The sequence below is a fragment of the Oncorhynchus mykiss genome, chromosome 27, assembly GCF_013265735.2.
Source record: "Oncorhynchus mykiss isolate Arlee chromosome 27, USDA_OmykA_1.1, whole genome shotgun sequence".
NCBI classification, from domain to species: Eukaryota; Metazoa; Chordata; class Actinopteri; order Salmoniformes; family Salmonidae; genus Oncorhynchus; species Oncorhynchus mykiss.
In genome coordinates, this window is record NC_048591.1 from 37,812,942 (window position 1) to 37,885,030 (window position 72,089).

The following is a 72,089-nucleotide window of genomic DNA, read 5'->3' on the forward strand; positions in this document are numbered from 1 at the left end:
CATCAGTCTGGGCTCTCAGCTTCACTCCTCCATCAGTCTGGGCACTCAGCTTCACTCCTCCATTAGTCTGGGCTCTCAGCTTCACTCCTCCATCAGTCTGGGCTCTCAGCTTCACTCCTCCATCAGTCTGGGCTCTCAGCTTCACTCCTCCATCAGTCTGGGCTCTCAGCTTCACTCCTCCATTAGTCTGGGCTCTCAGCTTCACTCCTCCATCAGTCTGGGCTCTCAGCTTCACTCCTCCATCAGTCTTGGCTCTCAGCTTCACTCCTCCATTAGTCTGGACTCTCAGCTTCACTCCTCCATCAGTCTGGGCTCTCAGCTTCACTCCTCCATCAGTCTGGGCTCTCAGCTTCACTCCTCCATCAGTCTGGGCTCTCAGCTTCACTCCTCCATCAGTCTGGGCTCTCAGCTTCACTCCTCCATCAGTCTGGGCTCTCAGCTTCACTCCTCCATCAGTCTGGGCTCTCAGCTTCACTCCTCCATCAGTCTGGGCTCTCAATTTCACCATATCAGTCTGGACTCTCAATTTCACCATATCAGTCTGGGCTCCCAGCTTCACTCCTCCATTAGTCTGGGCTCTCAGCTTCACTCCTCCATCAGTCTGGGCTCTCAGCTTCACTCCTCCATCAGTCTGGGCTCTCAGCTTCACTCCTCCATCAGTCTGGGCTCTCAGCTTCACTCCTCCATCAGTCTGGGCTCTCAGCTTCACTCCTCCATTAGTCTGGACTCTCAGCTTCACTCCTCCATCAGTCTGGACTCTCAATTTCACCATATCAGTCTGGACTCTCAATTTCATCATATCAGTCTGGACTCTCAGCTTCACTCCTCCATCAGTCTGGGCTCTCAGCTTCACTCCTCCATCAGTCTGGGCTCTCAGCTTCACTCCTTCATCAGTCTGGACTCTCAATTTCACCATATCAGTCTGGGCTCCCAGCTTCACTCCTCCTACAGTCTAGGCTCTCAGCTTCACTCCTCCATCAGTGTGGGCTCTCAGCTTCACTCCTCCATCAGTTTGGGCTCTCAGCTTCACTCCTCCATCAGTCTGGGCTCTCAGCTTCACTCCTCCATTAGTCTGGACTCTCAGCTTCACTCCTCCATCAGTCTGGACTCTCAATTTCACCATATCAGTCTGGACTCTCAATTTCATCATATCAGTCTGGACTCTCAGCTTCACTCCTCCATCAGTCTGGGCTCTCAGCTTCACTCCTCCATCAGTCTGGGCTCTCAGCTTCACTCCTTCATCAGTCTGGACTCTCAATTTCACCATATCAGTCTGGGCTCCCAGCTTCACTCCTCCATCAGTCTGGGCTCTCAGCTTCACTCCTCCATCAGTCTGGACTCTCAAATTCACCATATCAGTCTGGGCTCCCATCTTCACTTCTCCATCAGTCTGGGCTCCCATCTTCACTCCTCCATCAGTCTGGGCTCCCATCTTCACTCCTCCATCAGTCTGGGCTCTCAGCTTCACTACTCCATCAGTCTGGGCTCTCAGCTTCACTCCTCCATCAGTCTGGACTCTCAGCTTCACTCCTCCATCAGTCTGGGCTCTCAGCTTCACTCCTCCATTAGTCTGGACTCTCAGCTTCACTCCTCCATCAGTCTGGACTCTCAATTTCACCATATCAGTCTGGACTCTCAATTTCATCATATCAGTCTGGACTCTCAGCTTCACTCCTCCATCAGTCTGGGCTCTCAGCTTCACTCCTCCATCAGTCTGGGCTCTCAGCTTCACTCCTTCATCAGTCTGGACTCTCAATTTCACCATATCAGTCTGGGCTCCCAGCTTCACTCCTCCTACAGTCTAGGCTCTCAGCTTCACTCCTCCATCAGTGTGGGCTCTCAGCTTCACTCCTCCATCAGTTTGGGCTCTCAGCTTCACTCCTCCATCAGTCTGGGCTCTCAGCTTCACTCCTCCATTAGTCTGGACTCTCAGCTTCACTCCTCCATCAGTCTGGACTCTCAATTTCACCATATCAGTCTGGACTCTCAATTTCATCATATCAGTCTGGACTCTCAGCTTCACTCCTCCATCAGTCTGGGCTCTCAGCTTCACTCCTCCATCAGTCTGGGCTCTCAGCTTCACTCCTTCATCAGTCTGGACTCTCAATTTCACCATATCAGTCTGGGCTCCCAGCTTCACTCCTCCATCAGTCTGGGCTCTCAGCTTCACTCCTCCATCAGTCTGGACTCTCAAATTCACCATATCAGTCTGGGCTCCCATCTTCACTTCTCCATCAGTCTGGGCTCCCATCTTCACTCCTCCATCAGTCTGGGCTCCCATCTTCACTCCTCCATCAGTCTGGGCTCCCATCTTCACTCCTCCATCAGTCTGGGCTCTCAGCTTCACTCCTCCATCAGTCTGGGGATGATGACAGCACTGCCACAGATCCCTGGGGTTCAGCAGGGCCTGATCTTGTCCTAATCTTGGCGCTTGTCCTAATCTTGGCGCTTGTCGTATCCCATCTGGACTACTGCGGCTGGGCTCCCTGCTTGTGCCATCAGTGTGTGTTTGCATAGGAAGTGGTGTGTACTGCTAGAGGTGAAAGACCGACGTCTCTTTCTCAATAGGTTACGCCCACACACACACACACACACACACACACACACACACACACACACACACACACACACACACACACACGGTCTGTAGGATCAGCAGCAAGATCTCTACCATGTGTGCAATAGGGCCTTAATGAAATCTGTAGGCTTAACCCATCACTATAGTCAGAGGCTGCAAATGTACCCACCTACCACTACTAATACTTAAAGCAGTTGTAATGTAACCACACCGTACCCAGCCACACCTCTGTCCACCCATCACTACTGGCTGTGTTAGTCATACCCCTGCTTCTAGTACACGCCCACTTCTACTATATTTAATGTAAAGAAAAACTTCAAAGACAGAATTCCTTTTATAGGAATATTTTAATAGTTATTCAATGTTCTACATCTTACAGTACATATTATACAATAACAAACTTGGCTTAGTTATGGTACGAAGATCACTATCTGATCTTCAAAAAATAAAAAATTAAAAAATGATCAAAAACATTTAAAAAAAAAGAAATGAAAAACAGATTTACACTTCATATCACAAGCCTGACATGGGTCCGGAACACTGGACCAATAAGCTAACATACAATTCAGTTCACGCAACGTTGAGAAAACGTTGTGCCATGGTTTGCCACAACGGTATGGTAATGTTACCATTGTTTGTGCAAACTGGGTACAAAACTTCAAGGGGGTTGTTCCTAAACTCGCTCCAGGGATAAAAGTATTTTGGAAGACGAGGAATTTCCACTTTTTGCATCACATTTAGTGTTCAAATTATTATTTTAGAAATCTCCAACAAGTGAAATAAAAAGCTGCAGAACATTGAGGAAAAACCACAAAAATAAGTGCACTATTCCTCCAATAGTAGTGTTTTAATTTGAGGAAACTGCTAAGACATGAAAACTGCTAAGACATGAAAACTGCTAAGACATGACCACAGAGGTAAAAGAAAGAGTAGGAAAAAGAGAGGTGGATGTTTGAGTGAGTATTTAAACATACAAACACCATTTTGATTTGACATAGTTGTGAAGAAATGAAGAGCAAAATACACAAACACATCAACAACAAATTATCTTTTATCTTCTTTCACATTTTTTAAAAACTTATTCAGAGATGGAATGATACAAAAGGTGAAGGACTCATAAGTTGATAGCGTACGAGTAAAAATACCTTCAAATATATCCTCCTTTGAGCTCTGCAGTTAAGTGTTAATCAGGGCTGGGGTCAGTTCCATCTCCACTCAGAATGAGTTGATATTCAGTTCCCTTCCTGAAATGACAACGTTGAAATGGAACTGACACGCACCCTGTTCATGACATCACTCCCATCCAAAACACAGGCATGCAAACAAGTGTGAGCGAGAAAGTCAGAAACAAGCCCCCTCAGAGTGTGTGTGGGACACCGGACCCTCAGACTTGTGCTCTATGTATGAATAATAAACACCAAATTGCAGTTTAACCTTAAATAACACTTATGGTAAAAAAGCGCTCAACTTTACACGGCTCAGGAAGTCCAACATATTCTGTTTCCTATTTTAGGCTGAGGTGTAGAATACTGGAGGGAACTCCTTTCCCTGTTCCAAAATGATCCCCTTTGTAGTTGCTCTTAAAGCATCAGATGGGTTTAAGCACCTACAGTAGCCTTCTAGAAGGTTCAGCAGAGTTGAACAACCATCTCGCTTCAACACATCCAAACGTCTCAGATCAACATGACGTGAGGAGGTAGAGGGTGATGTCAGACTGGGCACCAGACTCTGGTTGGTTAGTGACCCCACATCCAGAGCCCAACCTCAGATAGGATTAGATTGTATTACATGAGACAGTCCTGCTTACTGTCATCTACATGGTTCCAGTCTGCCATTACACTTCACTTCTCATGACCTGTGTCATCAATTTATCTCTGCTATGAAGAGGTACCAACGCTTAAAGGGGATGAGAGAGGGAAAGAAGAAGGGGGAGGGATGGTGTGAAGAAACAGCTGGAACACAGAGACACAGAGAGAGAGAAGAGACAGCTGGAACATAGAGACACAGAGAGAGAGAAGAGACAGCTGGAACACAGAGACACACAGAGAGAGAGAGAGGAGACAGCTGGAACACAGAGACACAGAGAGAGAGAAGAAACAGCTGGAACACAGAGACACAGAGAGAGAGAGGAGACAGCTGGAACACAGAGACACAGAGAGAGAGAGAGGGGGGACAGCTGGAACACAGAGAGAGAGAGAGAAGAGACAGCTGGAACACAGAGACACAGAGAGAGAGAAGAGACAGCTGGAACACAGAGACACAGAGAGAGAGAAGAGACAGCTGGAACATAGAGACACACAGAGAGAGAAGAGACAGCTGGAACACAGAGACACAGAGAGAGAGAGGAGACAGCTGGAACACAGAGACACAGAGAGAGAGAGATGGAACACAGCCACACAGAGAGAGAGAGAGAGAGAGAGAGAGCTGTAACACAGAGCCACAGAGAGAGAGAGAGAGAGAGAGAGAGAGAGAGGGAGAGAAAGCTGGAACACAGAGCCACAGAGAGAGAGAGAGAGAGAGAGAGAGCTGGAACACAGAGCAACAGGGGGAGAGAGAGAGAGGAGAAAGAGAGCTGGAACACAGAGCAACAGAGAGAGAGAGAGAGAGAGAGATGGAACACAGAGCTACAGAGAGAGCGAGAGAGAGAGAGCTGGAACACAGAGCCACAGAGAGAGTAAAATTGAGGAAGAGAGATATAGAATCAGACCAGTTCCAACCCCGATGGCAGGAAGTGGAGGTCATTTTCAGACAGATTATGTTTGGAATAAACAAGTTACTAAAATACACCACCAGAGTGATAGACAGAAATCAGACATTACTCTCTATTCGCCCTCCTTCCTTCCTACCCTCTGGTTTTAGATTCTAAAGGTGGTGGATATCTTCATGTTAATTCAAGCACAGTAACACACAACTACTCAGTGTATAAATAGACTGCATTGTGATGCATGACGCTCCATGCTACACCATACCTGAATATGAACCATCCCCACGGAAGGAAAAACACGCCATCTTTTTCTTAACCTCAATGTGAAACAATGAAACAGTGGATGATTAAATAAATGCTCAGGAACAATAAGCCATTTTCTTATGTTGATATTTATACTAACTAGTACAAACATTATCAGGACTAAGGAACCCTTACTGAACGCTTGATATCTATTGGTTAGTTTTCTTAAATCTCTGTTTCACTACAAAGCCTAGCTACCTGGTACCTAGTAGAAATTATTGTTGTCAGGCTATTTTTATTGTGCAACGCTTCCTCGTGAGATTACAATAACTCTGATATGTACTGCTGACACCTCAGAATACAGTAACAGTGAACTCTGATATGTACTGCTGACACCTCAGAATACAGTAACAGTGAACTCTGATATGTACTGCTGACACCTCAGAATACAGTAACAGTGAACTCTGATATGTACTGCTGACACCTCAGAATACAGTAACAGTGAACTCTGATATGTACTGCTTACACCTCAGAATACAGTAACAGTGATTCAAATGGATTGAGTCTGGATACACATAATCCAGATTTAAGGATTACCAGGAATAATAATTTTTAAATGATTTTAATTCTAAATGACTATAAAATAATTACTGTGCGGTAACCGTATAACGAGGCATTTTATCTTATTATTGCAATTAACGACTTGATCTACTTTGATACACTGTAAATGCTTTGTAATGACCCGTGCCCCACAGATCCTAACTGTGATTCATACTTATCTATTAAAACCCTGAAACATGGTATACACTGTTCCCTGCAGCTCTCCCCCCTGACCCACCACTCCCCCTCCTGACCCACTACTCCCCCTCCTGACCCTCCACTCCCCCTCCTGACCCTCCACTCCCCCTCCTGAGCCTCCACTCCCCCTCCTGAGCCTCCACTCCCTCTCCTGAGCCTCCACTCCCCCTCCTGACCCACCACTCCCCCTCCTGACCCTCCACTCTTCCCCCTGACCCTCCACTCTTCCCCCTGACCCTCCACTCTTCCCCCTGACCCACCACTCCCCCTCCTGACCCTCCACTCCCCCTCCTGACCCTCCACTCCCCCTCCTGACCCACCACTCCCCCCCCTGACCCACCACTCCCCTCCTGACCCTCCACTCCCCCTCCTGACCCTCCACTCCCCTCCTGACCCACCACTCCCCTCCTGACCCACCACTCCACTCCTGACCCTCCACTCCCCCTCCTGACCCACCACTCCCCTCCTGACCCACCACTCCCCCTCTTGACCCACCACTCCCCTCCTGACCCACCACTCCCCCTCCTGACCCACCACTCCCCTCCTGACCCTCCACTCCCCCTCCTGACCCACCACTCCCTTCCTGACCCTCCACTCCCCCTCCTGACCCACCACTCCCTTCCTGACCCTCCACTCCCCCTCCTGACCCACCACTCCCCCTCCTGACCCACCACTCCCCTCCTGACCCACCACTGCCCCTCCTGACCCACCACTGCCCCTCCTGACCCTCCACTCCCCCTCCTGACCCTCCACTCCCCCTCCTGACCCTCCACTCCCCTCCTGACCCTCCACTCCCCTCCTGACCCTCCTCTGCCACGTCACCCTGCCAAGTGCTTCCATATCCCTTTAACTCCTAAACATGTTCCTCAATAAGCAATCAGTCCGAGTGGTGGTATAATGTACTGTGTGTGTGTGTGTGTGTGTGTGGGAGAGAGAGCGTATGTATATGTGTGTTTAAGTGTGTTGGAGAGAGTGTGTGTATATGTGTGTGTGTGTGTGTGTATATGTGTGTGTTTAAGTGTGTTGGAGAGAGAGTGTGTGTATATGTGTGTGTGTGTGTGTGTGTGTATGTATATGTGTGTGTTTAAGTGTGTTGGAGAGAGAGTGTGTGTATATGTGTGTGTGTGTGTGTGTGTATGTATATGTGTGTGTTTAAGTGTGTTGGAGAGAGAGTGTGTGTATATGTGTGTGTGTGTGTATGTATATGTGTGTGTTTAAGTGTGTTGGAGAGAGAGTGTGTGTATATGTGTGTGTGAGTGTGTGTGTGTGTGTGTGTGTGTGTGTGTATGTTTATGTGTGTGTTTAAGTGTGTTGGAACACGTTTGAATCCATGTACGATTATTTGATTGACATTAAGTGATCCTGCTTTAAGTATGACTGTGTGTATGTATGGGTGTATATGTATGTATGTATGTATGTATGTATGTATGTATGCATGTATGTATGTGGGTGACTGTGTGCATGAACACATCCTGTACACACAGCTATATAAATATATTAGCATTTTATAATTTATCAGTTTAAGCTAAATGACAAATGGCCTCTATATTGAGATCAATTCAGTAACTGGTAAGTACTGTGACCGTGTGATGCTGCATACCACGTCTTTACAGCCACACAGCAGATCTAGTCGTTACAGATCTAGTCAGATAGCGGATCTAGTCAGACAGTGGATCTAGTCGTTACAGATCTAGTCAGATAGCGGATCTAGTCAGACAGTGGATCTAGACGTTACAGATCTAGTCAGATAGCGGATCTAGTCAGACAGTGGATCTAGACGTTACAGATCTAGTCAGATAGCGGATCTAGTCAGACAGCGGATCTAGTCGTTACAGATCTAGTCAGACAGCGGATCTAGACGTTACAGATCTATCTAAGAAACAGCTAGCAGCTGGAAGACAACCCTTGTTATCAGAAGTGGAAGATGAACTGAAGATCAGAAGGAGAAGTGGAACAGAGATTGTGAACAAAGAGAAGAGGTATAACTGTTCCAAGACAGTGCGTTGTTGGAAAATTAAAGGGTTAAAACAAACAGAAATGAATGAAATCAAAACCCTGTGCTGACATCTAATCGTTAGAAAATTTGGCAGCATAAATCGATGATGATGGCGTGATGATGAAGGTGGTGGTGGAAGTGTCCAGTACATTCCCACCATTGGATCTGGAACACACCAACAGAACACGGACCACAAGCAGAGCAACAGACACCCATGATTGGTCAATCACTCTGGAGTTCCAATGACAATGGAAAAATTGAAATGATGTAAAATAAAATACAAAATAAAAAAATGAAATAAATAAAACAAAAGAAAACGACGTAATAAATTGACATATTGGCAAATCAAAGAAGAAGAAAAGAATTGTTGTGTAAAAAAAAATCTAAAAATCAGCTTTTATAAAACAGAATGCAGCAAGTGTCCGTTGCTCTTTAGTTTTGTTGTTGCAGACAGATGTGAGGTTGCCATGGTGACCATAAGAAGCCCGTGTAAGACTGGAGTAGTTGCATTACGTTGGACTCCAGATCTGAAACCACAGAGACGGGACACAGAGAAGGAGTTTAAAGACAATGGATTGATTGAGAACGGAATGTGGACATTTGGAATTCTGAGATGACTTACCTCTCTCGGGGGCGGGGTCTACCAGTGGGGAGGGACATAGCTGTAACCAGGTGTGCCCTGGGACCGGTACTGTGGCATGGTGACGTGTTGGTGAGCACCCAGCTGAGCGTGCTGAGGCGTGGTCAACAGGGTTCCTACAGGACGACACATCATCAGGGGAACATGTCATTTTGTCACTATTGTTTTGACCGTAACATTAGGGCCTATATGACGCAGGCCAAACTAATACAACTTACACCAAAAACACAATCATTTTAGCATAAGAATAATCCATTTTTGCATAGGAAATGAAATAGAATCATTTTAACCTGTTAGAGCTCTAGGGGCGCTATTTCATTTTTGGATAAAAAACGTTCCCGTTTTAAGCGCGATATTTTGTCACGAAAAGATGCTCGACTATGCATATTCTTGACAGTTTTGGAAAGAAAACACTCTGAAGTTTCAGAATCTGCAAAGATTTTGTCTGTAAGTGCCCCAGAACTCATTCTACAGGCGAAACCAAGATGATGCATCACCCAGGAATTAGCAGAATTTCTGAAGCTCTGTTTTCCATTCTCTCCTTATATGGCTGTGATTGCGCAACGAATGAGCCTACACTTTCTGTCGTTCGCCCAAGGTCTTAGCAGCATTGTGACGTATTTGTAGGCATATCATTGGAAGATTGACCATAAGAGACTACATTTTCCAAGTGTCCGCCTGGTGTCCTGCGTCGAATTCGGTGCGCAATTGCCAGCTGCTTCTACTTTACCATTTGATTCAGGGGAGAAAGCATGTGTCCAAGAACGATGTATCAATGAAGAGATATGTGAAAAACACCTTGATGATTGATTCTAAACAACGTTTGCCATGTTTTCAGTCGATATTATGGAGTTAATTTGGAAAAAAGTTTGCGTTTTGAGGACTGAATTTATGGATTTTTTTTGGTAGCCAAATGTGATGTATAAAACGGAGCTATTTCTAATACACAAGGAATCTTTTTGGAAAAACTGAGCATCTGCTATCTAACTGAGAGTATCCTCATTGAAAACATCAGAAGTTCTTCAAAGGTAAATGATTTTATTTGAAGGCTTTTATGTTTTTGTTAATGTTGCGTGCTGGATGCTAACGCTAATGCTAACGCTAAATGCTAACGCGAAATGCTAACTCTAGCTAGCTACTTTTACACAAATTATTGTTTTCCTATGGTTGAGAAGCATATTTTGAAAATCTGAGATGACAGTGTTGTTTACAAAAGGCTAAGCTTGAGAGATGGCATATTTATTTCATTTGCGATTTTCATAAATAGTTAACGTTGTGTTATGCTAATGAGCTTGCTGATAGATTTACACAATCCTGGATACAGGGGTTTTTTCATAGCTAAACGTGACGCAGAAAACGGAGCGATTTGTCCTAAACAAATAATCTTTCAGGAAAAACTGAACATTTGCTATCTGAGAGTCTCCTCATTGAAAACATCTGAAGTTCTTCAAAGGTAAATTATTTTTTTGAATGCTTTTCTGTTTTTTTGTGTAAATGTTGCCAGCTGAATGCTAATGCTAAATGCTACGTTAGCCATCAATACTGTTACACAAATGCTTGTTTTGCAATGGTTGAGAAGCATATTTTGAAAATCTGAGATGACAGTGTTGTTAACAAAAGGCTAAGCTTGAGAGCTAGCATATTTATTTCATTTCATTTGCGATTTTCATGAATAGTTAACGTTGCGTTATGGTAATGAGCTTGAGTCTGTATTCACGAACCCGGATCCGGGATGGGGAGATCAGAAAGGTTAAAAAGGTGTTTAATATGAAAATATATTTAATGTTCACGTGATGTCAACATGATGTAGCCACATCAGCTTCCTCAGTCATCCGTCCTACCTGCACTCATAGCCATGGTGGTCCCGGCAACCATCCCCATGGCAGCCATTCCGTTGTTTCTAGGGGCTTGGACCGGGGCGGGGTAGAGGGCTGAGGGCAGGCTGTTTGGCTGAACCACTGTGGTGTGGTGGATTACATGTGGCTGAGGCTGAGCAGCATACACAGGCTGGGTGTAATACGCCTACAGACACAGAGACAGAGGTTAGAGTGTGTCTGTGTTAGTGTGTGTCTGTGTGTGTTGATGTGTGTGTGCATGTGAGTAGTGTGTTGATTTACATAGGGCTGGGCCGCATACACTGGCTGGCCATAATACGCTGCTGCCTACAGGGAGACAGAGAGAGAGGTTAGGGTGTGTGTGTGTGCTTATCAGTACATAAAGGTCCTACTGAGGGTAGTAGATGTTGAGGGAGTAGGATGTGTGTGTACGCTGAGGTTAGGATTGTATATAGGTGTGTGTGTGTGTTTGTATAGAAGCTGCTGAAGGTAGGAGTAGGGTGTGTGTGTGTGTGTGTGTGTGTTTGTGTGAAGGGTATGTGTGCTTACCTGTGCATATAAGTTCTGCAGGTTCTGCATGCTCTGCAGGTTCTGCATGCTCTGCATGTTCTGCTGGGGGTAGGCACTTCTGATGGGGTACATGGCTGTTTGGTAGGGGTTGGGGGAGGGGGAGTATGGCGGAGGGGCTCCGTTCGTCTGGGTGGGGGGCACTTTATACGGAGTACCCGCTGTAGTGTATCCTACACACACACACACACACACACACACACAGAGAAAGAGAGAGATGAAACATAGATCCAGCGGCCAAGACATGTATAAGAGTAACATATCCTTCCTCTCAGTCCTGATGTAGTACCTCAGCAGTGTTCATTTCATCAACAACAATAGTGACTCAAATATTTGTGAAACACCTATTTTTCAGTGGCAATTGACGAGACTTTAACTGACTAAATAGACCCAGAAAAAAAACAGACTAAATTAAAATGATTTCAGTTGACTAAAACGTGACAAAATCATCTCTGTGACCAAAATCAGACTAGTAAATGGACTGGACAAGAGGTTTTGGAGAGATTGAGAGCTTTTCAGAAATGACCCATAATGACCCATAATGACCCACCTATGGGTTTGTTTTTCTTCCTATCGTCCATTCATGAAGCATATTGTAGTCCGTTCTAACGACGGGCTACTTGCAGACCAGACCGACCATTAACCATATGTTCAGGATACGCCTTGTTCAGTCATGTTACCTCATTAGCTAGCTACAGCTAACAACCTGCATTCAGCAGGATGCAACGTTCTGGAACGTTCAGATAGACATATGGTATGTAGAACAAACATGCCTCTGACATGTTGAATAAGGAATAGAAATTCTGATAATAGACCTATCTTCAAATATGTTGGTAGGACAAGGCTATGCATGCTTGTGCACATGGAAGTCAGTGATTTATGTTTACTATAGTTTAATGAGGCAATACAAATCTGATGTGATTAAAATGAAAGGGCATTTTGGCCCACTGTTTTTGTCATTTTGACAATAACTAGACTAAATCATTACTCAAATGACAAAACATGTGAATAAGACTTAATAATTTAGTCAAAATGACTACAACTAGAGAAAATTAAAAAAATAGTGCAAAAATGAACGGCAATAGAATGCAATCCAGTCAGAGTATGACTAGTCAATGTCTCCCCCTAGTGGTAGAGCCTCATCATTACAGTCTCCTAGTGGTAAAGCCTCATCACTGCCGTCTCCTCCTAGTGGTAGAGTCTCATCACTACAGTGTCCTAGTGGTAGAGCATTACTAGTCTCCTAGTGGTAAAGCCTCATCACTACAGTCTCCTAGTGGTAAAGCCCCATCACTATAGTCTCCTAGTGGTAGAGCCTCATCACTACAGTGTCCTAGTGGTAGAGCATTACTAGTCTCCTAGTGGTAAAGCCTCATCACTACAGTCTCCTAGTGGTAAAGCCCCATCACTATAGTCTCCTAGTGGTAGAGCCTCATCACTACAGTCTCCTAGTGGTAGAGCCTCATCACTACAGTCTCCTAGTGGTAAAGCCTCATCACTACAGTCTCCTAGTGGTAAAGCCTCATCACTACAGTCTCCTAGTGGTAAAGCCTCATCACTACAGTCTCCAAGTGGTGGAGCCTCATCACTACAGTCTCCTCCTAGTGGTGGAGCCTCATCACTACAGTCTCCTCCTAGTGGTAAAGCCTCATCACTACAGTCTCCTAGTGGTAGAGCCTCATCACTACAGTCTCCTAGTGGTAAAGTCTCATCACTACCGTCTCATCCTAGTGGTAAGCCTCATCACTACCGTCTCATCCTAGTGGTAGAGCCTCATCACTACAGTCTCCTCCTAGTGGTAAAGCCTCATCACTACAGTCTCCTCCTAGTGGTAGAGCCTCATCACTACAGTCTCCTCCTAGTGGTGGAGCCTCATCACTACAGTCTCCTCCTAGTGGTAAAGCCTCATCACTACAGTGTCCTCCTAGTGGTAAAGCCTCATCACTACAGTCTCCTCCTAGTGGTAGAGCCTCATCACTACAGTCTCCTCCTAGTGGTAAAGCCTCATCACTACAGTCTCCTCCTAGTGGTAGAGCCTCATCACTACAGTTTCCTCCTAGTGGTAAAGCCTCATCACTACAGTCTCCTAGTGGTAGAGTCTCATCACTACAGTCTCCTCCTAGTGGTGGAGCCTCATCACTACAGTCTCCTCCTAGTGGTAAAGCCTCATCACTACAGTCTCCTAGTGGTAGAGCCTCATCACTACAGTCTCCTAGTGGTAAAGTCTCATCACTACTGTCTCATCCTAGTGGTAAGCCACATCACTACCGTCTCATCCTAGTGGTAGAGCCTCATCACTACAGTCTCCTCCTAGTGGTAAAGCCTCATCACTACAGTCTCCTAGCGGTAGAGCCTCATCACTACAGTATCCTCCTAGTGGTGGAGCCTCATCACTACAGTCTCCTCCTAGAGGTAAAGCCTCATCACTAGTCTCCTCCTAGTGGTAAAGCCTCATCACTACAGTTTCCTCCTAGTGGTAGAGTCTCATCACTACAGTCTCCTAGTGGTAAAGCCTCATCACTGCAGTCTCCTAGTGGTAAAGCCTCATCACTACAGTCTCCTAGTGGTAAAGACCCATCACTATAGTCTCCTAGTGGTAGAGCCTCATCACTACAGTCTCCTAGTGGTAGAGCCTCATCACTACAGTCTCCTAGTGGTAAAGCCTCATCACTACAGTCTCCTAGTGGTAAAGCCTCATCACTACAGTCTCCTAGTGGTAAAGCCTCATCACTACAGTCTCCTAGTGGTGGAGCCTCATCACTACAGTCTCCTAGTGGTAGAGCCTCATCACTACAGTCTCCTAGTGGTAGAGCCTCATCACTACAGTCTCCTAGTGGTAGAGTCTCATCACTACAGTCTCCTAGTGGTAGAGTCTCATCACTACAGTCTCCTCCTAGTGGTAGAGCCTCATCACTACAGTCTCCTAGTGGTAGAGCCTCATCACTACAGTCTCCTAGTGGTAGAGTCTCATCACTACAGTCTCCTAGTGGTAGAGTCTCATCACTACAGTCTCCTCCTAGTGGTAGAGCCTCATCACTACAGTCTCCTAGTGGTAGAGCCTCATCACTACAGTCTCCTAGTGGTAGAGCCTCATCACTACAGTCTCCTAGTGGTAGAGCCTCATCACTACAGTCTCCTAGTGGTAAAGCCTCATCACTACAGTCTCCTAGTGGTAAAGCCTCATCACTACAGTCTCCTAGTGGTGGAGCCTCATCACTACAGTCTCCTCCTAGTGGTGGAGCCTCATCACTACAGTCTCCTCCTAGTGGTAAAGCCTCATCACTACAGTCTCCTCCTAGTGGTGGAGCCTCATCACTACAGTATCCTCCTAGTGGTGGAGCCTCATCACTACAGTCTCCTCCTAGAGGTAAAGCCTCATCACTACAGTCTCCTCCTAGTGGTAAAGCCTCATCACTACAGTTTCCTCCTAGTGGTAAAGCCTCATCACTACAGTTTCCTCCTAGTGGTAAAGCCTCTTCACTACAGTCTCCTAGTGGTAGAGTCTCATCACTACAGTCTCCTAGTGGTAAAGCCCCATCACTATAGTCTCCTAGTGGTAGAGCCTCATCACTACAGTCTCCTATTGGTAGAGCCTCATCACTACAGTCTCCTAGTGGTAAAGCCTCATCACTACAGTCTCCTAGTGGTAGAGCCTCATCACTACAGTTTCCTCCTAGTGGTAGAGTCTCATCACTACAGTCTCCTAGTGGTAAAGCCTCATCACTGCAGTCTCCTAGTGGTAAAGCCTCATCACTACAGTCTCCTAGTGGTAAAGACCCATCACTATAGTCTCCTAGTGGTAGAGCCTCATCACTACAGTCTCCTAGTGGTAGAGCCTCATCACTACAGTCTCCTAGTGGTAAAGCCTCATCACTACAGTCTCCTAGTGGTAAAGCCTCATCACTACAGTCTCCTAGTGGTAAAGCCTCATCACTACAGTCTCCTAGTGGTGGAGCCTCATCACTACAGTCTCCTAGTGGTAGAGCCTCATCACTACAGTCTCCTAGTGGTAGAGCCTCATCACTACAGTCTCCTAGTGGTAGAGTCTCATCACTACAGTCTCCTAGTGGTAGAGTCTCATCACTACAGTCTCCTCCTAGTGGTAGAGCCTCATCACTACAGTCTCCTAGTGGTAAAGCCTCATCACTACAGTCTCCTAGTGGTAAAGACCCATCACTATAGTCTCCTAGTGGTAGAGCCTCATCACTACAGTCTCCTAGTGGTAGAGCCTCATCACTACAGTCTCCTAGTGGTAAAGCCTCATCACTACAGTCTCCTAGTGGTAAAGCCTCATCACTACAGTCTCCTAGTGGTAAAGCCTCATCACTACAGTCTCCTAGTGGTGGAGCCTCATCACTACAGTCTCCTAGTGGTAGAGCCTCATCACTACAGTCTCCTAGTGGTAGAGCCTCATCACTACAGTCTCCTAGTGGTAGAGTCTCATCACTACAGTCTCCTAGTGGTAGAGTCTCATCACTACAGTCTCCTCCTAGTGGTAGAGCCTCATCACTACAGTCTCCTAGTGGTAGAGCCTCATCACTACAGTCTCCTAGTGGTAGAGTCTCATCACTACAGTCTCCTAGTGGTAGAGTCTCATCACTACAGTCTCCTCCTAGTGGTAGAGCCTCATCACTACAGTCTCCTAGTGGTAGAGCCTCATCACTACAGTCTCCTAGTGGTAGAGCCTCATCACTACAGTCTCCTAGTGGTAAAGCCTCATCACTACAGTCTCCTAGTGGTAAAGCCTCATCACTACAGTCTCCTAGTGGTGGAGCCTCATCACTACAGTCTCCTCCTAGTGGTGGAGCCTCATCACTACAGTCTCCTCCTAGTGGTAAAGCCTCATCACTACAGTCTCCTCCTAGTGGTCGAGCCTCATCACTACAGTCTCCTAGTGGTAGAGCCTCATCACTACAGTCTCCTAGTGGTAGAGCCTCATCACTACAGTCTCCTAGTGGTAGAGTCTCATCACTACAGTCTCCTAGTGGTAAAGCCTCATCACTACAGTCTCCTCCTAGTGGTAGAGCCTCATCACTACAGTCTCCTAGTGGTAGAGCCTCATCACTACAGTTTCCTCCTAGTGGTAAAGCCTCATCACTAGTCTCCTAGTGGTAGAGCCTCATCACTACAGTTTCCTCCTAGTGGTAGAGCCTCATCACTACAGTCTCCTAGTGGTAGAGCCTCATCACTAGTCTCCTAGTGGTAGAGCCTCATCACTACAGTCTCCTAGTGGTAGAGCCTCATCACTAGTCTCCTAGTGGTAGAGCCTCATCACTACAGTCTCCTAGTGGTAGAGCCTCATCACTACAGTCTCCTAGTGGTAAAGCCTCATCACTACAGTCTCCTAGTGGTAAAGCCTCATCACTGCAGTCTCCTAGTGGTAGAGCCTCATCCCTACAGTCTCCTAGTGGTAAAGCCTCATCACTACAGTCTCCTAGTGGTAGAGCCTCATCACTACAGTCTCCTAGTGGTAGAGCCTCATCACTACAGTCTCCTAGTGGTAAGCCTCATCACTACAGTCTCCTAGTGGTAGAGCCTCATCACTACAGTCTCCTAGTGGTAGAGTCTAATCACTACAGTCTCCTAGTGGTAGAGCCTCATCACTACAGTCTCCTAGTGGTAGAGCCTCATCACTACAGTCTCCTAGTGGTAGAGCCTCATCACTACAGTCTCCTAGTGGTAGAGCCTCATCACTACAGTCTCCTAGTGGTAGAGCCTCATCACTACAGTCTCCTAGTGGTAGAGCCTCATCACTAGTCTCCTAGTGGTAGAGCCTCATCACTACAGTCTCCTAGTGGTAGAGCCTCATCACTACAGTCTCCTAGTGGTAGAGCCTCATCACTACAGTCTCCTAGTGGTAGAGCCTCATCACTACAGTCTCCTAGTGGTAGAGTCTCATCACTACAGTCTCCTAGTGGTAAAGCCTCATCATTACAGTCTCCTAGTGGTAGAGTCTCATCACTACAGTCTCCTAGTGGTAGAGCCTCATCACTAGTCTCCTAGTGGTAGAGCCTCATCACTAGTCTCCTCCTAGTAAAAGTCACCCAGTAAAATACTACTGGAGTAAAAGTCAAAACGCTTTTGTTTTAAATATACTTAAGTATCAAAAGTAAAAATAAACGTATAAACCATTTAAAATTCTTTATATTAAGCAAAGCAGACGGCACAATATTCTTCTTTTTTTAAATTGACGGGTAGTCAGGGTGCACATTCCAAGACTCAGTTAAGTGAGTCTGCCAGATCAGAGGCATGGGGATGATCAGGGATGTTCTCTTGATAAGTGTGTGAATTGGACCATTTTCCTGTCAAAATGTAACGAGTACTTTTGGGTGTCAGGGAAAATGTATGGAGTAAAAAGTACTTTATTTTCTTTAGGAATGTAGTGAAGTAAAACAGTTGAAAAATAAATAAATAAAAAAAAAAATATATTTTTTAAAAATAGTAAAAAGTACTTTATTTTCTTTAGGAATGTAGTGAAGTAAAAGTAAATGTAGTGAAGCAAAAATATAAATAGTAAAGTACAGATACTCCAAAAAACTACTTAAAGTAGTACTTTATTGTATTTTTACACCACTGAGTATAGGCATTAGGCAGGCATCTAAAATACTGCTTCCCTCTGTCCAGTGTTTTCAGATTAGAACAGGGACAGGAAATGAAGCCACTGACATGATTTAGATCTACCACATGCATTACACAATATCTTATTAGCTACTTATATTGCTTTATGCTACATACATTACACTTTTAGTCTATATATAGTGGGTTATTGAGATGTGCCTATGGTTATCCTAGGACTGCTCTATAGACCTCTTTCTGTGTTTGCAAACAGTGCCGCACGAGGCCGATGCGCACAACTTGGAAGGCAGCAACAAAAGCCTCTATTTACAAGTTGCTTTTGAGTGCCTTTCTCACTACTTTTGGATTATCATTGGATTTTAAGGCTCGTATGAATGTCCTGCTTAATATAGTGTTTGTGTCATCATCACAAATCAACTGCATTATACTTAAAAAACAACTTCAACCAGTAATATTGCTCTTTGGCTAGCTTTCATACAGCCTATATCAATGAACGTTAGCATTCTAGCTAACAACCGCTGTATCCAAAATAGTTATTTTGAAAAGATCACAACCAAATATAATCTTAGCGACTGTTCAAGCAAGAATCAAAACATCATTGTAAGTGTACGAAAACCCAATAAAGTTACTTTGTTTTGAAGTAATAGAGCATAAATCTAGGCTGTTGTTGTTGAATGGGAGCAGAAGGCGATGGCTTCTCACTGCCACCATGAGTCACACGCATCTGTGCATGACGTCAGTGTGTCGTGTGCTGGAAAATTGTCTCTTTGTGTAGTACTCTGCTAGAACCACCAGTAACTACCTCCTAGAGCTAGCTGACAGCTACAGTAGTAACTACCTCCTAGAGCTAGCTGATAGCTACAGTAGTAACTACCTCCTAGAGCTAGCTGATAGCTACAGTAGTAACTACCTCCAAGATCTAGCTGATATTTACAGTAGTAACTACCTCCTAGAGCAAGCTGACAGCTACAGTAGTAACTACCTCCTAGAGCTAGCTGATAGTGGCGGCAGGGTAGCCTAGTGGTTAGAGCGTCGGACTAGTAATTTAAAGGTTTCATGTTCAAATCCCCGAGCTGACAAGGTTCAAATCTGTCGTTCTGCCCCTGAACAGGCAGTTAACCCACTGTTTCTAGGCCGTCATTGAAAATAAGAATTTGTTCTTAACTGACTTGCCTAGTTAAATAATGATAAAATATATATATATATTTTTAAATAGCTACAGTAGTAACTACCTCCTAGAGCTAGCTGACAGCTACAGTAGTAACTACCTCGTAGAGCTAGCTGACAGCTACAGTAGTAGCTACCTCCTAGAGTTAGCTGATAGCTACAGTAGAAGCTACCTCCTAGAGCTAGCTGATAGCTACAGTAGTAACTACCTCCTAGAGCTAGCTGACAGCTACAATAGTAGCTACCTCCTAGAGTTACCTGATAGCTACAGTAGTAACTACCTCCTAGAGCTAGCTGATAGCTACAGTAGTAACTACCTCCTAGAGCTAGCTGATAGCTACAGTAGTAACTCCTCTACCTCCTAGAGCTAGCTGACAGCTACAGTTGTAACTACCTCCTAGAGCTAGCTGACAGCTACAGTAGTAACTACCTCCTAGAGCTAGCTGACAGCTACAGTAATAACTACCTCCTAGAGCTAGCTGATAGCTACAGTAGTAACTACCTCCTAGAGCTAGCTGACAGCTACAGTAGTAACTACCTCCTAGAGCTAGCTGATAGCTACAGTAGTAACTACTCTACCTCCTAGAGCTAGCTGACAGCTACAGTAATAACTACCTCCTAGAGCTAGCTGATAGCTACAGTAGTAACTACCTCCTAGAGCTAGCTGACAGCTACAGTAGTAACTACCTCCTAGAGCTAGCTGATATTTACAGTAGTAACTACCTCCTAGAGCAAGCTGACAGCTACAGTAGTAACTACCTCCTAGAGCTAGCTGATAGCTACAGTAGTAACTCCTCTACCTCCTAGAGCTAGCTGACAGCTACAGTAGTAACTACCTCCTAGAGCTAGCTGACAGCTACAGTAGTAACTACCTCCTAGAGCTAGCTGACAGCTACAGTAATAACTACCTCCTAGAGCTAGCTGATAGCTACAGTAATAACTACCTCCTAGAGCTAGCTGATAGCTACAGTAATAACTACCTCCTAGAGTTAGCTGATAGCTACAGTAGTAACTACCTCCTAGAGTTAGCTGACAGCTACAGTAGTAACTACCTCCTAGAGCTAGCTGACAGCTACAGTAATAACTACCTCCTAGAGCTAGCTGATAGCTACAGTAGTAACTACCTCCTAGAGCTAGCTGATAGCTACAGTAGTAACTCCTCTACCTCCTAGAGCTAGCTGACAGCTACAGTAGTAACTACCTCCTAGAGCTAGCTGACAGCTACAGTAGTAACTACCTCCTAGAGTTAGCTGATAGCTACAGTAATAACTACCTCCTAGAGCTAGCTGACAGCTACAGTAATAACTACCTCCTAGAGCTAGCTGATAGCTACAGTAGTAACTACCTCCTAGAGCTAGCTGATAGCTACAGTAGTAACTACCTCCTAGAGTTAGCTGATAGCTACAGTAGTAACTACCTCCTAGAGCTAGCTGATAGCTACAGTAGTAACTACCTCCTAGAGCTAGCTGATAGCTACAGTAGTAACTCCTCTACCTCCTAGAGCTAGCTGACAGCTACAGTAGTAACTACCTCCTAGATCTAGCTGATAGCTACAGTAGTAACTACCTCCTAGAGTTAGCTGATAGCTACAGTAGTAACTACCTCCTAGAGCTAGCTGACAGCTACAGTAGTAACTACCTCCTAGAGCTAGCTGACAGCTACAGTAGTAACTACCTCCTAGAGTTAGCTGATAGCTACAGTAGTAACTACCTCCTAGAGCTAGCTGATAGCTACAGTAGTAACTCCTCTACCTCCTAGAGCTAGCTGACAGCTACAGTAGTAACTACCTCCTAGAGCTAGCTGATAGCTACAGTAGTAACTACCTCCAAGAGGTTGGGTGTGTGTACCCGGTGGGTACCCTGGACTACCTGTTTGGTAGAGGTTGGGTGTGTTCTTACCTGGTGGGTACCCTGGACTACCCGTTTGGTAGAGGTTGGGTGTGTGTGTGTTCTTACCTGGTGGGTAGCCTGGACTACCCGTTTGGTAGAGGTTAGGTGTGTAGGTGGGAGCAGCAGTAGGGTAACCTCCTGGGTAGCCTACAGACACAGGATAAGAGAGAGTCTTAAGGTGCCTGCATGCTTCCCATCTGAAACAGTTTGTGCATATAGTTTGACAATTTTTGTTTGTTTTGGTCTCCGGCAAGTTTTATCCCGGCTGATTTTTCCGAAGTCCACGCCCTTTCGTCTGATGATTGGTCACCAGTAGGGATTCTTCAATTAAGTGTTTGTTGTCATTCAATGAGAGAAAACACATTTTTACACTTGAAAAATACGGCACCAATCTTAGATGTAAAATTTTGCGATTAAGACCTCCCCAGCAAAAACCGTCAACAATTAATGACATATTTCTTGATTTATCTTAGATTGAATCTGACTATTTTGAGGATGTGCTCCTGGTTATGTTGTTGGTACGGTGTCTCAAGGAGGGACACACAGTATTAGTACAATTTTCTTCTTGTTTTTCAGGGGAACATATTTTAAGGGAGTATGAGAGCACAGATGTTCACTTCGCCTAGCCGAGTTCTGCTAGGAGCAAACCCAACCTATGTATGCTGACGCCTTGAGAGAGCGAGAGAGACAACAGTAGGTAGAGAGTGGGAAGTTACTGAGCAGGATGTGCACAGATGGTGATCATTACACATTGTCTGTCTCAATAACACACACTCGGATGAACGCAACACACAGACACTGGCATTCAACACACTCTGGGGTGAATGTACAATTGTAAACGTTGACATAGAAATAGATGCATACAAAGAAACCCCTTAACCTTGGACACAAAGCGATGACCTGTAGGGGGGGGTGTGTGTGTATATAAGGCCTGTCTCGGTCTTATTAATGTATGTATGCATATGGCTCTAAAACACAGCAGGAGGGGGAGAGCTCTCATGCTGAGTTAACACCTGGGTCGGTCTCTGTGTGTGTCTGTGTGTGTGTGTGCGTCTGTGTGTGTGTGTGTGTGTGTGTCTGTGTGTGTGTCTGTGTAGACAGAACATAGTGCCTGTGTCACAAAGAAAAGAAAAGCCACACACACAGACACACACAGACACAGACACACACAGACACACAGACACACAGACACACAGACACACACACACACACACACACACACACACACAGACACACACACAGACACACAGACACACACACACACACACACACAGACACAGACACACACAGACACACACACACACACAGACACACACACACACACACACACAGACACACACACACAGACACACACTAGGAGCTCAGACGCAATAATTGAATAACCTAATATCCAACTGTCTTCATCTGGGTATTATATATACCCTGATGAAGACAGCGTGTCTGTCGAAACGTTGGATACTAGGTTAGTCAACTAATGCATCTGAGCTCCTAGAGTGTGCGGCTCTCCTTTAATTTCTCGAGTGTTCTACTTCGCAGGTGTGCGTTCATCACGCCTCCAGATTAGTCTGTGTCACAAAGAACACACTGCAAAGTGCATAAACACATGCAGATAGTGTCCTGATGTTTTGTTCAGCAGTCTACAGCAGGTTGAATAGTGTTGGTTCTAACTCTTCATTACACACACAAACACATATGGTTAACACACTGTCTGGTCCCAGTTGTCTGGTTGTGTGAAACACCTAACCGGAGACAGCTAATTGTTTCACCAATTAGCAGACATTACAACCCCCCACTCTAACCACTAACGAGACACTGTGTCGGAGGAGGGTGAGAAATGAGAGGAGGAAGGAGAGGGAACGCCGAATAAAAGAGTGTAAATGAAGGAAGTAGACACAGAAGAACAGGAAGAGAGAAAGAGGATATATAGTATGTACACTATATACAAAGGTAGGTGGACACCCCTTCAAATGAGTGGATTTGGTTATTTCAGCCACCTGCTGACAGGTGTGTTAAATCAAGCACATGCAATCTCCACAGACAAACATTGACAGTAGAATTGCCTTACTGAAGAGCTCAGTGGCTTTCAACATGGCACCATCATAGGATACCACCTTTCCAACAAGTCAGTTCGTCACATTTCTGCCCTGCTAGAGCTGCCCCGGTCAACTGTAAGTGCAGTTATTGTGAAGTGGAAACGTCTAGGAAAACAACGGCTCAGCCGCGAAGTGGTAGGACACACAAGCCCACGGAACGGGACCATTGGACTCTGGAGCAGTGGAAACACGTTCTCTGGAGTGATGAATCACGCCTCACCCTCTGGCAGTCCGACGGATGAATCTGGGTTTGGCGGATGTCAGGAGAACACTAACTGCCCCAATGCATAGTGTCAACTGTGAAGTTTGATGGAGGAGGAATAATGGTCTGGGGATGTTTTTCATGGTTTGGGCCTCTTATTTCCAGTGAAGGGAAATCGTAATCTTAATGCAAAACACCAGTCTCAACGTCAACAGTGAAGAGGCGACTCTGGGATGCTGGCCTTCTAGGCAGAGTTGCAAAGAAAAAGCCATATCTCAGACTGGCCAATAAAAATAAAAGATTAAGATGGGCAAATGAACACAGACACTGGACAGAGGAACTCTGCCAAGAAGGCCAGCATCCCGGTGTCGCCTCTTCACTGTTGACGTTGAGACTGGTGTTTTGCGGGTACTATTTTAATTAAGCTGCCAGTTGAGGACTTGTGAGGCGTCTGTTTCTCAAACTCATTCTATTCTGGTTAGAGCCAGTTTGCGCTGTTCTGTGAATGGAGTAGTACACAGCATTATACAAGATATTCCGTTTCTTGGCAATTTCTCGCATGGAATAGCCTTAATCTCTCAGAACAAGAATAGACTGACGAGTTTCAGAAGAAAGATATTTGTTTCTGGCCATTTTGAGCCTGTAATCAAACCCACAAATGCTGATGCTCCAGATACTCAACTAGTCTAAAGGCCAGTTTTATTGCTTCTTTAATAAGCACAACACTTTTCAGCTGTGCTAACATAATTGCAAAAGGGTTTTCTAATGATCAAATAGCCTTTTAAAATGATATTCTTGGATTAGCCAACACAATGTGCCATTGGAACACAGGAGTGATGGTTGCTGATAATGGGCCTATGTACGCCTATGTAGATATTCCACTCAAAATCAGCCGTTTCCAGCTACAATAGTCATTTACAACATTAACAATGTCTACACTGTATTTCTTATCAATTTGTTGTTATATTAAAGGACAAATTTTTTGCTTTTCTTTCAAAAACAAGGTCAAAAGTTTGGACACACAAGGGTTTTTCTTAACTTTGACTATTTCCGACATTGTAGAATTATAGTGAAGACATCAAAACTATGAAATAACACATATGGAATCATGTAGTAACCAAAAAAAATGCAGTCCAACTCATCCCGAACCATCTGAATTGGGTTGAGGTTTGCAGCAATTCGACCATGAGGTCTAAGGACCCTGGGACTAAACATCTCCCTCTGCAACTGGATCCTGGACTTCCTGACGGGCCGCCCCCCAGGTGGTAAGGGTAGGTAACAACACATCCGCCACGCTTTATCCTCAACACGGGGGCCCCTCAGGGGTGCATGCTCAGTCCCCTCCTGTACTCCCTGTTCACTCATGACTGCACGGCCAGGCATGACTCCAAACCATCATTTAGTTTGCCAATGACACAACTGTCTCAGCCTCCAGTATTTATGCTGCAGTAGTTTATGTGTCGGGGGGCTAGGGTCAGTTTGTTATATCTAGAGTATTTCTTCTGTCTTATCCGGTGTCCTGTGTGAATTTAAGTATGCTCTCTATCTTTCTCTCTCTTTCTTTCTCTCTTGGAGGACCTGAGCCCTAGTACCATGCCTCAGGACTACCTGGCCTGATGACTCCTTGCTGTCCCCAGTCCACCTGGTCGTGCTGCTGCTCCAGTTTCAATTGTTCTGCCTGTGGCCATGGAAACCTGACCTGTTCACCGGAGGTGCTACCTGTCCCAGACCTGCTGTTTTCAACTCTCTAGAGACAGCAGGAGCGGTAGAGATACTCTCAATGATCGGCTATGAAAGGCCAACTGACATTTACTCCTGAGGTGCTGACCTGTTGCACCCTCAACGACTACTGTGATTATTATTATTTGACCCTGCTGGTCATCTATGAACATTTGAATATCTTGGCCATGTTCTGCTATAATCTCCACCCGGCACAGCTAGAAGAGGACTGGCAACCACTCATAGCCTGGTTCCTCTCTAGGTTTCTTCCTGGTTCCAGCCTTCTTCCTGGTTCCACCTGTTGTATTCGGCTCATGTGACAAATCAAATTTGATTCATGCAGTCTCCTCTGAACAGTTGATGTTGAGATGTGTCTGTTACTTGAACTCTGAAGCATTTATTTGCTGCAATTTCTGAGGCTGGTAACTAATTAACTGATCCTCTGCAGCAGAGAGAACTCTGGGTCTTTCTTTCCTGTGGCGGTCCTCATGAGAGCCAGTTTCATCATAGCGCTTGATGGTTTTTGCGACTGCACTTGAAGAAACTTTTAAAGTTCTTGAAATTTTCCGGATTACTACTTTGAAGAATATAAAATATATCTTGATTTGTTTAGAACGTTTTGGGTTATTATATGATATGTGTTATTTCATAGTTTTGATGTCTTCACTATTATTCTACAATGAAGAAAATAGTAAAAATAAAGAAAAACCCTGGAATGAGTAGGTGTGTCCAAACTTTTGACGGGTACTGTCTGTCTGTCTGTCTGTATATATATATATATATATATATACATACATACAGTGAGGGAAAAAAGTATTTGATCCCCTGCTGATTTTGTACGTTTGCCCACTGACAAAGAAATTATCAGTCTATAATTTTAATGGTAGGTTTATTTGAACAGTGAGAGACAGAATTACAACAACAAAAATCCAGGAAAACGCATGTCAAAAATGTTATAAATTGATTTGCATTTTAATGAGGGAAATAAGTATTTGACCCCCTCTGCAAAACATGACTTAGTACTTGGTGGCAAAACCCTTGTTGGCAATCACAGAGGTCAGACATTTCTTGTAGCTTGCCACCAGGTTTGCACACATCTCAGGAGGGATTTTATCCCACTCCTCTTTGCAGATCTTCTCCAAGTCATTAAGGTTTTGAGTCTGACGTTTGGCAACTCGAACCTTCAGCTCCCTCCACAGATTGTCTATGGGATTAAGGTCTGGAGAATGGCTAGGCCACTCCAGGACCTTAATGTGCTTCTTCTTGAGCCACTACTTTGTTGCCTTGGCCGTGTGTTTTGGGTCATTGTCATGCTGGAATACCCATCCATGACCCATTTTCAATGCCCTGAGGGAAGGAGGTTCTCACCCAATATCTGACGGTACATGGCCCCGTCCATTGTCCCTTTGATGCGGTGAAGTTCTCCTGTCCCCTTAGCAGAAAAACACCCCCAAAGCATAATGTTTCCACCTCCATGTTTGACGGTGGGGATGGTATTCTTGGGGTCATAGGCAGCATTCCTCCTCCTCCAAACACGGCGAGTTGAGTTGATGCCAAAGAGCTCCATTTTGGTCTCATCTGACCACAACACTTTCACCCAGTTGTCCTCTGAATCATTCAGATGTTCATTGGCAAACTTCAGACGGGCATGTATATATGCTTTCTTGAGCAGGGGGACCTTGCGGGCTCTGCAGGATTTCAGTCCTTCACGGCGTAGTGTGTTACCAATTGTTTTCTGCCTTGAGATCATTGACAAGATCCTCCCGTGTAGTTCTGGGCTGATTCCGCACCGTTCTCATGATCATTGCAACTCCACGAGGTGAGATCTTGCATGGAGCCCCAGGCCGAGGGAGATTGACAGTTCTTTTGTGTTTCTTCCATTTGCGAATAATCGCACCAACTGTTGTCACCTTCTCACCAAGCTGCTTGGCGATGGTCTTGTAGCCCATTCAAGCCTTGTGTAGGTCTACAATCTTGTCCCTGACATCCTTGGAGAGCTCTTTGGTCTTGGCCATGGTGGAGAGTTTGGAATCTGATTGATTGATTGCTTCTGTGGACAGTTGAGATTAGGAGAACTCCCTTTAAGAATGTGCTCCTAATCTCAGCTCGTTACCTGTATAAAAGACACCTGGGAGCCAGAAATGTTTCTGATTGAGAGGGGGTCAAATTCTTATTTCCCTCATTAAAATGCAAATCAATTTATAACATTTTTTTATGCGTTTTTCTGGATTTTTTTGTTGTTATTCTGTCTCTCACTGTTCAAATAAACCTACCATTAAAATTATAGACTGATCATGTCTTTGTCAGTGGGCAAACGTACATCAGCAGGGGATCAACATCAGCTGGGGATCAAATACTTTTTTCCCTCACTGTATATATAACACACACACATATATAAACACTTTGTTTTTGCATTATTTAAACCAAATTGAACATGTTTTATTATTTATTTGAGGCTAAATTGATTTTATTTCTTGTATTCTATTAAGTTAAAATAAGTGTTCATTCAGTATTGTTATTGTCATTATTACAAATAAAATGTTAAAAAAAAAATTATTTTTTAAATCGCCCAATTAATCGGTATCTGTATTTTTTGGTCCTCCAATAATCGGTATCGGCGTTGAAAAATCATTATCGGTCGACCTCTAGTCATAACATCCCTGTTATAGTGAATGGCTGTGATACTATGATTGTAGAGGAGACTGTTGGAGAGGAGACGGTTGTAGAGGAGACGGTTGTAGAGGAGACGGTTGTAGAGGAGACGGTTGGAGAGGAGACGGTTGGAGAGGAGACTGATGTAGAGGAGACGGATGTAGAGGAGACTGTTGTAGAGGAGACTGTTGGAGAGGAGACTGTTGGAGAGGAGACGGATGTAGAGGAGACTGTTGGAGAGGAGACGGATGTAGAGGAGACTGTTGGAGAGGAGACGGTTGGAGAGGAGACTGATGTAGAGGAGACGGATGTAGAGGAGAGGGATGTAGAGGAGACTGATGTAGAGGAGACTGTTGGAGAGGAGACTGTTGTAGAGGAGACGGATGTAGAGGAGACGGATGTAGAGGAGACGGATGTAGAGGAGACGGATGTAGAGGAGACGGTTGTAGAGGAGACTGATAGATCAGAACGGGTCACTTCCTGAACGCCTGCTGTCGGCGTACGGATTAGGAGTGTGAACGTTTAAACGTTAACGATGCCAGTGTGTGTTCAGTCTGTTGCGTATAGAATACCCTTGCCTATTCAGTAATGATAGGTTTTGCTTCACTGAAGTTGCGAGACATTACAAGTCAATAAATGGCAAAATACAACATTACATTGTGAGGTAAAGCTTTTGATTGCCGAAAAGATAGGCCTAGTGCTGGGTTCTGCCTCCATCTGCCTGGTGGCCTGCCTGCCTATTCCGTACCCCTCCTCTCTCTCCGTCCCTTGCTAGCTCTCTATGAAAGATGCCAGGTTTGCGTTCATGGGAGTACGGCAACTAATCAGTCTCCTCCGTTCCAAAAATACTGAATATTAGGATTCACACCCTACCAGAAGATGTGTTTTCATTCTGCTACATGTCTTGGTAAATCACGGTATTTAACCAACTTTAACAGACTTTCTTTAGGAGACAGTGGTCAGAGTACAGGAACTGGCATTCCTTTACAGACAAGCAAAATAACCATTCAGTGGCACAGAGCAAAATAACCGTTCAGTGGCACAGAGCAAAATAACCGTTCAGTGGCACAAAACAATCTTCAGAGGTTTCGTGTCGGCATTTAAAAAGCTACCGTATTGACAAACAAACAAGCCGTAGCCTACGCACTTTCAAGGGTATACGGCCAGGGTAGATAGAACGTCCTTGGGTTAGGGTAGGCCTAAGGGTTAGCCCTAACCCTAACCCTCTAGTGGTCATACATACGCAACAGGACCATTATTCTTATCGTTTTAACAGAAAGACCATAATAAATGGCAGTTTAAACGTTAAGCAAAATTGTGCATTTGCCACATTCCTAGTAAGGATCCAGCATGGCACATCTTAGACCAGAAAGATCTGTCTCCTCCTGTCATTTCTGCCCACCGTTAGCTAGCACAATCACGTTGGTTTGATTAGAGGGTGTTGATTGGTGTATGGGAGCAAGGTAATGTGTGTGTGTGTCTCACCTGTGTAGGCCATGTTCTTGGGGTTACCGTAGGGAGCTCCAGGCTGAACAGGACTGTAGATGGGATTCATGCTGCTGGATAATCTGTTCTTACTGGGGGGTGGGGGGAGGGGGGGGGGCAGGGAAGGGGAGGAGGACATATTAGAGTGTATAGAAGGAAAAGACAACAGGACAAGCACAGTCTCTTTCTCACACAATCTACATTGATAGAGAGGAGAAGAACAGCGTGAATCATACAGTTTATAACGCCTCGTCATAATGTGTGTACTTACCTCTTTCTACTAGGTAGGTCTTACTGGTGTGTGTGTTGGTTGGTGTCTGGTTGGTAGGTGTCCATACCATCGTGTGTGTTTGCTTGGTGCATAGAAAGTATGAGTGGGGTGCATGTGTTTGTTTTACCTCTCAAACATGTCTGATGTGTGTGTTTTACCTCTAGTACATGTCTGATGTGTGTGTGTGTGTGTTTGTTTTACCTCTCGTACATGTCTGGTGTGTGTGTGTGTGTGTTTTACCTCTCGTACATGTCTGGTGTGTGTGTTTTATCTCTAGTACATGTCTGGTGTGTGTGTGTGTGTTTTACCTCTAGTACATGTCTGGTGTGTGTGTGTGTGTTTTACCTCTCGTACATGTCTGGTGTGTGTGTTTTACCTCTCGTACATGTCTGGTGTGTGTTTTATCTCTAGTACATGTCTGGTGTGTGTGTGTGTGTTTTACCTCTAGTACATGTCTGGTGTGTGTGTGTGTGTTTTACCTCTCATATATGTCTGGTGTGTGTGTTTTACCTCTAGTACATGTCTGGTGTGTGTGTGTGTTGTACCTCTCGTACATGTCTGGTGTGTGTGTGTGTTTTACCTCTCGTACATGTCTGGTGTGTGTGTGTGTGTGTTTTACCTCTCGTACATGTCTGGTGTGTGTGTTGTACCTCTCGTACATGTCTGGTGTGTGTGTGTGTGTGTTTTACTTCTCGTACATGTCTGGTGTGTGTGTGTGTGTGTGTGTGTGTGTGTTTTACCTCTCGTACATGGCTGGGGTGTGTGGGTGTCTTACCTCTCGTACATGTCTGGGGTGTGTGTTTTACCTCTCGTACATGTCTGGTGTGTGTGTGTGTGTGTTTTACCTCTCGTACATGTCTGGTGTGTGTGTTTTACCTCTCGTACATGTCTGGTGTGTGTGTTTTACCTCTCGTTCATGTCTGGTGTGTGTGTGTTTTACCTCTCGTACATGTCTGGGGTGTGTGTGCACGTTTTACCTCTCGTACATGTCTGGGGAGTGTGTGTTTTACCTCTCGTACATGTCTGGTGTGTGTGTGTTTTACCTCTCGTACATGTCTGGTGTGTGTGTGTGTTTTACCTCTCGTACATGTCTGGTGTGTGTGTTTTACCTCTCGTACATGTCTGTTGTGTGTGTGTTTTACCTCTCGTACATGTCTGGTGTGTGTGTGTTTTACCTCTCGTACATGTCTGGTGTGTGTGTGTTTTACCTCTCATACATGTCTTGTGTGTGTGTTTTACCTCTCGTACATGTCTGGGGTGTGTGTGCGCGTTTTACCTCTCGTACATGTCTGGGGAGTGTGTGTTTTACCTCTCGTACATGTCTGTTGTGTGTGTGTTTTACCTCTCGTACATGTCTGGTGTGTGTGTGTGTTTTACCTCTCGTACATGTCTGTTGTGTGTGTGTGTTTTACCTCTCGTACATGTCTGGTGTGTGTGTGTTTTACCTCTCGTACATGTCTGGTGTGTGTGTGTTTTACCTCTCATACATGTCTGGTGTGTGTTTTACCTCTCGTACATGTCTGGGGTGTGTGTGCGCGTTTTACCTCTCGTACATGTCTGGGGTGTGTGTGTTTTACCTCTCGTACATGTCTGGTGTGTGTGTGTTTTACCTCTCGTACATGTCTGGTGTGTGTGTGCGTTTTACCTCTCGTACATGTCTGGTGTGTGTGTGTGTTTTACCTCTCGTACATGTCTGGTGTGTGTGTGTGTTTTACCTCCCGTACATGTCTGGTGTGTGTGTGTCGTACCTCTTGTGCGTGTCTGGTTGGTACATGAAACTGTATTTGTCAGTGGGGTGCCCGCTCGCCATTCTCGCTGTATGCAAATGAGGAAGAGGTGGGAGTGGATATGCAAATCTGAAATTAAAACAGCGACAGAACATGATTATAATGAACACAGCAAAGTAAACACATCAATCACAGTCATGGTAGAGGTACGTGTTTGTTTACGTTGAGGGATCTTATGCTGAATGGTTGTACGGATGTGTGTGTGTGTGAGAGAGAGAGAGTGAGAGATATACAGAGAGAGAGAGATGCAGAGAGAGAAACAGAGAGAGAGAGATACAGAGAGAGAGAGATACAGAGAGAGAGATACAGAGAGAGCGAGAAATACAGAGAGAGCGAGATACAGAGAGAGAGAAACAGAGAGAGCGATACAGAGAGAGAAACAGAGAGAGAGAAACAGAGAGAGAGAAACAGAGAGAGAGCGATACAGAGAGAGAGAAACAGAGAGAGAGAGAGAGATACAGAGAGAGAGAGAGATAGAGAGATACAGAGAGAGAGATATATACAGAGAGAGAGAGAGAGATACAGAGAGCGAGATACAGAGAGAGAGAAACAGAGACAGAGAGAAACAGATAGAGAGCGATACAGAGAGAGAAACAGACAGAGAGAAACAGAGAGAGAGAGAGATACAGAGAGAGAGAGAGAAACAGAGAGAGAGAGAGAGATACAGAGAGAGAGAAACAGAGACAGAGAGAAAAACAGAGAGAGAGAGACAGAAAGAGAGAAACAGAGACAGGAGAGAGAAACAGAGAGAGAGAGATAGAGATGCATGTTCATGCTTGTATGTGGTAGGAATGGTTGTCTTAATTGATGTGTGTGTATGTACACTTGAGTGTACAAAACATTAGGAACACCTGCTCTTCCAAGTCACTGACCAGGTGAATACAGGTGAAATCTATGATCCCTTATTGATGTCACTTGTTAAAACAACTTAAATCAGTGTAGGTGAAGGGGAGGAGACAGGTTAAAGAAGGATTTTTAAGCCTTGAGACAATCAAGACATGGATTGTGTGTGTGTACCATTCAGAAGGTGAATGGGCAAGACAAAATATTTAAATAACTTTGAAAGGGGTATGGTATTAGGTGCCAGGCGCACCGGTTTGAGTGAGTCAAGACCTGCAAAGCTGCTGGGATTTTCACGGTCAACACTTTCCTGTGTGTATCAAGAATGGTCCACCACCCAAAGGACATCCAGCCAACTTGACCCAACTGTGGGAAGCATTGGAGTCAACATGGACCAGCATCCCTGTGGAATGCTTTCAAAACCTTGTAGAGTCAACATGGGCCAGCATCCCTGTGGAACGCTTTCAACACCTTGTAGAGTCAACATGGGCCAGCATCCCTGTGGAACGCTTTCAACACCTTGTAGAGTCAACATGGGCCAGCATCCCTGTGGAACGCTTTCAACACCTTGTAGAGTCAACATGGGCCAGCATCCCTGTGGAACACTTTCAACACCTTGTAGAGTCAACATGGACCAGCATCCCTGTGGAACGCTTTCAACACCTTGTAGAGTCAACATGGACCAGCATCCCTGTGGAACCCTTTCAACACCTTGTAGAGTCAACATGGACCAGCATCCCTGTGGAACGCTTTCAACACCTTGTAGAGTCAACATGGACCAGCATCCCTGTGGAACCCTTTCAACACCTTGTAGAGTCAACATGGACCAGCATCCCTGTGGAACGCTTTCAACACCTTGTAGAGTCAACATGGACCAGCATCCCTGTGGAACGCTTTCAACACCTTGTAGAGTCAACATGGACCAGCATCCCTGTGGAACGCTTTCAACACCTTGTAGAGTCAACATGGGCCAGCATCCCTGTGGAACGCTTTCAACACCTTGTAGAGTCAACATGGAGCAGCATCCCTGTGGAACGCTTTCAACACCTTGTAGAGTCAACATGGACCAGCATCCCTGTGGAACGCTTTCAACACCTTGTAGAGTCAACATGGACCAGCATCCCTGTGGAACGCTTTCAACACATTGTAGAGTCAACATGGGCCAGCATCCCTGTGGAACGCTTTCAACACCTTGTAGAGTCAACATGGGCCAGCATCCCTGTGGAACGCTTTCAACATCTTGTAGAATCAACATGGGCCAGCATCCCTGTGGAACGCTTTCAACACCTTGTAGAGTCAACATGGGCCAGCATCCCTGTGGAACGCTTTCAACACCTTGTAGAGTCAACATGGACCAGCATCCCTGTGGAACGCTTTCAACGCCTTGTAGAGTCAACATGGGCCAGCATCCCTGTGGAACGCTTTCAACGCCTTGTAGAGTCAACATGGGCCAGCATCCCTGTGGAACGCTTTCAACGCCTTGTAGAGTCAACATGGGCCAGCATCCCTGTGGAACGCTTTCAACACCTTGTAGAGTCAACATGGACCAGCATCCCTGTGGAACGCTATCAACGCCTTGTAGAATCAACATGGGCCAGCATCCCTGTGGAACGCTTTCAACACCTTGTAGAGTCAACATGGGCCAGCATCCCTGTGGAGAGCTTTCAACACCTTGTAGAGTCAACATGGACCAGCATCCCTGTGGAGAGCTTTCAACACCTTGTAGAGTCAACATGAGCCAGCATCCCTGTGGAACGCTTTCAACACCTTGTAGAGTCAACATGGGCCAGCATCCCTGTGGAGAGCTTTCAACACCTTGTAGAGTCAACATGAGCCAGCATCCCTGTGGAACGCTTTCAACACCTTGTAGAGTCAACATGGACCAGCATCCATGTGGAACGCTTTCAACACCTTGTAGAGTCAGCATGGACCAGCAACCCTGTGGAACGCTTTCAACACCTTGTAGAGTCAACATGGACCAGCATCCCTGTGGAACGCTTTCAACACCTTGTAGAGTCAACATGGACCAGCATCCCTGTGGAACGCTTTCAACACCTTGTAGAGTCAACATGGGCCAGCATCCCAGTGGAGAGCTTTCAACACCTTGTAGAGTCAACATGGACCAGCATCCCTGTGGAGAGCTTTCAACACCTTGTAGAGTCAACATGAGCCAGCATCCCTGTGGAACGCTTTCAACACCTTGTAGAGTCAACATGGGCCAGCATCCCTGTGGAACGCTTTCAACACCTTGTAGAGTCAACATGGGCCAGCATCCCTGTGGAGAGCTTTCAACACCTTGTAGAGTCAACATGAGCCAGCATCCCTGTGGAACGCTTTCAACACCTTGTAGAGTCCATGTCCCGACGAATTGAGGCTGTTTGCAGCTCAATATTAGGAAGTTCTTAATGTTTTGTATACGTGTGTGTGTGTGTGTGCGTGTATACATATGTCCATGCAATGCACAGGAGGCAGCAAAGCAAACACACCACCAGCCGGTGAGAAGGCACAAAAACACAGAGAGAGAGACAGAAGGAGAGAGAATATAGGGGTTTGCCAAATCATCCACCAAGCAATGGATCAATACACAGATGAGCTAATCAAAGCAAATGTGTTGCGAGTCAAGTGTGTGTGTGTGTGTGTGTGTGCGCCTGTCAGTCAGTGTGGTGCTGTGTGTGTGCCCATCTGTATTTTACTGCATTGTGTAGACTGCGTAAATGTTATTTAGTGTTCAGTTATTGTGTGTCTGTTGTGTGCTATTCTGCGGTGTGTGTGTTGTTCCACTCTGTGTCTGATTAATCCTTGACAGGATCACCTTGTTCTGCTGATAGAAAATGAAGGTGTCCCCGAGTGCTCTACATCCCTCCCTCCCTCCCTCCATGTCACTCCCTCCCTCCCTCCATGTCACTCCCTCCCCCATATCCCTCTCTCCCTCCCTCCCCCCCTTCCCTCCATGTCACTCCCTCCCCCATATCCCTCTCTCCCTCCCTCCCCCCCATGTCACTCCCTCCTCCATATCCCTCTCTCCCTCCCTCCCCCCCTTCCCTCCATGTCACTCCCTCCCCCATATCCCTCTCTCCCTCCATGTCTCTCCCCCCCTTTCCCTCCATGTCACTCCCTCCCTCCCCCATATCCCTCCCTCCCTCCATGTCTCTCCCTCCCTACAATTCCCTCTCTCCTCCATGTCACTCCCTCCCTCCCCCATATCCCACCCCCCCTCCCCATATCCCTCCCTCCCTCCCTGTCACCACTCTACCATTCACTAGCTCTATTGTTAGTGGGCTTATATTTCTACTTTCTTTACTGAAAATGTGTTGCGTTTTCAATAAATAGGCCTATGGTGTTGCAATATGAACATGTTCAAATAGAAAATATAAATATTATTTTTTAAAGAGCGCATTAAATTTAAGCCTGATACTGCCCATAAACAGACAATTACAAATCACACTTAGCCCTACTAGGTGGCAGGGTAGCCTAGTGGTTAGAGCGTTGGACTAGTAACCGGAAGGTTGCAAGTTCAAACCCCCGAGCTGACAAGGTACAAATCCCCTGAACAGGCAGTTAACCCACTGTTCCTAGACCGTCATTGAAAATAAGAATTTGTTCTTAACCGACTTGCCTAGTTAAATAAAGCTAAAAAAATTAAACGTGAAAAATACTGCCATTCACACCTAAAATGGCTGCTGGCCGCGTGTATTATTCTTTAAGTATATTATTTATCACGTCAGACAGCGGTTTTAAGCCCAATCATTGGGCAACAATGACAAATGCAATGGTGTGTTAAAAATAGTTTTTGGGCCACGATTAAAAATACCTATTATTTCTCAACTTGTAATTGAAGCGTGCTTCCCATTCGCCATTAAAATGCATAGTCAACAACAGGCAGGCTTCATCAGCGAGTCACACCACTTTGCAATGAGCTGGAGGCCGTATACATTTTGAAAACATACAGCAACTTAACGTTGCTACACCAGTGGTGTAAGTTATCCTACCATCTCCACTGATCTGTGTTCCAGTTAGGATTTTCATATGCACATTTTCATGGAACAGCTTCATTTAATTTATAATAAAAACATACATATATTTTTTTATCTTGGCAAGTCAATAAATGTAACAAATAAAAAAGAAATACAAATAATTGGCTACATAAACCAACAAAATAAAAACGTAGGAGCCTGCAGGTAGAAAAAAAATCCAGAAATAATAAATATCCTATAAATCACATTGGATAAGCATGGCCTGTCCGCAAGGAACTTGAAACAATGTTACAACTATAAACTTGGTCCAGATCAATCGTACTAGCAAACTTGCAGAACATATTCTGGGCACTCAGAGTTTCTTGCACCAGTGAGCTTCGGACAGACAGACAGTGCTGTAGACTATTTGCGCAAGGGATAAGAAGAAATCCGGTAGGCCTATTTTATGACGTTTCCACTGGATCAGAGCATGACATTTTTTCCCATTTCATGATGACTGGTTATGGAAAGGGAGAGAGCTGGAATTTTTTTTCAAATAGGCTACGTTGAGGAACTATTGTCATTCTCAATGGTTGTAAAAACAGACGTTGTTTGCTTGCCGAAATAAACCAAAACTGCCTCCCGAGTGACACAGCGGTCTATTGCATTTCTTGAGGCGTCATTACAGACCCGGGTTTGAACCCAGGCTGTGTCACAACTGACCGTGACCGGGAGTCCCATAGGAGGGCACACAATTGGCCCAGCGTCATTCAGGTTAGGGGAGGGTTTGACCGGGGGGGGGGCTTTACTTGGCTCATCGCGCTCTAGTGACTCCTTGTGGCGGGCTGAGCGCCTGCAGGCTGACCTCGGTTGTCAGTTGAATGGCGTTTCCTCCGACACATTGGTGCAGCTGGCTTTCGGGTTAAGCGGCCAGGTGTTAAAAAGCGTGGTTTGGCGGGACATGTTTCGGAGGACGCATGAATTGACCTTCGCCTCCTGAGCCCGTTGGTGAGTTGCAGCTATGAGACAAGATTGAAATTGGGGAGAAAAAAGGGTAAAAAATATTTTATATAACAATAACAGTAGTGTAGCTTAGGTTGTGCACTCTGCAAACAAAGTGTCCACTCAGACAATGAAAACGGGAAGACTGGAATAATAATATTGAATGCATTAACAGAAATTACTGAAACCAAATAAACATTGTACATTAAAAAGGATGGCAATTAACAGTAAATCTACTGCTGGTGAAACCATCCTCGCGGTCTCCACAATGGATTAGTCCCCGGAGACAGGCATGAATCAGACCGGTGTCTCGTGTGCCACGTTTTTTTTAATATACAGTGCCTTGCGAAAGTATTCGGCCCCCTTGAACTTTGCGACCTTTTGCCACATTTCAGGCTTCAAACATAAAGATATAAAACTGTATTTTTTTGTGAAGAATCAACAACAAGTGGGACACAATCATGAAGTGGAACGACATTTATTGGATATTTCAAACTTTTTTAACAAATCAAAAACTGAAAAATTGGGCGTGCTAAATTATTCAGCCCCCTTAAGTTAATACTTTGTAGCGACACCTTTTTCTGTGATTACAGCTGTAAGTCGCTTGGGTATGTCTCTATCAGTTTTGCACATCGAGAGACTGAAATTTTTTCCCATTCCTCCTTGCAAAACAGCTCGAGCTCAGTGAGGTTGGATGGAGAGCATTTGTGAACAGCACTTTTCAGTTCTTTCCACAGATTCTCGATTGAATTCAGGTCTGGACTTTGACTTGGCCATTCTAACACCTGGATATGTTTATTTTTGAACCATTCCATTGTAGATTTTGCTTTATGTTTTGGATCATTGTCTTGTTGGAAGACAAATCTCCGTCCCAGTCTCAGGTCTTTTGCAGACTCCATCAGGTTTTCTTCCAGAATGGTCCTGTATTTGGCTCCATCCATCTTCCCATCAATTTTAACCATCTTCCCTGTCCCTGCTGAAGAAAAGCAGGCCCAAACCATGATGCTGCCATCACCATGTTTGACAGTGGGGATAGGGTGTTTAGGGTGATGAGCTGTGTTGCTTTTACGCCAAACATAACGTTTTGCATTGTTGCCAAAAAGTTCAATTTTGGTTTCATCTGACCAGAGCACCTTCTTCCACATGTTTGGTGTGTCTCCCAGGTGGCTTGTGGCAAACTTTAAACACTTTTTATGGATATCTTTAAGAAATGGCTTTCTTCTTGCCACTCTTCCATAAAGGCCAGATTTGTGCAATATACGACTGATCGTTGTCCTATGGACAGAGTCTCCCAGCTCAGCTGTAGATCTCTGCAGTTCATCCAGAGTGATCATGGGCCTCTTGGCTGCATCTCTGATCAGTCTTCACCTTGTATGAGCTGAAAGTTTAGAGGGACGGCCAGGTCTTGGTAGATTTGCAGTGGTCTGATACTCCTTCCATTTCAATATTATCGCTTGCACAGTGCTCCTTTGGATGTTTAAAACTTGGGAAATCTTTTTGTATCCAAATCCGGCTTTAAACTTCTTCACAACAGTATCTCGGACCTGCCTGGTGTGTTCCTTGTTCTTCATGATGCTCTCTGCGCTTTTGACGGACCTCTGAGACTATCATAGTGCAGGTGCATTTATACGGAGACTTGATTACACACAGATGGATTGTATTTATCATCATTAGTCATTTAGGTCTGAAATGTGGCCAAAGGTCGCAAAGTTCAAGGGGGCCGAATACTTTCGCAAGGCACTGTATGTGGCAATTCTCGACCAACAGCCTATTGACCAAACAATAGACTAAATGGGGACGGCCTTTTTCAACTACTATCTACTACTTTGTGTAGACGTTAGTGATGCTAATGATGGAATTACTGTTTTCAGATAGATGAAATGCAATGAAAAGGTAACTACAAAGCAGCCTATGCCTACCTGGCAGAGCCATGATTATTTGCATCAATCCAGTGGCCATTTGTTTTGAAACCTCCATCACAAGCGAGTTGCAGAAACACAGCTAGCCAAACACAACTGTCTGGCTGGTGTGCATCGGAATTACAAGGTAACTGTCTCAGATTTTCTCAAACAATGGTCCCTTGATGTGGTTTGAGCTTTTTTGTGGACTTAGAACATCCAATTCTGTTGTTTTTTTCTATTAAGTGTCTTTTCGAGAACAGAAACTTAAATACCGGGGATAAATCATAGTCCTTCTCCTAATTGTTTTCTTCTTTTTGTGGTATTATTTTGGTATCAAGCTTAATGCCTCCAATCTCACACAAATGATCAATGAACCTACCAGGTACAACCCAAAATCTGTAAACATGGGCACCATCATAGATATATCATCCTAACCAACCTGCCCTCTTGGTCTTCAACCAAGATCTCAGCAATCATTGCCTCATTGCCTGTGTCCGTAATGGGTTGGCGGTCAAACGACCACCCCTCATCACTGTCAAACGCTCCCTAAAACACTTCAGCGAGCAGGACTTTCTAAACGACCTGGCCCGGGTATCCTATAATTCCTATAATAACTACAACCTAAAACTTCTTACCTGGGAATATTGAAGTCTCATGTTAAAAGGAACTACCAGATTTCATATGTTCTCATGTTCTGAGCAAGGAACTTAAACGTTAGGTTTTTTTACATGGCACATATTGCACTTTTACTTTCTTCTCCAACACTTTGTTTTTGCATTATTTAAACCAAATTGAACATGTTTCATTATTTATTTGAGGCTAAATGGATTTTTATTGACATATTAAGTTCAAAAAAAGTGTTAATTCAGTATTGTTGTAATTGTCATTATTACAATTTTTTGTTTATTTTATTATTATTTTTAAATCGGTTGATTAAATCAGTATCGGCTTTTTTTGGTCCTCCAATAATCAGTATCGGCATTGAAAAATCATAAATCGGTCGACCTCTAAAACATACCCTCGTAAAACTGCCCATCCTACCGATCCTTGACTTCAGCAATGTCATTTACAAAATAGCCTCCAACAATCTACATCCGTTTTGTCACCAAAGCCCCATATACTACCCACCACTGCGACCTGTATGCTCTCGTTGGCTGGCCCTCGCTTCATATTCGTCGCCAAACCCACTGGCTCTAGGTCATCAACAAGTCTCTGCTAGGTAAAGCCCCACCTTATCTCAGTTCACTGGTCACCATAGCAGCACCAACCCATAGCACGTGCTCCAGCAGGTATATTTCACTGCCAATTCCTCCTTCGGCCACCTTTCCTTCCAGTTCTCTGCTGCCAATGACTGGAACGAACTGCAAAAATCACTGAAGCTGGAGACTCATATCTCCCTCACTAGTTTAAGCACCAGCTGTCAGAGCAGCTCACAGATCACTGCACCTGTACATAGCCCATCTGTAAATAGCTCATCCAATCTACCTCATCCCCATACTGTTATTTATCTTGCTCCTTTGCACCCCAGTATCTCTACTTGCACATTCATCTTCTGCACATCTATCATTCCAGTGTTTAATTGCTATATTGTATTTACTTCGCCACCATGGCATATTTATTGCCTTACCTCCCTTATCTCACCCCATTTGCACACATTGTATATAGACTTCTATAGATTTCTATTGTATTATTGACTATGTTTGTTTATTCCATGTGTAACTCTGTGTTGTTGTTTGTGTCGCAATGCTTTGCTTTATCTTGGCCAGGTCGCAGTTGTAAATGAGAACTTGTTATCAACTAGCCTACCTGGTTAAATAACGGTGAAATACATTTTAAAAAGTTACGTTTTTAAAAAAAAATTGTGCCCTCTAGGGGATTTCTCCGAAAATAATACATGGCACTTTGAAATCTGCAATAAAATAAATTTAAAAAAAACATTTTCTTTGCGGTTACAGTAAATCTATCCAAATCAATGTGAGAACATGGTAATTTAAGAGATGGCTAGACATTACCAGCCTGGTTCTGTACGGAATGCCGGCACATTATGAGACACAGGCCAGGTCAAATCATCACATTTTTATAAAAAAAAATGTTTACGGTTAAATTTGTATTGTTTATTTCACTTTTGTTTATAATCTATTTAATGTAAACATGTGTTTCCCATGCCAATATAGCCCCTTAAATTGAGAGAGGGAGAGAGAAAAAACAAGGCCAGGTGTAAATGATTCATCTGCTGACTGCTGAGAGGAACACTGTAGCAGCATAGCAGGCCAGAAGAGTCTGTGTCACTCGGTGGGAACCCTGTGTGTTCCACTGTGTAGTCCCGCGGGTTAACTAGCTACCGCTGGCCAAAGGACAGGTTCAGAGGCAGCCGCTGACACACACACACACAATTAGTTGACTCGTGCATTTTAATGTTGGGCTTGAACCTGCACACCGTCTGGTTCTCTAGAACCCAGGTTCCATGCTAAGTGTCATTGATTGGAATTGAAGGAGTGAGAGTGGAAGTGAAGAAGAGAGATGGCGTGGCTGAGTCACTGATTGGAACCCACTCAACCTCAATCAATCAGATATATTCCGCCCTCTGTTTATCCCTTCCATACTCCCTTTCGGTTTCTCTCCTTTCCGTTTGCCCCCCCCCCCCCCCCCCCCCCGTATCCATGGTGACGGCTGGCTCACACTTGATAGAGGAGGTCGTCAGTACAATCTAATTGCAGTGTTTCTAATTCAATAAGACAGTGGGAACCAGCCACTGTGATACCACTAATACACCTCCACACACATACACACAGATAGTCTGCTACCATTACTGGTGCCACTCAAATCCAACATTAAATAGGGTGTTTTTTCTTTTCTCTCTGGTAGTTAGACTAATTGATAGTTTATTGTTCATTAATTGGCCAGAGATTCAGTAGTCAGGAAACAAGGGAAAACCTCTTGTAAAATGGAGTGAAACGTCTACCCATAATTCTACCATCACCTCCTCCTTATCAACATCACCTCGTTTCTCCTCCTCTCTTTCTGTCTACCATCCTCTTACTTAGTCATCCTCTCCCTCCCTCCCTCCCTCCATCACCTCGTTTCTCCTCCTCTCTTTCTGTCTACCATCCTCTCCCTCCCTCCATCACCTCGTTTCTCCTCCTCTCTTTCTGTCTACCATCCTCTTACTTAGTCATCCTCTCCCTCCCTCCCTCCCTCCATCACCTAGTTTCTCCTCCTCTCTTTCTGTCTACCATCCTCTTACTTAGTCATCCTCTCCCTCCCTCCATCACCTCGTTTCTCCTCCTCTCTTTCTGTCTACCATCCTCTTACTTAGTCATCCTCTCCCTCCCTCCATCACCTCGTTTCTCCTCCTCTCTTTCTGTCTACCATCCTCTTACTTAGTCATCCTCTCCCTCCCTCCATCACCTCGTTTCTCCTCCTCTCTTTCTGTCTACCATCCTCTTACTTAGTCATCCTCTCCCTCCCTCCATCACCTCATTTCTCCTCCTCTCTTTCTGTCTACCATCCTCTTACTTAGTCATCCTCTCCCTCCCTCCATCACCTCGTTTCTCCTCCTCTCTTTCTGTCTACCATCCTCTTACTTAGTCATCCTCTCCCTCCCTCTACCTCTCCTCTACCTCTCCTCAAAACCTCTCTACCTCTCCTCACTTCTCCACAGAAACCTACCTCTCCTCTCCACAGAAACCTACCTCTACCTCTCCTCTCACTTCTCCACAGAAACCTACCTCAACTCTCACTTCTCCTCAGAAACCTACCTCTACATCTCCTCTCACTTCTCCACAGAAACCTACCTCTACCTCTCCTCAGAAACCTACCTCTACCTCTCCTCTCACTTCTCCACAGAAACCTACCTCTTCTCTCCACAGAAACCTACCTCTACCTCTCCTCTCACTTCTCCACAGAAACCTACCTCAACTCTCACTTCTCCTCAGAAACCTACCTCTACATCTCCTCTCACTTCTCCACAGAAACCTACCTCTACCTCTCCTCAGAAACCTACCTCTACCTCTCCTCTCACTTCTCCACAGAAACCTACCTCTACCTCTCCTCTCACTTCTCCTCAGAAACCTACCTCTACCTCTCCTCTCACTTCTCCACAGAAACCTACCTCTACTTCTCCTCTCACTTCTCCTCAGAAACCTACCTCTACATCTCCTCTCACTTCTCCTCAGAAACCTACCTCCACCTCTACCTCTCCTCTCCACAGAAACCTACCTCTACCTCTCCTCTCACTTCTCCTCAGAAACCTACCTCCACCTCTACCTCTCCTCTCCTCAGAAACCTACCTCTACCTCTCCTCTCACTTCTCCACAGAAACCTACCTCTACCTCTCCTCTCACTTCTCCACAGAAACCTACCTCTACCTCTCCTCTCACTTCTCCTCAGAAACCTACCTCCACCTCTACCTCTCCTCTCCTCAGAAACCTACCTCTACCTCTCCTCTCACTTCTCCTCAGAAACCTACCTCTACCTCTCCTCTCACTTCTCCTCAGAAACCTACCTCTACATCTCCTCTCACTTCTCCACAGAAACCTACCTCTACCTCTCCTCTCCTCTCTTCAGAAACCTACCTCTACCTCTCCTCAGAAACCTACCTCTACCTCTCCTCAGAAACCTACCTCTACCTCTCCTCAGAAACCTACCTATACCTCTCCTCTCACTTCTCCTCAGAAACCTACCTCAACCTCTCCTCTCACTTCTCCTCAGAAACCTACCTCTACCTCTCCTCTCACTTCTCCTCAGAAACCTACCTCTACCTCTCCTCAGAAACCTACCTCTACCTCTCCTCAGAAACCTACCTCTACCTCTCCTCAGAAACCTACCTCTACCTCTCCTCTCACTCCTCCTCAGAAACCTACCTCCACCTCTCCTCAGAAACCTACCTCTACCTCTCCTCTCACTTCTCCTCAGAAACCTACCTCTACATCTCCTCTCACTTCTCCACAGAAACCTACCTCTACCTCTCCTCTCTTCAGAAACCTACCTCTACCTCTCCTCAGAAACCTACCTCTACCTCTCCTCAGAAACCTACCTCTACCTCTCCTCAGAAACCTACCTCTACCTCTCCTCTCACTTCTCCTCAGAAACCTACCTCAACCTCTCCTCTCACTTCTCCTCAGAAACCTACCTCTACCTCTCCTCTCACTTCTCCTCAGAAACCTACCTCTACCTCTCCTCAGAAACCTACCTCTACCTCTCCTCAGAAACCTACCTCTACCTCTCCTCAGAAACCTACCTCTACCTCTCCTCAGAAACCTACCTCTACCTCTCCTCTCACTTCTCCTCAGAAACCTACCTCAACCTCTCCTCTCCTCTCACTTCTCCTCAGAAACCTACCTCTACCTCTCCTCTCACTCCTCCTCAGAAACCTACCTCCACCTCTCCTCAGAAACCTACCTCTCCTCTCCTCAGAAACCTACCTCTACCTCTCCTCTCACTTCTCCTCAGAAACCTACCTCTACCTCTCCTCTCACTTCTCCACAGAAACCTACCTCCACCTCTACCTCTCCTCAGAAACCTACCTCTACCTCTCCTCTCACTTCTCCTCAGAAACCTACCTCTACCTCTCCTCTCACTTCTCCTCAGAAACCTACCTCTACCTCTCCTCTCACTTCTCCTCAGAAACCTACCTCTACCTCTCCTCAGAAACCTACCTCTACCTCTCCTCTCACTTCTCCACAGAAACCTACCTCTACCTCTCCTCTCACTTCTCCTCAGAAACCTACCTCTACCTCTCCTCTCACTTCTCCTCAGAAACCTACTTCTACCTCTCCTCTCACTTCTCCACAGAAACCTACCTCTACCTCTCCTCTCACTTCTCCACAGAAACCTACCTCTACCTCTCCTCTCACTCATTCAGCACACATGAACAGAACACACAATAATCATCCCTTCACACACACTAAACTAGCTGTGGGGGTCCCATCCTATTCCCCAATTGGAACCTCCCAGCTGTCTGAACAGAAAGAAAGACGAGTGAAGTGTGTGTGTCAGAGTATGACTATGTGTGTGTGTGTGTCAGAGTATGACTATGAGTGTGTGTGTGTGTGTGTCAGAGTATGACTATGTGTGTGTGTGTGTGTGTGTCTGTGTGTCAGAGTATGACTATGTGTGTGTGTGTGTGTGTGTCAGAGTATGACTATGTGTGTGTGTGTGTGTGTGTGTGTCAGAGTATGACTATGTGTGTGTGTGTGTGTCAGAGTACACAGCACCAGCAGCAGGAAGACCTATGAAAGGGGCTCAGAACGGTGAATCCATGGACCTCTGAGGCTAAACTGGATTCCAGAGTCACATCCAGCCTGAAATATGCTTGTGTGGCTATCGTTGGTCATGTTATTCAACGATGGTCACACAAGCATATTTTAGGCTGGGTGCGACTCTGGAGTGTGTGTGTGTGTGTGTCTGGGGCAAGGGAAATGGGAGTGTCTTCACCGAACAGCCCTTAGTTTTAAAATGGTTGATGTTGAGTGTTTTTGGTCCCTTGGTTGTGAAAAGCCCATTCTTCCCCTAAGCTTTCCATTCAGCAGACCACTACCTCCATTTGTAAAGACTATTCTTCACAGGACAATCACACTGAACAAACACAGAAAAACAGATGGAGAGATCTTTAAATTCCTACAGGCATCCTGAGTGATCGACACCTTTCTTTGTGTCAGAACTACCATGTCACAGAACCACATGATTGGACATACGAGGGGGTCACGATTAAGTGTAACACACCTGATCCCAGACTCAGCTGTGCGGTGGCCCTCGGGGAACAACAATAACAGAGAGAGCAGCTGTTCCTAGCCTGGTAATGTGCATAGCTACATGCTAACAGATACCACTGGAAGAAGAAAAAAAACACCCTTTGGGGTTAAGGTTTGTGTATTATATATATTCCGGACTCTGCCCATGTCCGATATTTCTTAATTTCCTTATTTTTGCTTCCTTTTTGGATGATGTGCATATTGTTTTGTATTGCTAGGGTACAGCTAGAAACAAGCCTTTCACTGCTGCACCTGTGATACCATCTGAAAATGTGTGTACACAACCAATAAACTTGGATTTGGTTTGATTCAAGAGGTGAGCTAATTTATTCCTGTTTGGAAAAGCAGGGAGCCTGAAGCTGTCATATTCTGGGAAGAACAGCTAAAGAAGATGACATGGAGCTGCACTAATCAATTATAAATCAAACAGGCCCCTAGATGGCTTCCACTTAGACCAGCCCAGGGCTGGGCCTGTGGGCCTGCTAAAAAAATACTGGGAGCCAACATGGCTCCCCCAGGGAACATGAATGAGGGTGAGGCAGAAGCGTGTGAATCAAATATGAACTCTTGGTTCTTTAAAAACAAGGACTAGACTAACATCAATATTCATATTCTTTAAGCTTACGGGGGTGTCCTGATTCAGGGATTCCGTTGGGGGGTGTCCTGATTCAGGGATTCCGTTGGGGGGTGTCCTGATTCAGGGATTCCGTTGGGGGGTGTCCTGATTCAGGGATTCCGTTGGGGGGTGTCCTGATTCAGGGATTCCGTTGGGGGTGTCCTGATTCAGGGATTCCGTTGGAGGGTGTCCTGATTCAGGGATTCCGTTGGAGGGTGTCCTGATTCAGGGATTCCGTTGGGGGTGTCCTGATTCAGGGATTCCGTTGGGGGGTGTCCTGATTCAGGGATTCCGTTGGGGGGTGTCCTGATTCAGGGATTCCGTTGGGGGCGTCCTGATTCAGGGATTCCGTTAGGCGGTGTCCTGATTCAGGGATTCCGTTGGGGGTGTCCTGATTCAGGGATTCCGTTGGGGGGTGTCCTGATTCATGGATTCCGTTGGGGGGTGTCCTGATTCAGGGATTCCGTTGGGGGGTGTCCTGATTCAGGGATTCCGTTGGGGGGTGTCCTGATTCAGGGATTCCGTTGGGGGGTGTCCTGATTCAGGGATTCCGTTGGGGGGGTGTCCTGATTCAGGGATTCCGTTGGGGGTGTCCTGATTCAGGGATTCCGTTGGGGGTGTTCTGATTCAGGGATTCCGTTAGGCTGTAATTGCCGGCCGTTAAATAAAAATGACCATTTGATAAATTGTATCCGGTCCGGGAGGAAAAACAACATTAGGTCGGCCATCAGCGTTTCACCAACCACTTCATAATATGAGCTGGAGGCCGTATGCATTTTCAAAACATACTTCATTGATTGAAAATCCGACCATCGAAAGGTGTAGGCAATTATTTCATAAAGACCAGTCTGCGTGTCAGTTATGATTTTCATATGTGCGTTTTTGTGGAACAATTTTATTTCAGGTTTTTCGATCCTCAAAATCAGTGTCACGTGGTTAATCCTAAAAATCTTCATTAAATGATAAAAATATAAAACCTAACAATCAACTAAGGCACCAGCCTCTGCCATATGGACGCATTGATACACCCTAATCATTTTCTATTTTAGTAGGCAAGTCAGTTAAGAACAACACCGGGGGTGTCCTCGGAGTGGGCCACAGTGTCTCCTGACCCCTCCTGTCTCAGCCTCCAGTATTTATGCTGCAGTAGTTTATGTGTCGGGGGGCTAGGGTCAGTTTGTTATATCTGGAGTACTTCTCCTGTCCTATTCGGTGTCCTGTGTGAATCTAAGTGTGCGTTCTCTAATTCTCTCCTTCTCTCTCTTGGAGGACCTGAGCCCTAGGACCATGCCCCAGGACTACCTGACATGATGACTCCTTGCTGTCCCCAGTCCACCTGGCTGTGCTGCTGCTCCAGTTTCAACTGTTCTGCCTTATTATTATTTGACCATGCTGATCATTTATGAACATTTGAACATCTTGGCCATGTTCTGTTATAATCTCCACCCGGCACAGCCAGAAGAGGACTGGCCATCCCACATATGCTCTCTCTAATTCTCTCTTTCTTTCTCTCTCTCGGAGGACCTGAGCCCTAGGACCATGCCCCAGGAATACCTGACATGATGACTCCTTGCTGTCCCCAGTCCACCTGACTGTGCTGCTGCTCCAGTTTCAACTATTCTGCCTTATTATTATTCGACCATGCTGGTCATTTATGAACATTTGAACATCTTGACCATGTTTTGTTATAATCTCCACCCGGCACAGCCAGAAGAGGACTGGCCACCCCACATAGCCTGGTTCCTCTCTAGGTTTCTTCCTAGGTTTTGGCCTTTCTAGGGAGTTTTTCCTAGCCACCGTGCTTCTACACCTGCATTGCTTGCTGTTTGGGGTTTTAGGCTGGGTTTCTGTACAGCACTTTGAGATATCAGCTGATGTACGAAGGGCTATATAAATAAATTTGATTTGAAATTTGATTTGATATTTTCAATGACAGCCTAGAAACGGTGGGTTAACTGCCTTGTTCAGGGGCAGAACGACAGATTTTTACCTTGTCGGCTCAGGGATTCAATCTCGCAACCTTTCGGTTACAAGTCCAACGCTCTAACCACTAGGCTACCTGCCGCCCATTGGCGGGCTAAATAGCATAAATGAGCGCATGGTACTCAGAAATAGGCCTACGGTGAGGACCTATTAGGAGGCAATTCGCAATGGATGATAAAATTTAAAAAAGCAGACTTTGTGAGGTGAAGAAATAATGAGTGAGAAGCTCAGCTTATTAGTGGTGGATGTGGTGACTAAGCCAATCAGAAATCAAACATCCCAAAATGGGCACTTTCCTACATTTGTGAGCAGTAGGCCAGGTAGGCTACGCGTGCTCAGGGGCATGCACGCATTATTCATCATTAACCAGACAGAGAAACCAGACCCATGCTCATATGGAGCTCTACAAACAAAAGACAATGAGAAAATGGACAACTCGTGGTATGAAATAAACCAAAACTCACGTTGTCACAAGTGTAGCAGGTTGTGAACTCTGCAAATAACGTTTCCACTCCGAGAACGCTACAATGACAGTAGGCTACGATGACTGTAGGCTACGATGACTGTAGGCTGCAATGACTGTAGGCTGCAATGACTGTAGGCTACGATGTCTGTAGGCTACAATGACTGTAGGCTACAATGACTGTAGGCTACAATGACTGTAGGCTACAATGACTGTAGGCTACAATGACTGTAGGCTACAATGACTGTAGGCTACAATGACTTTAGGCTACAATGACTTTAGGCTACAATGACTGTAGGCTACAATGACTGTAGGCTACAATGACTGTAGGCTACAATGACTTTAGGCTACAATGACTGTAGGCTACAATGACTGTAGGCTACAATGACTGTAGGCTACAATGACTGTAGGCTACAATGACTGTAGGCCTAATTAATAATACAAATACATTAACAGAAATGTAACCAAATGACAGGGATTAACAGTACATTTACTACTGGTGACATATGTAATGGGGAATTGATCAAAAACAATAAAAAGGGCTAACAATTCACATGAAACAACAAATGCGCAAGAATTGGTGGGAGACAGCTGAGTGGATTCTGGAGAGCTGAGCTCATGCATTCTGGAACGAGACCCGCCTATAGGCTAACTTCGCCACACGCCCCTACCCTTCTTCTTGTGTCAACATTTGAAATTATACTCAAGACACATTATCTTCACAAATATTTAAAAATGTTTTTCAGCGACAGCTGCAACTCAATAATCAGCGAGGCCTTTTGCCAGGCGTGCTGCCTATGAAAGACTTCCTCACATACCCTTCTCTGTACATCAATGCAGTAAGCCAAGGTAAGTTGCTAGCTAGCATTAAACTTATCTTATAAAAAACAATCATCAATCAACCATAATCACTAGTTAACTACACATGGTTGATGATATTACTAGTTTATCTAGCGTGTCCTGCGTTGCACATAATCGATGCGGTGCGCATTCGCGAAAAAGGACTGTCGTTGCTCCAACGTGGACCTAACCATAAACATCAATGCCTTTCTTAAAATCAATACACAAGTAAATATTTTTAAACCTGCATATCTAGTTAATATTGCCTGCTAACGTGAATTTATTTTAACTAGATAAATTGTGTCACTTCTCTTGCAACAGAGTCAGGGTATATGCAGCAGTTTGGGCCGCTTGGCTCGTTGTGAACTGTGTGAAGACTGTTTCTTCCTAACAAAGACAGCCAACTTCGCCAAACGGGGGGGGGGGGGGGGGGGGGGGGGGGTGATTTAACAAAAGCGCATTTGCGAAAAAAGCACAATCGTTGCACAACTGTACCTAACCATAAACACCAATGCCTTTCTTAAAATCAATACACAGAAGTATATATTTTTAAACCTGCATATTTAGCTAAAAGAAATCCAGGTTAGCAGGCAATATTAACCAGGTGAAATTGTGTCACTTCTCTTGTGTTCATTGCACACAGAGTCAGGGTATATGCAACAGTTTGGGCAGCCTGGCTCATTGCGAACTAATTCGTCAGAATTGTACGTAATTATGACATAACATTGAAGGTTGTGCAATGTAACAAGAATATTTAGACTTAGGGATGCCACCCGTTAGATAAAATACCGAACGGTTCTGTATTTCACTGAAATAATAAACGTTTTGTTTTCGAGATGATAGTTTCCGGATTTGACCATATTAATGACCTAAGGCTCGTATTTCTGTGTGTTATTATATTATAATTAAGTCTATGATTTGATATTTGACAGAGCAGTCTGAGCGATGGTAGGCACCAGCAGGCTCGTAAGCATTCATTCAAACAGCGCTTTCGTGCGTTTTGCCAGCAGCTCTTTGCAATGCTTCACGCATAGAGCTGTTTATGACTTCAAGCTTATCAACTCCCGAGATTAGGCTGGTGTAACCAATGTAAAATGGCTAGCTAGTTAGCTGGGTGCGCGCTAATAACGTTTCAAACGTCACTCGCTCTGACACGTGGAGTAGTTATTCCCCTTGCGCTGCAAGGGCCACGAATTTTGTGGAGCGATGGGTAACGATGCTTCGGGGGTGGCTGCTGTCGATGTGTTCCTGTTTCGAGCCCAGGTAGGGGCGAGGTGAGGGACAGAAGCTATACTGTTACACTGGCAATACTAAAGTACTATAAGAACATCCAATAGTCAAAGGTATATGAAATACAAATGGTATAGAGAGAAATAGTCCAATAAATACTATATTAACTACAACCTAAAACCTCTTACCTTGGAATATTGAAGTCTCATGTTAAAAGGAACCACCAGCTTTCATATGTTCTCATGTTCTGAGCAAGGAACTTAAACGTTAGCTTTTTTACATGGCACATATTGCACTTTTACTTTCTTCTCCAACACTTTGTTTTTGCATTATTTAAACCAAATGTAACATGTTTCCTTATTTATGAGGCTAAATTGATTTTTATTGATGTATTATATTAAGTTAAAATTAGTTTTAATTCAGTATTGTTGTAATTGTCGTTATTATAAAGAAAAAATGTAATCGGTAACGGATTTTTTTGGTCCTCCAATAATCGGTATCGGCGTTGAAAAATCATAAACGGTCGACTTCTAATAGACATCCCGTCTTTACTCAGCCTAGACAGCCACCCTGGGGAATTCCTGATTCCAACGGGATTATGTTGCAGAGGCTTCCAATAAACAACACCCTCTGTGTTCGGTCTTATTTTTTACCCCTTTATCTCCACAACTGGTAGTTATAGTCTCGTCTCATCGCTGCAACTCCCGTATGGACTCGGGAGAGAAGAAGGTCTCGAGCCGTGCGTCCTCCAAAACACAAAACACTCTGCTTCTTGTCAAAGTGCTTCTTGTCACAGTGCTCGCTTAAAAAATATATATATATATATTTAACCTTGTCAAAAGCCACACTGAAGTCTAACAAAACAGCCCCCCACAATATTTGTATTATCAACTTCTCTCAGCCAATCATCAGTGCTGTGCTTGTTCCCTATGAGCGTGCTGTAAGTCTGTTGTCAATTTATTTGCTATAAAATAGCATTGTATCTAGGTTGTGCACTCTGCAAACAACATATCCACTCTGACAATGAGAACTGTAAAAGATTAATAATAATATATTGAATGCATCAACAGAAATTACAGTAACCAAACAAACATTGTAGATGAGAAATTATGGGAATTAACAGTAAATCTACTACTGGTGAATCACCCCCGTGGTCTCCACAATGGACTAGTCCACTGAGACAGGCGTCAATCAAGACATGTGCCATTGATTTTGTATAACATTTTTTGTTGTTGCAACTGCTCGACCAACAGCCTATCGCCCAGTCAATCGACCCGTCAACTACATGGGGTCAGCCCTACCAAATGAGCAACCCATCCTAGTTGTTGTATCTTTAGATCCACCATCTTTCTCTAACATCTACCGTGCTGTTTAGAATGCTGTTTTTCCCCTTTTCCCTGCCAATTACATTTAGGCAAATGTTTGAAAATGCCGTTTCATTGGCTGCTTCATTACAGGAGTTGCATGTTTTTGTTCAGATTAATTACCATAATCTACATGTGAATTCTGTCATTGTGATCACTGTGGGTGGATGCACTAATGAATACGTGCCTGGTACATTTCTCAAATGGCTGGTAAATTAAAAATCTTCTCATCGTGTTGTCCAGCGCCACATTTTCCTGAGGGATGTACCAGGATGTAGTTGGTGTTACCAGAGAAAATAGAGGGAGTCCCTAGACACACACCGCTCTGTAGTAGTGTCTCAGAGAGCAGACTAAACAGACGACAAGCCAACTGGTCACAGCATGGCTGGACAGCATGACTGACTCACAGACCTGGCCTAGGACTTCAGCACTTCTGTCCGTCTGGTTGGACAAGCTCACCTTTTGGGGATACTACAGAGAATATGGTCTAGGCCAGAACTGACCTCTCACGAGTAGAAGTCGACCGATTATGATTTTTTTAACGCCGATACCAATACCGATTATTGGAGGACCAAAAAAAGCCGATACCGATTAAATGGGCCGATTTTTATTTATTTATTTGTAATAATGACAATTACAACAATACTGAATTAAAACTGATTTTAACTTAATATAATACATCAATAAAATCTATTTAGCCTCAAATAAATAATGAAACATGTTCAATTTGGTTTAAATAATGCAAAAAATTCAAAAAAGTGTTGGAGAAGAAAGTAAAAGTGCAATATGTGCCATGTAAGAAAGCTAACGTTTAAGTTCCTTGCTCAGAACATGAGAACATATGAATGTTGGTGGTTCCTTTTAACATGAGACTTCAATATTCCAAGGTAAGAGGTTTTAGGTTGTAGTTAATATAGTATTTATAGGACTATTTCTCTCTATACGATTCGTATTTCATATACCTTTGACTATTGGATGTTCTTATAGGCACTTTAGTATTGCCAGTGTAACAGTATAGCTTCCATCCCTCTCCTCGCCCCTACTTGGGCTCGAACCAGGAACACATCGACAACAGCCACACTCGAAGCAGCGTTACCCATCGCTCCACAAAAGCCCCGGCCCTTGCAGCGCAAGGGGAATAACTACTCCAAGTCTCAGAGCGAGTGACGTTTGAAACAGTATTAGCGCACACGCAGCTAACTAGCTAGCCATTTCACATTGGTTACACCAGCCATTAGGCTGATAGGCTTGAAGTCATAAACAGCGCTGTGCTTATGAAGAGCTGCTGGCAAAACGCACGAAAGTGCGGTTTGAATGAATGATTACGAGCCTGCTGCTGCCTACCATCGCTCAGTCAGACTGCTCTATCAAATCAGACTTAATTATAACATAATAACACACAGAAATACGAGCCTTTGGTCATTAATATGGTCGAATCCGGAAACTATCATTTCGAAAACAAAACGTTTATTATTTCAGTGAAATACAGAACCGTTCGGTATTTTATCTAACGGGTGGCATCCATAAGTCTAAATATTCTTGTTACATTGCACAACCTTCAATGTTATGTAATAACTACATACAATTCTGGCAAATTAGTTCGCAATGAGCCAGGCAGCCCAAACTGTTGCATATACCCTGACTCTGCGTGCAATGAACGCAAGAGAAATGACACAATTTCACCTGGTTAATATTGCCTGCTAACCTGGATTAGTAGTTATAACTAGTGATTATGATTGATTGTTTTTTATAAGATAAGTTTAATGCTAGCTAGCAACTTACCTTGGCTTCTACTGCATTCGCGTAACAGGCAGGCTCCTCGTGGAGTGCATGTGGTTAGAGCGTTGGACTTGTTAACTGTAAGGTTGCAAGATTGGATCCCCTGAGCTGACATGGTGAAAATCTGCCCCTGAACAAGGCAGTTAACCTACCGTTCCTAGGCTGTCATTGAAAATAAGAATGTGTTCTTAACTGACTTGCCTAGTTAAATAAAGGTATACAAAAATTTAAAAAAAAAAAAATTGTTATGAAAACTTGAAATCGACCCTATTTAAATCGGCCATTCCGATTAAATCGGTCGACCTCTACTCTCAAGGTAAGAGGACATAGAGGCATTTTCCATTAAAACTTTGATTTGGTAGATACTACACAGGCCGATGAGTGATTGTCACCAAGAAGAAGCAGAAGCAGCACTGTCAGGTAGGGCAAGAGATAACAAGGCAGAGAGGTGGGCCAGTACACGTTGTGACACCTGACTGGACTAGCCGTGGGTTTATTTCCAGGTGTAAAAGGAATAACACAGGAAACAAATGATCCTGGATCAGAACTAGGGCCACACACACAGATAGTTGAGAGTGAGACCACAGAGAAATGCACTCGTGGCCCAGCTTCCACTCTGGCGCCACGAGAACAGAAAGACACACAGGATTGTTTGATCCTGGCACACACACACACACAGCGAGAGATGTTTAACACACACACACACACACACAAACAACGAGTCAAGAAGCACACTAATCTTGCACTACAACAAATGATGCTGAGGACACTGACACCCAATGACAGCATCGTTTCACCTAAAGATTAACAAGCAGTCAAAGGACATAATTGAGATAAACTGGAATGAACATTCTGTTAAAACTTCTGTCAAATCATTTCTACAGATATTGATGATTTAGCCTATTTCAAAATCGACCTGCCACTCTAATATCAAAACAAGACATCAACAATAATGTTCTGAAGTCAGAAAGCTCTTCAAATACACATCTTTCAGTCCTTGACAGCTGAGCATTCATTCAATACACAAAGAGGACTAAGTAATAATGCTGCCTCTGATGGGACGATTCCTCCTGAATTGAGAGTAAATGGCCTGTACTGATCCACTGGTCCTATTCACAAGAACAGAACGATCAGACATCAGTGCAGTCTATTCCCGTCTGCAGTCCTGTAGGCCCTTATCCTTCTGCCTCCCTGTGACAGTTTTATGGCTGCATTGTTTGAGCTGCTTACCATTCAAGCATACAACAGTTTATAACTCAAGCACACAAAGGTAGGCCTACACGTGGTTTCAGGCTTTATTGGGTTAAATCATTGTAGTTTGAGTTCCGTTCCTTTCTATGTAGCGAATATTTTAATGGCTGTTATTAATACAGGGTCTTTACTTTGTGTCGAGGTATGCAGTTATGAATAAAAGGCACAATGACATGAATTGTCCCACTTACTTTGCGATAGCTAGACGCCTGTGTTGTCAATACTGCTTTGCCATGAATGATTTTCAGTGATAAGTAATAACGTTATAACACGGCATAGTTATTAAACCATATATAGACAACATTTACATGTCCTAATTATTATGACTGTCGTGATTGATTGCACAAATTCCCACACGGGTTATAACGCCAGCCAGTAGTCACAAAAGCAGCGATAAATCCCTATTATAAACCGGATAATCCGAAATTCGCAGATTAGGCTCACATCAATACAATAATCCAGAAAGGATTCGGGCTGTTCACGATTCTCTTTTAACACGCATCTGAAATTGCTGATTGCCTTGTTATATCTCAACAACACCAGGTTAAATGAGAACAACGCAATGGCCACCTCAGTTATTGCTGGTTTGAGAACGGCAAACAAAAATTACATTTAATTTTTGACAAAGCGCTTTGGGAAAGTGATTTAGCTAAAAAAAAACATCCACAGCAATGGTTTAAGCGAGTTACATTCCAACATTATTAAACAGAACAGAGATGGTTTGACAAAAATGGGCACATAAGCTTTAGACACCATTTTGAAAAACCACTCTGCTCTTTACTGCGCTGCGTGGAATGAAAAATGCGTGACTAGTTATTGAAAACTAGCAAGGCACTAGACAATTCCAACGCCATCATACTGTATCCCATCACGTTTACTAACATAGTTGCATCAGTCACACACTGTCCCTTCTCGTACAATCTGTCAATCGATAACTAGATTGACTAGCTATTTTATCTCAAGCGATGGAGGAAATGCATTACATTTCGTCACACCAAGCTATCAAGTCCATCACTGAAATGTTATTTTTGTCCACCAACTAGGCTAGCTAGCTCGCTAATGCTAGCTATCCTCCATCATCATTGTATTTTCCGAGTACCATGCCATATCCGTGTCGGACAATTGACGGGAAAAGGGGGAAAGAGTATAGATGACACAACAACAATATTTAGCGGGTGATCCTTACCAATGTCTGATTGACAAATGTTGCTCTCTAAATTCCTTATTTTGTTCAGGTATCTTCAAACTCGCTGGCACTGGCAATGTAAACGGTGTCGGTGCTCTAGCTTCTCACTACAGCGATTTCGAGCTTGCAGCGGCGTTGGGAACACCGCGGAATGGGGGATGGGGATGCCGAGAGAGGGAGGGATGGGGGACTGGGGGGAGCGAGGGGCCAGCAGCAGGCAAACATTGAACGTCGATGGGCTTTTCAGGCTCGCAAAATTACACCGCCTCTAGAACTACAACTTCAGGTTTAAAGTGAGTATAACTATATTAGTTTGGAAGTAACTAATTTTGAAGACAAGTTCAACCTGCCTCTCTCGCACACAACATTTCTGATTCCCAGGCCCATGGGCACCCCTACAATGAACACATACCACTACTTTCCCCAATGCTACACATTCCTTTGTCTCATGCCCTTCTGCACACTTCCCACACCTAGGATCCTCCCTCCAACACATTGCTGCAACATGCCCATAAACTTGACACTTGTCACAACATAATGTATTCGGCACAAAAGCTCATATGGGCTAACTTATATATCCAAACAATTGTCACAAGACCACTTCTGGTTACCCTCACTGATTCCATAGCACCCAACTCTGTTTTCATCCACCCAGAAACCACAAATAGGTCAGTCAAAAGGCAAGGGTCCAAAAACTTCACTCCTACTGTCATAGACTCATCTTTATCCTGACCCCTGGTGCAAGCCTCGGGCTCCCGAGAACTTCACCTCACCTACCACCTCCATACTTCGACATCATTCACTTCCATTTCTCCTCCGGTCTTCAGCTCACTCTGCTTACACTTTCTACCATTCTTCTTCAGCAAACCATCTCCCTTTTCCTCACCATTTCTAACTGACTAAAGCTCTCTTCCTCCCTCTCTCTCTTAGACCTCCTCTGCCTCCTCTGTATTCCAAATATACTGCACTTCTCCTGACATACATCTTGTTCTTACCTTCTCAAGGGACGCCATTTAACCTGGCTGTCACAATCTCTGTCCAATCAGCACAAACTCCTCGGGATGTGGCGCTCAACAGTGCATCCCACCTATAAAGCAGCTGCTTCGTCTTGATGTTCTTCTTTTCCTGACCACGGTTCTTGCTTTGTTCTTCTTCTTCCTTGGGTAGTTAGTTAGATAGCAGACACTTAATATACTGCCTGGCAAGTTTGATGTGTTAGTAGCCAACTAACGTTAGGTAACTAGCTAACATACCATACAAAAAATTGTATTTTGTATACCAAATAAAATTGTATTTGTCCTATGCACCCAATACAACAGGTGTAGGTAGACCTTACCGTGAAATGTTTACTTACCAAGCCCTTAACCAACAATGCAGTTTTAAGAAAAGTAAGTGTTAAGTAAAAAATATAAGTAAAAAAATAAAAGTAACAGATAATGAAAGAGCAGCAGTAAAATAACAGTAGCGAGACTATATACAGGGGGTACCGGTACAGAGTCAATGTGGAGGCTATATACAGGGTGTTACGGTACAGAGTCAATGTGGAGGCTATATACAGGGTGTTACGGTACAGAGTCAATGTGGAGGCTATATACAGGCGGTACCGGTACAGAGTCAATGTGGAGGCTATATACAGGGTGTTACAGTACAGAGTCAATGTGGAGGCTATATACAGGGTGTTACGGTACAGAGTCAATGTGGAGGCTATATACAGGGTGTTACGGTACAGAGTCAATTTGGAGGCTATATACAGGGGGTACCGGTACAGAGTCAATGCGGAGGCTATATACAGGGGGTACCGGTACAGAGTCAATGTGGAGGCTATATACAGGGGGTACCGGTACAGAGTCAATGTGGAGGCTATATACAGGGGGTACCGGTACAGAGTCAATGTGGAGGCTATATACAGGGGGTACCGGTACAGAGTCAATGTGGAGGCTATATACAGGGAGTACAGGTACAGAGTCAATGTGGAGGCTATATACAGGGTCTACCAGTACAGAGTCAATGTGGAGGCTATATACAGGGTGTACCGGTACAGAGTCAATGTGGAGGCTATATACAGGGAGTACAGGTACAGAGTCAATGTGGAGGCTATATACAGGCGGTACCGGTACAGAGTCAATGTGGAGGCTATATACAGGGGGTACCGGTACAGAGTCAATGTGGAGGCTATATACAGGGTGTTACGGTACAGAGTCAATGTGGAGGCTATATACAGCGGGTACCGGTACAGAGTCAATGTGGAGGCTATATACAGGGTCTACCAGTACAGAGTCAATGTGGAGGCTATATACAGGGTGTTACGGTACAGAGTCAATGTGGAGGCTATATACAGGGTGTTACGGTACAGAGTCAATGTGGAGGCTATATACAGGGGGTACCGGTACAGAGTCAATGTGGAGGCTATATACAGGGGGTACCGGTACAGAGTCAATGTGGAGGCTATATACAGGGGGTACCGGTACAGAGTCAATGTGGAGGCTATATACAGGGTGTTACGGTACAGAGTCAATGTGGAGGCTATATACAGGGTCTACCAGTACGGAGTCAATGTGGAGGCTATATACAGGGTGTTACGGTACAGAGTCAATGTGGAGACTATATACAGGGTGTTACGATACAGAGTCAATGTGGAGGCTATATACAGGGTGTTACGGTACAGAGTCAATGTGGAGGCTATATACAGGGTGTTACGGTACAGAGTCAATGTGGAGACTATATACAGGGTGTTACGGTACAGAGTCAATGTGGAGGCTATATACAGGGGGTACCGGTACAGAGGAAATGTGGAGGCTATATACAGGGGGTACCGATACAGAGTCAATGTGGAGGCTATATACAGGGTGTTACTGTTCAGAGTCAATGTGGAGGCTATATACAGGGTGTTACGGTACAGAGTCAATGTGGAGACTATATACAGGGTGTTACGATACAGAGTCAATGTGGAGGCTATATACAGGGGGTACCAGTACAGAGTCAATGTGGAGGCTATATACAGGGGGTACCAGTACAGAGTCAATGTGGAGGCTATATACAGGGTGTTACGGTACAGAGTCAATGTGGAGGCTATATACAGGGGGTACCGGTACAGAGTCAATGTGGAGGCTATATACAGGGTGTTACGGTACAGAGTCAATGTGGAGACTATATACAGGGAGTACAGGTACAGAGTCAATGTGGAGGCTATATACAGGGGGTACCGGTACAGAGTCAATGTGGAGGCTATATACAGGGGGTACCAGTACAGAGTCAATGTGGAGGCTATATACAGGCGGTACCGGTACAGAGTCAATGTACGGGGGCACCAGTTAGTCAAGGTAATTGAGGTAATATATACATGTAGTTAGAGTTTAAGTGACTATTTTTTATTTTTATTTTTTTATTTCACCTTTATTTAACCAGGTAGGCAAGTTGAGAACAAGTTCTCATTTACAATTGCGACCTGGCCAAGATAAAGCAAAGCAGTTCGACACATACAACAACACAGAGTTACACATGTAGTAAAATAAACATACAGTCAATAATACAGTATAAACAAGTCTATATACGATGTGAGCAAATGAGGTGAGATAAGGGAGGTAAAGGCAAAAAAAAGGCCATGGTGGCAAAGTAAATACAATATAGCAAGTAAAACACTGGAATGGTAGATTTGCAGTGGAAGAATGTGCAAAGTAGAAATAAAAATAATGGGGAGCAAAATAAATAAAATAAATACAGTAGGGGAAGAGGTAGTTGTTTGGGCTAAATTATAGGTGGGCTATGTACAGGTGCAGTAATCTGTGAGCTGCTCTGACAGTTGGTGCTTAAAGCTAGTGAGGGAGATAAGTGTTTCCAGTTTCAGAGATTTTTGTAGTTCGTTCCAGTCATTGGCAGCAGAGAACTGGAAGGAGAGGCGGCCAAAGAAAGAATTGGTTTTGGGGGTGACCAGAGAGATATACCTGCTGGAGCACGTGCTACAGGTGGGTGATGCTATGGTGACCAGCGAGCTGAGATAAGGGGGGACTTTACCTAGCAGGGTCTTGTAGATGACATGGAGCCAGTGGGTTTGGCGACGAGTATGAAGCGAGGGCCAGCCAACGAGAGCGTACAGGTCGCAATGGTGGGTAGTATATGGGGCTTTGGTGACAAAACGGATTGCACTGTGATAGACTGCATCCAATTTGTTGAGTAGGGTATTGGAGGCTATTTTGTAAATGACATCACCGAAGTCGAGGATTGGTAGGATGGTCAGTTTTACAAGGGTATGTTTGGCAGCATGAGTGAAGGATGCTTTGTTGCAACATAGGAAGCCAATTCTAGATTTAACTTTGGATTGGAGATGTTTGATGTGGGTCTGGAAGGAGAGTTTACAGTCTAACCAGACACCTAGGTATTTGTAGTTGTCCACGTATTCTAAGTCAGAGCCGTCCAGAGTAGTGATGTTGGACAGGCGGGCAGGTGCAGGCAGCGATCGGTTGAAGAGCATGCATTTAGTTTTACTTGTATTTAAGAGCAATTGGAGGCCACGGAAGGAGAGTTGTATGGCATTGAAGCTTGCCTGGAGGGTTGTTAACACAGTGTCCAAAGAAGGTCCAGAAGTATACAGAATGGTGTCGTCTGCGTAGAGGTGGATCAGAGACTCACCAGCAGCAAGAGCGACATCATTGATGTATACAGAGAAGAGAGTCGGTCCAAGAATTGAACCCTGTGGCACCCCCATAGAGACTGCCAGAGGTCCGGACAGCAGACCCTCCGATTTGACACACTGAACTCTATCAGAGAAGTAGTTGGTGAACCAGGCGAGGCAATCATTTGAGAAACCAAGGCTGTTGAGTCTGCCGTAAAAGTAAAATGTAAAATGTAAAAGAGGGGGAGGGGGGGCAATGCAAATAGTCCGGGTAGCCATTAGCTGTTCAGGAGTCTTATGGCTTGGGGGTAGAAGCTGTTAAGAAGCCTTTTGGACCTAGACTTGGCGCTTCGGTACCGCTTGCCGTGTGGTAGCAGAGAAAACATTCAATGACTAGGGTGGCTGGAGTCTGACAATTGTTAGGGCCTTCCTCTGACACCGCCTGGTATAGAGGTCCTAGATGGCAGGAAGCTTGGCCCCAGTGATGTACTGGGCCGTACGCATTACCCTCTGTAGTGCCTTGTGGTCGGAGGCCGAGCAGTTGCCATACCAGGCAGCGATGCAACTAGTCAGGATGCTCTCAATGGTGCAGCTGTAGAACTTTTTGAGGATCTGAGGACCCATGCCAAATCTTTTCAGTCTCCAGTTACATACTGCTGTAAAAAAAATCACCTTTATTTAACCAGGTAGGCTAGTTGAGAACAAGTTCTCATTTGCATCTGCGACCTGGCCAAGATAAAGCAAAGCAGTGTGACACAGACAACAACACAGAGTTACACATGGAGTAAACAATAAAAACAAGCCAATAACACAATAAACAAATCAATGACACAGTAGAGAAAATAAGGCCATAGGAGCGAATAGTTACAATTTAGCAGATTAACACTGAGCAGATAAATTAGCAGATGATGATGTGCAAGTAGAAGATGCTGGTGTGCAAAAGAGCAGAAAAGTAAATACAATAAAAACAGTATGGGGATGAGGTAGATAGATTGGGTGGGCTATTTACAGATGGACTACGTACAGCTGCAGCGATCGGTTAGCTGCTCAGATAGTTGATGTTTAAAGTTGGTGAGGGAAATAAAAGTCTCCAACTTCAGCGATTTTTTTCCAATTCGTTCCAGTTACTGGCAGCGGCCAAATGAGGTGTTGGCTTTGGGGATGATCAGTGAGTGATACCTGCTGGAACGTGTGCTACGGGTGGGTGTTGTTATCGTGACCAGTGAACTGAGATAAGGCGGAGCTTTACCTAGCATAGACTTATAGATGACCTGGAGCCAGCGGGTCTGGCGACAAATATGTAGCGAGGGCCAGCCGACTAGAGCATACAGGTCTCAGTGGTGGGTGGTATATGCTATGCAGTTCTTAAGGATAGTGTAGCTAACAAATTGAAAACTTATTTGAAAAGTCCTTACTTTATTACATTGCTCCACATTTTTTAAACATTTGTCATAATTAGTTAAAGCAATGAATTTGGATCCGGTCTCGTCAGACTTTGACTGCATATTTTTCGCCATGTTCTTCAAATCTGAAAACGTTTTCTGAAGAATTGCATTATGGGCCCTAAAAGCACGGAAATAGTGTCCACTGCATATATACTTCGTATTTTGGTGAATTTAGTACGACATCCAGGAACCTTTGGCATACTAACTATATCCATACTATGACCAATAATCATAGTATATACTCAGTTCACATCACAAATAGTACAGTTAGTGCGATCAGTATGAGTATTTGAACACAGCTTTTGTCTACTGTATGTGAATGATGGAAGAATCTTACCCCAGCTGTAGGTCTATTTGAGTGAGGGTGGTCACTTAGGCCTGCACATCAACCAGTACTGGGACCATTGGAGACTTGGGATACTTGCTGTCAGAGTGCTGCTTGAATGTCTTTGGGGTTTCATCTATAAAGGTCAAGTACAAAATGGAGGAAGTTGACAATCTGTGATTGAATTCAAAGTTAACACAAATTATTAAGTAAGCAATACGATGCAACAAACTACTACACAGTTGAAAGACTGTGCCACACAGGCCAGTACAATAGCCTACACATGGAGAGGAACCTAAAGACATATACAGTATCAACCAATACTGCTCACCCGACAGACAGGGCAGGTGTGGACCAGTGCTGCCTTGGCCGCAGTCTTCTGGTTCGCAGCTGCTCCCTTCTTGGCAGCCGCTGCCATGTCATCAGTCAACAAGTTCAACTTTAACTTGAGAGTGGAGCAATGACATAAACAGGTGGATAACTCCAGATCTGAATGGCAGGAGTGTGTATAAGCTTTAGTTCCAGCTCATACCGGATTACAGATAATAGTCAATCGCTGTGATTTGGTATGTTGTTTATTTAAGTCAGGTGTTAGAGCTGGGCTGGGACAAAACCCTTCATACACTTCTGCTCTTCAGGATTTCCTGCAATGACTGAACCAGACCAATGGAGGAGAATAGTGTTCCAGGTTGAAACAGCTGACCTTGTTGAAAGGTGATAAGACTCGGGCACACCCATTGGTTCTGGAATAAAGAAGGTGCAAATAAATGTTGTAATTTGGCATCAATAACATGACAGTAATTCTACCTCAAAAACAAACCAATACCTTTGAATTTAAAACCCACCGTAGTAGGTAGGACTAAATAAGGTTACCTACCATTACCTACTAGCTATAGCGGACTAAGGCACTGCATCTCAGTGCTTGAGGCATCACTACAGACACCCTGGTTCGATTCCAGGCTGTATCACAACCGGCCGTGATTGGGAGTCCCATAGGCGGCACACAATTGGCCCAGCGTCGTCCGGGTTTGGCTGGTGTAGGCCGTCATTGTAAATGAGAATTTGTTCTTAACTGACTTGCCTAGTTAAATAAAGGTTAAATAAATAAATACAAATGAAATACTATGGATCTGCTGTCAAGAGGGTAACAGCAAACATATCCATGTTGTCCCACAGTAAAGTAAGCACACCGTTGACTCGAGGGATGATAATCAGTTCATCTCTGAAACCTCTCAAAAAGCCAGACGGAAATAATACAGCTATCTAGGGTAGCTACAAGTCAAGTAGCTAGTAGTTGAAGTAGGCTACCCACCCCTCAACCACAGACACAAACAGACATTATCAAGAACAGTTAGTGTGTAAAAGGCAAAGAAAGTTAAACTAGTTTTTTTCTCATGACTTTAAATGTCTAGACAAATAGATGGCTAATGTAGCCATCTAGCTACACCACGGTGCTACACTACAGATTGTTTGCGAAAGTGTGTTTTAATCAATGATTTGGTGACGTGATTATATTCAGTATAGTTTTATCTAAAAAGGATAACTATTTAAATGTTTTACTATTTTAATATGTATGAAATTCACTGAGGAGGATGGTCCTCCCCGTCCTCGTCCGACTGGTTGAATTTGCAAAATAACTTTTCTTTAGTTTAGATTTTGGCACAAATTAAAATGTGACACAGACTTGCCCATGGATTGTTTTAGCATCAATGCTAGCCATGTGCGACATGCACACAGTGACAGGCCTGCTGGAGCAACATCCACCGTAACAGTATGGATGAAACCTGAGCTGGAATGGGAAGCTTACTGAAGCTGGCTAGCTTTAGAAAAACCTGAGGAGATCTAGCTTACTTAGTAATATAGTCTACCACAGTATGAGACATAATACCCATAAAACCTAGCGGTCAAAAACGGAAATGGTTCAAATCGTTTTTACACCATTCATTTTATCCATTGTAGATTTTAGAAACACTTAAAATAAGGGCTGTGTTTCGTGCAGGCTAACCCTGGCGTGACATTTTGATAACCATGTAAATCTCTCTCGGACAAGGTGAATTTTATCAATATTTTCACCTGTATTTACCCCCCCCCCCCCAAAAATGAACAGCTAATTAGGAGCTAATGTGGCTATCATGCAAAGCTGCAAATGCCTGTCTCAAGATTCCCGTCACAAACCAGGGCCAAGACTGCAGAATCGAGGCAAATTTAAGGCTCTCTGGATTAACTATCTAATATGTTAGCTAAATTTTGTCAATAATAAATTGGCTAAAGTTGTTTAAATTGACAATTGTGTGAACTGTCTTTGGCAAGTTTTAAATTGAAAATGCCTGTTATCTAGCTAGCTAGCTCATGGTTAGCTAGTTAACAGCATTCGCCTGGCTAGATGGCCTCATTAGCCATCTATTTGTCTAGACATTTAAAGTCATGAGAAAAAAACTAGTTTAACTTTCTTTGCCTTTTACACACTAACTGTTCTTGATAATGTCTGTTTGTGTCTGTGGTTGAGGGGTGGGTAGCCTACTTCAACTACTAGCTACTTGACTTGTAGCTACCCTAGATAGCTGTATTATTTCTGTCTGGTTTTTGAGAGGTTTCAGAGATGAACTGATTATCATCCTCGAGTCAACGGTGTGCTTACTTTACTGTGGGACAACATGGATATGTTAGCTTCCGTCCTCCTCTGGGTACATTGACTTCAATACAAAACCTAGGAGGCTCATGGTTCTCAACCCCTTCCATAGACTTACACAGTAATTATGACAACTTCCGGAGGATGTCCTCCAGCCTATCAGAGCTCTTGCAGCATGAACTGACATGTTGTCCAACCAATCAAAGGATCAGAGAATGAATCTAGTACTGAAAGCATAAGCTACAGCTAGCTAGCACTGCAGTGCATAACATGTGGTGAGTAGTTGACTCGAAGAGAGAGAAAGACAATAGTTGAACAGTTTTGAACAAATTGATTTCTTCCAAAATGATGGAGAAGCAAGAGAGAAATAGAGAGATTGTCATTTTTCTCCACTTTGTTTCACTTAATTAGCTAGCAAATTCAGCGAGCTAGTTTAGCCTACTGAAACACCTCACTCAAACAGAGGGATGCTATGATAGCTAGCTGGCTATGACTTACCAACAGAACACTGGAACTCTTCTAAGTCAAGGTATGCTTCTGGTATTACTAATTTATTGCCACTGGGACGCGCCGGTGTAACTGCTTACTGACTGTACACTATAACCTTACTGCATTATTGTAGCGGGTTTACTAACGTGTTAGTTCTATTAGCTACAATGACTATGACTAATTTGGTGACAACGATGTAGGATGTGTTTAGCGGTTTGGCTTGGAAAGTTTTTTTTCACCTGGTCACATACAGCTGATGTGTTTTGTATTGAAGTCAACAAGTGAATGGAAGAGGAGGAGGAAAGATGCGAGAAGGAATACAACTTGGCTGCTATGAAAGTGAACTGTGTTTATGTGTGATCAGGGGTGTATTCGTTTCACCGATTCTGTTGAAAACGTTTCTTAAATTAAAGCAAATGTAAACAAAACAGGAAAAAACAAACGAATTTGTCCAATAGAAACTCTCGTTGGCAACTGTTGGACTAATGATTACACCCTAGATCAGCTAGACACAGGCAAAATTGTGCAAGGCGGTATTGAATGTCACTGTTTGTCCATGTGTCACTGTCTGTCACCTCAAATTTGTCTCTCAACCTGTGTGCACCTACGTTGTAAACTTTCATTCATGGCTAGGTTGTAGCAACCTCATGATGGGGCATAGGGAAAACCTATCAATGTTACATTGAACTGGGTGAATGGAATATGAATGAGTCATCCAATATGCTGTAATAGCAATAAGGCCATGCAGGCCTCCCTAGTGGCTCAGCGGTCTAAGGCACAGCATCGTAGTGTCACTAGAGATCCTGGATTGAGTCCAGGCTCTGTCGCAGCCGGCCGTGACCAGGAGAGCCATGGGGTGGCGCACAATTGGCCCAGCGTCGTCTGAGTTAGGGCAGGATTTGGCCGGCAGGGAAGTTCTTGTCCCATTGTGCACTAGCGACTCCTGTGGCGGACCGGGCGCAATGCATGCTGACACGGTTGCCAGGTGTACAGTGTTTCCTCCGACACATTGGTGCGGCTGGCTTTCGGGATAAGCGAGCATTGTGTCAAGAAGCAGTGCGGCTTGACTGGGTTGTGTTTCGGAGGACGCACTGCTCTCGACCTTCGCCTCTCCCAAGACCGTACGGGAGTTGCAGCGATGGGACAAGACTGTAACTACCAATTAGATACCATGAAATTGGGGAGAAAAAGGGGATTTTTTTTTTTTAAATAACAAATGTAGAAATAAGGCCATGCTCATGAAAAAAAAGTGATCCTCCTTCATCTTAAACGGCACTGAATTCAACAGACTATTGGTTGAAATAGACTTTCAGTGTGGTTACCTTTTCCCGACTCCTTTAGAGATATTTATTAAGTCAAAGGTTTTAGTGTGTGTGAAGTTTTAAATGCATTTGACATTACCAAAAGTAACGTAACGTGATAGGAATTAACATAAAATACTCGCAAAAAAACAAATTTGATTCATAAAACATTTAATCAGTTGTCTTCCTCAAGTAAAGTGGAGGAGGATGCAATCTTTGCAAGAAGGAGGGAATCTGATTTCATTGGTCCTCAGCTCGCGGCTCAGACACTTCATTGAGAATCTACAAATCATCATGCGCCATAAATAACTACTCGTTATTATTTGTAGATCAGTCACCATTTACCCACAACATCATAGCTTTGGTTGTCTTGAACACAGCGTATTATTTGTGTGAGGGCAACCATTTTGGGGACCATGCAGTCTACCCCATTTGCTCTTGTGTCCTGACCAACTTGACATGCATGTTGTTTTTGCTGTTGACTTTACATTAAAAAGAGCAGGTTTCTTTTGGTGTAGGCTACGACCAAACAGTAGCCTGTGGTTAACAAATAGTCTGTTTAATTAGAGAATTCTACAACCCGTTCTGGACCTTCTTTAATTCCTGCGTTTATGGATTACTGAGGTCATTACAAGAATACATGTTTTTCCATGAGTCAGGTCATTCTTTCACATGAAATGAATGGATGGAAACCTGGTTATCGTTCCTTGTTGTGGTTGTCATGGTAATGTCAGGTCATGTGCAAAAACACCACTTCAGAGCAAATAAATGCGATCTGAGCATCCAGGTTGCATAATGAAGATTGGGTTTGTATCAGGATTCAGAGCCACGATGGCTGTGTTTACACAGGCAGCCTAATTCTGATCTTTTTTCCTCTACTTGGCCTTTTACCAATCACATAATATTTTTTCACATCAGATCTTTTTCAGAGCTGATTGGTCAAAATACCAATTACTGAAAAAAATATAAGAATTGGGCAGTCTGTGTAAACACAGCCGTATGAAGTGGTATTAAACAGGAAGTTAATACAACATCAGATTCCCCATGTGTTTTTTTTCGCTGTTTACACATTAGGAATTAGATCAGATTTATATCAGATATGCAAATAATTGGCAAAATATCTGAATTAGGCTGCCTGTGTAAAGGCAGCCGTTGTTACACAGCAGTTGAATGTATTTATAGTCTGCACCACGTATGAGGCACGACATGAGAAGAATTATTGCGTGTGTCACTTCCTCCCTCTGGTGGATTTCAGCATTCATTTCAGAAATACATTTTCGAACAGGGAATCTGAGTGCTAAACAATAGTGTGTGTATGTGTGTGTGTTGTTTGTGTGTGTGAAGAAATACAAGCCTGTTTAGACTATTGATGTGTGTTGTTTGTGTGTGTTTGTGTGTGTGAAGAAATACAAGCCTGTTTAGACTATTGAGGTGCACCAAGAGTCTGCTGTTCTCGAGTGATGAATGTATAGTCTGATACAGGAGCAGGTCTGTTGCTGCTTTGATGCAGAGTCTCCTCTAGAGGGCGATGTGACTCCACAGCACCTCAGACGGACAGACACATCTCCCTGGGGACCACCCTCTCAGTGAAGCCCGGAGGTTTGCATGGCATCAGTAACACTGACACACTCACAGCTGAGCATGCCCATGTGGGTGGGAGAGTTAGTCTTGACAAAGAACAGGTGTTCTCTCTCATAATTTAAAGGGGCTCCCGAGTGGCGCAGCGGTCTAAGGCACTGCATCTCAGTGCTAGAGGCATCACTACAGACTCTGGTTTGATTCCAGGCTGTATCACAACCGGCCATGATTGGGAGTCCCATAGGGCGGTGCACAATTGGGTTAGGGTTTGGCCGGGGTAGGCCTTCATTGTAAATAAGAATTTGTTCTTGACTGACTTGCCTAGTTAAATAAAAATTTGAGTCAGGACTCCAGAGAACTGTTGACGATCAGGTTAATTTACTTTATAGGGGATAGTTGAAAAAGAGAGATCAGGGATTCTTCTCTGCTGTCCAGTTCTTTCATGACCATGCAGATGAAGGAGGCGAGACAAGGGGAGAAGCGTCCTTAGACTTTGTCTCCTTTCCTAAACCAGTCTGTCTTTAGACAAGGGCAGATTTATCTAGCAGACACTCTGAGGAATCCCACAACCTCTGCACCTGTTGCACTGTGCTGCAATCCAGTAGTGAACTGCTACTCCACTCTGTGCACAAGGAGCACAGAGGTATCTTTGTCTAGCCAATGAGCACAGAGGTATCTTCGTCTAGCCAATGAGCACAGACGTATCTTCGTCTTGTCAAGGAGCACAGACGTATCTTCGTCTAGCCAAGGAGCACAGACGTATCTTCATCTAGCCAAGGAGCACAGACGTATCTTCGTCTAGCCAATGAGCACAGACGTATCTTCGCCTAGCCAACGAGCACAGATGAGTGTGTGTTCTGTCTTTGTGCTGTGATCTTGCTTGGCTCCCGTCTGAAAAGTCAGTGTTGTTTCTGCTCATCATGGCTTGGTAAATGTGACTGAGGCAAATGGAATATGTGTTTCTATGGTGACCAGCTCATCATGGCATAGTAAATGTGACTGAGCCAAATGGAATGTGTGTTTCTATGGTGACCAGCTCATCATGGCATAGTAAATGTGACTGAGCCAAATGGAATGTGTGTTTCTATGGTGACCAGCTCATCATGGCATAGTAAATGTGACTGGGCCAAATGGAATGTGTGTTTCTATGGTGACCGGCTCATCATGGCATGGTAAATGTGACTGAGGGTAATGGAATGTATGTTTCTATGGTGACCAGCTCATCATGTCTTCCACTCACGTCCCTCTTCTTGTCCCTCTCTTCTGGCTGACTGACACCCCAGGCACTTTGATCACTCTTCATGTTTGTACTGTTCTGTAGTGACTGGTAATGACAATGTGGGGGAGAATGAGATAGAGGCAGAAAGAGAAAAAACCCATCCCTGCCTTTGTTTTCTGTGAGCGTCGTGGCTCACAGAAAGGGGAATCTGATGTCTGCCAACCCTCGGGACCACCACAGTCTCTCTCTGACTTCTAAAAGTCCTCCAGCGGTCTGACACACACACACACACACACCGCAGTGCTCTTAACCAGACATACACACCAAGCTACCAATGGAAAAGTAGAGGGGGAAAGACAAAGGGGGAAACTTAAGGATGAGAAGAGAGTGGGGGGAGAGGATAGAGAAAATAAAGGACAAGGAGAGGCAGAGATAGGGAGAGCGAGAGAGTGAAACCAAAGACAGAGGAGGATGGGGGGATAGAGAGGGGGAGAGAAAATAGAGATAATAAAGGGAGGATAGAGATGTACTTTGGAAGAACAAGACAAACATGAGACAGCTGTCAAGGTGAAGTACAAGTACAGATGGCAGCTCTCTTCAGAAATATGCGTGTGTTTGCCGTTTGACGTAGGGCTGGGTTGAGACTGAGGTTAAACGTATTGGTAAGTAGAGGCAACAGCCACACTGTACGTGCCTCAGGTAGTTCCCGGAAACATCAAGGACTCATTACTGCTTGCATCAGCAAAAGTCGCCTGCTTTAGAATTGGACAGATCTTAATGGTCTACAGTGGTTTCCTCGCCTCACTTCCTTTCCTTACTCTCCACTCACATGAAAACATAGGATAGGTGAAAGCAACATGGATGCCTACCAGGTATTTGCTCCAGTCACCTGTTGAATGATTTCACATTAGTAATGAAAAGAGAAGTTTCAAGGACTCTCAATGAGAGGAAGTCACCATATCCTACTGAGATGGTCACACTCTGATCTGTTTCACCTGTCTTTGTGATTGTCTGTCGTCCCCCCCCCCCCCCCCCCCTGGGTGTTGTCCATCTTGCCCATCATCCCCTGTGTATTTATACCTGTGTTCTGTTTGTCTGTTGCCAGATTGTTTTGTTTCGTCAAGCCTACCAGCATTTCCCCCTCTGTTTCTTTCTCTCGATTGCTTCTGTTTTCCAGTTTTCCTGTTTTTGTCCTTTTCTGCCTGCCCTGAGCCTGCCTGCCGTCCTGTACCTTTGCCCCACCTATCTGGATTATTGACCTCTGCCTGCCCTGGACCCTGACCCTGAGCCTGACCCTGAGTCTGCCTGCCGTCCTGTACCTTTGCCCCACCTATCTGGATTACTGACCTCTGCCTGCCCTTGACCCTGACCCTGACCCTGAGCCTGAGCCTGACCCTGAGTCTGCCTGCCGTCCTGTACCTTTGCCCCACCTATCTGGATTATTGACCTCTGCCTGCCCTGGACCCTGACCCTGAGCCTGACCCTGAGTCTGCCTGCCGTCCTGTACCTTTGCCCCACCTATCTGGATTACTGACCTCTGCCTGCCCTTGACCTGTCTTTTGCCTGCCCCTGTTGAAATAATAAACTGTTGTTAATTCGACGTTGTCTGCATCTGGGTCTTACCTGAAACGTGATAGAGATGCGTCATTAGTGTTCTGTGCTCCCAAACACAAACCCGTAGACTTTATCAGAAGTGTTAAAATACAACTGGGATTTGAACAGGCAACCGTTCTCCTGGTCTTCTCCTGTTAAAGAGGAGGATGTTGCTGGATCAAACAACTCCAGTCAGCTAACCCGTTGCATCATTAAAGATGAAAGCCAGAAGGAATGCCCCCTTCCTGAGGGAACACACACACATGCACACACACACTCGCGCGCACACAGACGGAAACACCCCATTCACACTTCGACCCTCACATTTCTGATTGAAGCAGGGCGGTTCAGAAACAAGTGAAAGGCCAAACTGATTGGTGTGTGTGGGGGGTTGGTTAGCATTGTGTATGGAAGACTTTAAGGTTGCGACCTGACTTGAGAAAAATTTGACACAGACACCATAAACTCTCTCTTATATAACAGAACGAGACACTCACAGATCTGACAATCAAAAGAAATGAACAGGTTCTGCTCTCTCT

The 72,089-nt window shown here is 44.5% G+C and overlaps 1 protein-coding gene across 3 annotated transcripts; it reads right to left on the bottom strand.

The window, feature by feature from the left end:
* Window positions 1-7,510: 7,510 nt before the first annotated feature.
* Window positions 7,511-56,581, bottom strand: LOC110508020 (protein FAM168A). 3 transcript variants are annotated; one of them, XM_036965137.1, is made up of 9 exons: window positions 56,363-56,570; window positions 31,164-31,271; window positions 29,145-29,236; window positions 21,060-21,140; window positions 11,344-11,534; window positions 11,077-11,121; window positions 10,801-10,981; window positions 8,942-9,075; window positions 7,511-8,846 (listed from the first exon to the last, which is right to left on the bottom strand). In XM_036965137.1, the coding sequence occupies exons 2-8, from the start codon at window positions 31,223-31,225 to the stop codon at window positions 8,960-8,962; spliced, it is 768 nt and encodes a 255-aa protein (XP_036821032.1). In that variant the 5' UTR covers window positions 31,226-31,271; window positions 56,363-56,570; the 3' UTR covers window positions 7,511-8,846; window positions 8,942-8,959. The 3 variants fall into 3 exon arrangements, with proteins under 3 accessions (XP_036821032.1, XP_021444134.2, XP_036821033.1); XM_021588459.2 differs by lacking the exon at window positions 31,164-31,271 and having other exon boundaries at window positions 56,363-56,581; XM_036965138.1 differs by lacking the exon at window positions 11,077-11,121 and having other exon boundaries at window positions 56,363-56,565.
* Between the last annotated feature and the right edge of the window lie 15,508 nt (window positions 56,582-72,089).

What these genes read in the sequence shown, in the direction of transcription:
- LOC110508020 (XM_036965137.1), bottom strand. Translation starts at nt 31,225, where the DNA reads ATGGCGAGCGGGCACCCCACTGACAAATACAGTTTCATGTACCAACCA. An exon ending in TGCAGAACTTATATGCACAG is followed by an intron (nt 11,122 to 11,343) that starts GTAAGCACACAT and finishes GTCTCCCTGTAG; the next exon opens with GCAGCAGCGTATTATGGCCA. An exon ending in TGTATGCGGCCCAGCCCTAT is followed by an intron (nt 10,982 to 11,076) that starts GTAAATCAACAC and finishes CTGTGTCTGTAG; the next exon opens with GCGTATTACACCCAGCCTGT.